The sequence below is a fragment of the Nuphar pumila genome, chromosome 1 (genome assembly GCF_984573655.1).
Source record: "Nuphar pumila chromosome 1, dmNupPumi1.hap1.1, whole genome shotgun sequence".
In the NCBI taxonomy this organism is placed as follows: Eukaryota; Viridiplantae; Streptophyta; class Magnoliopsida; order Nymphaeales; family Nymphaeaceae; genus Nuphar; species Nuphar pumila.
The window spans coordinates 2,800,055-2,859,203 of record NC_143249.1 but is presented as its reverse complement, the minus strand read 5'-3'; the positions used below and the strand labels follow the sequence as shown (position 1 = coordinate 2,859,203).

General features: G+C 39.9%; 2 protein-coding genes and 1 pseudogene across 2 annotated transcripts; 1 reads left to right on the top strand and 2 right to left on the bottom strand.

The window, feature by feature from the left end:
- Positions 1-5,674: 5,674 nt before the first annotated feature.
- LOC149847681 (putative E3 ubiquitin-protein ligase RHY1A) lies at positions 5,675-10,690 on the bottom strand (annotated as a pseudogene).
- Positions 10,691-12,154: 1,464 nt separating this feature from the next.
- Positions 12,155-29,693, bottom strand: LOC149847680 (enhancer of rudimentary homolog). The gene is made up of 4 exons (XM_090009190.1): positions 29,477-29,693; positions 13,030-13,123; positions 12,509-12,629; positions 12,155-12,421 (listed from the first exon to the last, which is right to left on the bottom strand). The coding sequence occupies exons 1-4, from the start codon at positions 29,477-29,479 to the stop codon at positions 12,328-12,330; spliced, it is 312 nt and encodes a 103-aa protein (XP_089865316.1). The 5' UTR covers positions 29,480-29,693; the 3' UTR covers positions 12,155-12,327.
- A 6,408-nt stretch (positions 29,694-36,101) lies between these two features.
- LOC149847679 (autophagy-related protein 11-like) lies at positions 36,102-43,163 on the top strand. The gene is made up of 6 exons (XM_090009185.1): positions 36,102-36,399; positions 36,861-37,827; positions 39,315-41,025; positions 41,739-41,959; positions 42,273-42,489; positions 42,583-43,163. The coding sequence occupies exons 2-6, from the start codon at positions 36,884-36,886 to the stop codon at positions 43,000-43,002; spliced, it is 3,513 nt and encodes a 1,170-aa protein (XP_089865311.1). The 5' UTR covers positions 36,102-36,399; positions 36,861-36,883; the 3' UTR covers positions 43,003-43,163.
- Positions 43,164-59,149: the final 15,986 nt, after the last annotated feature.

Sequence of the window (59,149 nt, the reverse complement as noted above, 5' to 3'; positions counted from 1 at the left end):
GGAATCTCATGAATGCATGTTATTTAGACTCAATCCAACCTCTTAGATGTATTTGGTATTCTCGAGATAGTGAGAAACAACCCTTGAATCATGTGTTTTTATAAATATATATATATATATATATATATATATATATATATATATATATATATATATATATATATATATATATGTGTGTGTGTGTGTGTGTGTGTGCTTTTTGAATCGGGAAAAGTCTGTGCACATCGCCAAAAAAACCTGTACACAAGTTGGATTTCGATGTTCCCACTAAAAATAACATGTAAATCACATCCATGAGGTCACTTGGACCAAAAAATTTAAAAAATCAAATAATAAAATTGGAAGTTGTTAAGTTGTTTGCACACACAAACTATTGTAGCAACTATTAACCCCACATTCGAGTTACACGCCATGGGGAACTTCCCTTAAGGACCATTTCTTGTAATTGCATGCAAAAGAGGCGAAACGACCTAACCTATACCATTTCTTTTAGTTAGGTATAAAACAATCTAACATATCACTTCTTGTAATTGCGCAAGCTAACAATTTAATCCATATTTGGATGACAGGAGCAAAACCTGGCTTTTGATAAATCAGGCTTTATCTTTTTTTGCTCTCAAAACCCGAGTTAAATAACCTTCTTGGATGGCCAAAAACCAAAACAGGTTTTTATCACACAAAAAAAAAAACAGAAAAAGAAAAAAATGAGGGTCGGCCATTTGCCGACCAATGACTGGCCAAAAAATGGTCGGCCCTCATTAACGATGAAAAACATCAAAAAAGAAAAAAAGTTGTTTGCATCAAACCACTGAGAAGTTAATGAAACACTTGCACCATTTTTACACTTCTCTTTTCGGTCCAAACAATTGAAACATAGGCCAAAAGCTGAAAATTCTCACTTAGGTTATCCAAATGCATACTTAGGGCACGTTTGGAAGTTAGAAAATTTTCATAGAAAGAGAATTTTGTGCTTATGAGAAGTTTTGATATGATAATTTTTCTAAAATGAAAAATGTTTACTTGTTTGTGTGCATGAAAAAAACTCTCTCGGAATGGTGGATTCCCCAAGGAGTCACTCCTCCCTCCCGGCCGTGATGACCCGTCTGGCGTGCCAAGAGGTTCCCTCCATTTACTATCCCTCTCCTGCCCCCAATTGGATCCCTCTGATCTTTCCTCTCCTTCCCTCACATTGACCCCTCACCATCAATCTTCTCCCGCTTTCTTTTCCTACCCTCCGATCTCGAACAAGACGTCTAATGATGCCATGAATTATCGATTTCCGTAAGGATAAGGGATCTTGGGAATTCGACGATTCAATGGATGTGATCCGATGGAGGCGGAGGGAGAGGGAGGGTTTGTAGCGGGGTTGGCGAAGCACCGCGGCCTCGGGCCCCTAAAGTGGCATCCATCTGGGCCGATCATGCAGCCTCTGAAGAGGCACCTCCTGTCTGTGTCCTCGAAGTCGTCACCCACCTCCCCCAACAATTACCACCCCTTCCCCGAGAGTGGCAGACCGGGAGCCATGGCCGAGGAGGCATATGTGATCCCACACTTGCCCTACCTCACGATCCCTCTCGGCCTAAGCCCGATGACATTGCTCAAGTTGCCCATCATCCTCCTCTCTCTCTCTCTCTCTCTTGAAGGTTTGATGGTGGTGGCGGTGATAATGGTAGCAGTGATGTTAGTGGGTGGTGGTGGTTAGATGTGGTGAGATGGATCGTGGAAAGTGGACCTCACAATTTTCTTTTAGTAGAAAACATTTCTCCACCTCTCCCATTACGAATGTTTTCTATAAAAAAATATACTTTTTATAAAAAAGTTTTTTTCATTTGAAAGGGTTGAAAAAAACATACAGATTTTTCATCTGGTATCACTTTTCCTACATCTTTCTCACTTTTAAACGTGCCTTTAAGGGTTGTTCCTGAATGCACACTATTAAAATATATTGTCAATATATATGGATATAAACTGAAATTCATCAAGGGTATTTCAATCATTTCACTCTTATAACAGGGGTGGCTTAATAAGGGTTGTTTTGTAATATTATTTTTTGTTTTTTGTTTTTAATTTTTACATTTTTTAATAGTTAGAGTTGATTGGGACAGCCCAACTAGTCATTGGGCTAATCCCAATGGCTATATTTCTAACCATTGGGGCTAGTCCAACAACTAGTTGGATTAGCCATCAAACATTCTCTTTTGCCTATTTAAAGAGGCTTCTTCCCTCTTGTAAGGTATGTCTTTTCAAGCATATTTGTGATTAATACAAAGCTATATTTTTATGTTCTTTTTTCTTATGAGTGTTTTTATTGTGCATCTTCTTTGTGAAATTGTATTTAGTTCATAATGGGGTAATTTCTTGTAACCCTTAGTGGCATTCTCTTGTATTTCTTGTTGCTTCATTGCATGGTATTAGAATTTTGCGCTCTTGAAGACTTGTAGATTCAAGATACATCATGTTAAAGGCTTGGAAGATCATTTACATGCATCTTAGTGGATCTTTATCAACATCTCTTATATACTATTTCTCTCTTTCTCTCTTCATCTCTCCTTTATCTTTTTCTCTCAAATGGCCAATAAAGAAGTTGTAAATATAGTTCTCATCAAATTTGATGAAAGCAATTATAATATGTAGTATTCGACGGTAAAAAGAATTTTTATGGGCAAGATTTGCAGCAATTTGTTGATTGTTTTGAACCAAAACCTCAACTAATTCTTACAAAAACAGCTATAAGAGAAAATGTGCAATCTAAAGAAGAAACTCCCAAGGGAGTAAAGAAAAAAGGTTTTGTCGAAATACAAAAAAAAACTAATAAAGAATGAAAAGTGGGTCATGTTAAAGGTTGTTCCCTCTTTGTGAGAAGTATGTATGAAGAGCATGCTTCAACATTCTTAAGTTTGAGAGTGCCGATGAAAATTGAAAATTTGTTAAACAAACCTATACTAAAAAAGATGTCACCCACAAATAAGATCTAAAACACCATATTCATAATTGTAAGCAAGGTGACAAGACGGTTCAAGAATACTAGAGTGCCCTTAAGAGGCTTTGGGATCAAATGACTAAGTTAGAGCTAATATGCTCTTTCAAGAAAGAAACTAGTACTTGAAGAGCAACTATTCCAATTTATGAGAGGTCGTAGACCCAAATTTGAACAAGTTTCGGATAACATTATCCATAGAAAAAAATATTTTTCCTTGCATGAAGTGTTAGCTGAGGTGTGTATAGAAGAGAGAAGGTTGAAATCCATCTTTCAATCCAAAGAAAATAAGGATAATTTGTTGATCGTTTCAAGATTGGGTGACAAAAATAATGTTTACAAACCACCACAAATTTTCAATCCTTTGAAAAATCTCGTAATGATAATGACAAAAAGAAAATCATGTCATAATTGTGGAGAATTGAGGCACATCAAGTCATATTGTCCTAAATTTAAAGAAAAAAAAAAGTAGCATTCATGAGAACTTCTTAAGATGACAAAAATGAAACCATTGGAAATTCCAAAACTACTGAAACCATAACTTTGTCTCAACTTATGGAGGTCCAACAACTAGGGGTGGCAATTTCTGACACGACCCGCCAACCCGCTTCTTAGCCGGGTTCGGGTTTGGCTTAAACGGGTTCATGTCGTAAATGGGTGGACCCGCCTCACCCGTTTATTAAACGGGTCGGGTTCGTGTTAGGGGTATGCCAACCTGCCAACCCGTTTAATAAACGGGTTAGGCGGGTCGGGTCAACCCGTTTACCCAAACCCGACTCACCAATCCACCAACTTTTCAATATAAAACCCTGAATCCGACCCGCTAACCTGCCTGCTAACCCGCCAACCCGTTTACCCGACCCGACCCGTTTATTAAACGGGTTAACTGTGTCATGTCAGGTTACCCGTTTAATAAATGGGTCGGGTTCGTGTTTGCCACAGCCGGCCCGATTGCCACCCCTACCTACAACCACTCCTCAAAACTTCATCTTCTTCTATTTCGAAAGTCGAGGTCTCTACTTCATCTCCTCCTGATAAGGTTTCTTGGCTTTTAGATTTTTTATCATCTTTTCATATATCTCCAAATAAATCTTTTCTTTCTAATTGTTGCACTAATTCAACCAAAACTCATGTTTTTACTGTTGATGGGTCCACCATTGATATAAAGGGTATTGAAAATTTTAAAAATATTTTAAACTTTTTTATTTCAAAAATTAAAATTATTCTTAAATTAAATTTAAACCTTTTTTTCATTTATCAAATTATTGATCATGAATCTAATGTCTTTTTCTTATCAAACCAATGTTAAGTGCAGGATCTTCGATTAAGAAAGCGGATTTGAGAAGGCCATAGAGAATGAGATCTCTACTACATGGATCAACTTATTCTTTCAAAGAATATTTTGTGCTTCAATGTACACAATGTGAATACTTTTTTAGCATCAAAGGCTAGGTTATCCTACTATATCTAAACTGTCTCATGTACCACAATTAAAAAATATTTGTAATGAAGAAATTTTTATTATATTCTTAGCAAAAAAGTGCTTTTTTCTCAATAGGACCTTTTTCTCATCAAAACCTTTTGAATTAATGTATTTAGATGTATGGAAAACCACTCCTAAATGTGATTATACTTACTATGTGATATTTGTTGAAGATTACTTTAGATTCACTTGAAAACAATTTATTATGCATAAGTATGAAGTTTTTGAAGTATTCAAAAAATTTTTGTAACCTTATTAAAAATCAATTTAAAACATATATTTATAACTTTTGCTTCAATTCAAAAAGAGAATTTATGTCAAATATTTTAAAAATTATTTTAAATAAAATAAGATTTTATTCTTATACATCCAACAAAATGATTGAGCCAAAAGAAAACATAAGTACATAGTTGAAACTACTAGAACCCTTTTAATTTCAAAACATATTCCCAAAGAGTTTTGGGTTGAAGCTTCATTACCTAACATATATCTTATTAATAGACTTCCTTCCACCAAACTCTAAAATATTTCTTCGTATGAAAAGCTTTTAAAAATCTCTTCCGACTATTTTAGACTAAGACCTTTTGTAATAATCATAAATTTTAATTAAATTTTTAAAAAATATTTACTTAAGATTTGCATCAATCCAGATCGAGTAATAATCTACACTCAAGAAATCCGGTTTAAAACTGAAGATGGAGCAATGCAGGCTCCAAAGTACCGATCCGAACTGGATTTGGATTGACAAGGACGCCAAAGAACTACTTTAACAAAACGGTCATGTTCGTAGTGGGTTGGATAAAGATCCACGGAAATGAAAGCCTAAAAGGGGCAATTACAAAGGATTTTTTTGAAGATCTTTTGGCAAAGCGGGAAATTTTCAATGAGAAAAAGTTTGGAAATTCTCCATGGATGCAACCTCCCACTAATGAGTATCGCCCGCGTGCAATCTCTCTCTCTCTCTCCTTATGATGATGAGGAACCCTTGAGGAAGCAAAAAAAAAAAAACCGGGTGGGCCCCATGACCACCCTGCCTTACGTGCCCCCACATCAGTCAATAATAAGTTTGCGTAACGCTGACAAAATTGTTTGGTATGTTTAGTCCTAAAAGTACAACATATAGATTAGGATACAAATACTCTAACAAAAAACCTATCCATAACCACATTGTTAAATTTAGTCAGTCAAAATGGTTAAGCAAAGCATGCAACGCCTCATCCAGAATCCACCTCTATCCGTGTAGGACAATATGGGCAGTCTCCACAGGTAGTTATCCAAGGATCCAGGCACAAAGGTTGGAACCCGTGCCCACATTGCAAGCGTATCAATCCATCCCCCCATCGTGAACCTCTCCAGGCATATAGAACACTCGAGAGAAACACCTTAACAGTCACTGCAAAAACCTCCATCCGTAAGTTATTGATGACCTGCCTGCAAAGTCCTGGAGGCTGTCTTATTTCACTTGAAAATGGAGGGCTCCTGCTTGATGCATATGAATTAGTAGGTGCCAACCATTCCCTTGGCGATTCAGTTTCCCAGTCACCCGCATCGACAAACCTCAAATCTTCGTTGGTCATTGGGTAGAAACCACTTACAGACACGTTCTGAGCATGATTGTTTTGCCTGATTCACAACAACCATGAGCCCCAGAAAACATACAGTTCACACACACAGATGGTGTGCTTATTGTGGCATCGAACCACCATAACTTATGGCGGTACACTCTTTAGTCTTGATCTACGTAGATCTCATCTTCAAAGGCAAAAACTAAAATTGGGATGTTTAACATGATCTACTTACTGTTTTCATGTATTGAAGATGGTAAAAGCTACTAAAATGAAATAGATCATACTAAACACATAATATACGGCTCTAGACCCATGCAAACAAGTGTGTATAAGACCATATGGTGTCATGTTTCAGAACCACAATAGATTTTGTGTATAATTCCTGGTTGATGGGCTGCAGCCTGTCCAATTTACAGACAGGGCCAGTGTTTTGAGCACCCTTTATAAATGTTTAGCAGCCTGGTCCTCTGGCAGGCCAGGTAGCCCATCAGCACTTCAGTCGACCTGTCCTGGCCATCAAGGCCATGCTGAACTGTCCTAGTTGCACCCTGCCCCCCCACCACACATACACACACACACACACACAGAGAGAGAGAGAGAGAGAGAGAGAGAGAGAGAGAGAGAGAGACCTGCTTCCCGTAAGAGATACCCCTCTCAGCCTCTCAAGAAGTCATGCTTGCGCTTGTAGTACAGCCCCAGGTAGTCTCTCGCTCCTGTCTATTCCTAACCAGTTACTTCCATTGCCAGAGATACCAGAACCATTACGGGTGCTTGTGCGAGAGAAAAGAGTGGGCTCCTCGTACCGAAGAGAATCGCGTTCCTGGTGATATTATACAGTCACAATGGAGCAATTACTAGATGTAAGATGATTTATTGTATTATCCCTATCATTTAGCAGTAAATGCATGATTATCTTCGCGACCTTATCAACGCATCATTGAAAAAAGCAGGAAAGAGTTAACATAGATTAAGATTAAGAAATCATTATCAACAGCAAAATCGAGATGCAGATATTTGTTCACATCTCCAAAAGTAGGCAAAGGTTGTATGTAGTGCATATAAAACAACCAAACAAGATCTTAGCCATCGAGTTGCAGATATAGATTGTTCACTTCTCCAAAAGTAGGCAAGGGCTGTATGTAGTGCATATAAAACAACCAAACAAGATCTTAACAGATTACTGCCTCTGAGAGAAATGATTAGAAAATTGACATTTTCCATAATGTTTTCTTGAACTGGGACCATTCCAGATGAACATGGAAAGCATGTTTCACTTTCTTCTTTCGTGACAATGTGAACTAGTATGTCAAGTTACCTCTTTATTAATGAACTTTAAAGAAGAAGAATAAAACATAAATTGATTGCACCATACAGCACACCCCATGAATACTGCTCAGATCTGAAACATCAGATACAACTTAAACACCTATTGCATGTTGGAGTACAAATAACAATTGACAAACGAGCCAAAGATTGCATGCAAAGGTTCAAACTTTCAGATAGATAAACTCAGCTAGCGCCTCCTGAACACTATATTCACTACCATAAAAAAAAGGACAACTTTGCAAGATCTGCAGAAGATAGCAAGAACAGAGAAAACTCAATTTCCTGAGTCACTTGGCATATTTGCATTTACAATTATTGGCATGCATTGTTTCCATAATTTATGTTCTGAATGTCTCTGTTTTTTTTTGGAGAAGACCATACGGCCCCAACTAAATATGTGAACGTCAGCAACAAAATTCATCAATTAAATATGTCAAGTTACATTTACTCACATTAATTGAAAGGAAACAAGGATTACCTTGACTGTGGTGTCATCCGATAGTGACCTCAGGGATCTCTCCTAGATAACACTTGTTGGCAAGCTATTTTCAAGAAATAGACAACCCAACAACTAAAAAACATGGTCACTGACTCACTATGGTACCACCTAGCCGTTTTCAAGCCAATGGGTGGCTGTAAAATGGTTAGATTCTCGTAACAACGAAAAAAAGAAAGAGAAAGACAATAACTATATCCCAACCACCTGTCAATGGAAAATGACCGGAACAAAACCATCCATATCAAATAGTGCCAACCGCCATGCTTTGGACCATCATCTAATCATACAGTGGTTGTACACCATTATTTCATCAGGAGGGGAGGATAAACAAGGTTTTTATGAGCAGAAAAAGAGGCAGAAGGGGAAGGGGCCAGGTTTTCAAAAACCTAGGTTTTGGTTTTTGAAACCTAGTTTTGTGTCGCACATACATCCGATCCAAGATACCAAGTTTTCCCTGGTTACCAAAAAGCCCTGTTAGGTTTCAGCGACATCCAAACACCCCCTCAAGTTTATATTGAATGGTTTCTTTGTTAGGGTTTCTCACTCAAATTTTAAAAATTCATTAAACAAGCAGCCTCATATGTGTTCTAAAAGCACTTGAATCTATAAGAGCAGTAAGCCATGACAGATCCAGGTTACGCTTGGGGGGGGTTTCTATATTAGTCCTTCCCTTATAGGTCAAAGCCAAATTAGTCCCTCCCCTATTGATTTTCACAAAAAACATCCCTAACAGTTCATTAACCCTTCCAAAAGGATCCCTGGGGATAACGCCTGTCAGAACAATGACAAAATCCATTAACCCTTGATCAAATTTACATGCTTACCCTTAAGGATGAACTTGGAAAAAGCAATAAAAAAGGGACGCCTTTGGAAGAACCAATAAGGAAAGGATTAGTTGGCTTCGGCCTTGCTCTTGAGGTAATTGAGAATTTCTTTTAACTTCAAATTATTGTGTGGGGACTTAAAGGGAAAAGAGTGAAAAAAAAAATCATGGCCTCTCCAAAATCCTCCTAAAGATGCAGGAAGAAAAACGGGCTAGTTCAGTGTAGCAAGTCAAGTCATGTAGATGGAACAGAAGCAACTAAAGCAAAACAACCATTCTGATATCCTTAACTAGGACTAATAGCTGACGCTAAGTTCATGAAAGTATCAATCTGCCAGCATCTAACTGAAAAGGAAAGAGCATCCAAAGGAAATGGCAGAAAACATGGTTGATTCTTAAAGATTAAACAACCAATTCATCCTATTTCATCCAAACATCAGAAATTCATCCTATTTCATCCAAACATCAGAAATTCACATGATGCAGTAAATAAGCACATTTGCTATTAACTAGTTATGATGGTGCCGTCATACTCACAATCATTAAGGAGCAATTATCCATATTAAGACATAAGCAACTTAAGTAGAAGGTTTGATATTAAAGATACTAAAGACAATTTGTCTACATATTTACATGGTGCCATGATCACAATTTCCATAAGAAATAAAACGATTAACAATCCATTTATTTGACACATGAATGCGCACGTGCACACACAAAAGGGAAAAAAGGGAAAAGAAGACTGAAATAGCTCCTGATCTATGTAACACGGACTCTTCTAACAGGGCACCACACCCACGTCGCACCCGCACCGGGGTGCGGGTGCGGGTGCGGGTGCGGGTGCAACACTTGGACACGGCTTCCTTTGTGTCAGGTGAAGTCAACTACACAGAGGTCCATTTCTGTCTAAAAGTAAATTCAGTTAACCCTAACCAAGTCCAGTTTTATCTATATTATATATAATAAATACATAAATGCACACATACATGCATTGCTAACTTAAAATTGTTAAAAATTATATATATACCCTCCCCGCACCCCCGCACCCAAGTTTTTTTAAAGTGCCGATCCGCACCCGCACCTATGTGACATAACTCCTGATGAAGAATAATCAGAACAAGAGATCGGCTTTGATCCCATCTTGTTACTGTTTAATCAAGTAGGCATATTTTAACTCGAATGCACCCACTTATCCATAAAAGTAGGATAAAGTAGGAAAACTGCACAATGGAATATGATGCAATTTGCCAACCTGTACAAGTATACCGGACAAATAAATAAACGAGGTGCAAAGAAGTACAAACCAAGTGAAGCAAGCAAAATCAAAACCACTAGATTTAATCTCAGACAGCACACAGATCAAAAGATCACAAAGAATGTCATCGATATGAATCATCATAAGGGTCTGTTTGGATTCAGGAAATTCAGTGGAATTGAAACACACTAGAGTTCTTATGCCTGGATGGAAAATAGCCAAAGGATTTAGGTGGTGTTTGGATGCAACCACTTATCCAGATGAACGGGATAAGGTGGGATCTTCTATTATAGATGACAATGCGATTTCCCAGCTTATCCCGTTTATCTGGGTAAGTAGGTGCACCCAAACACAGTGTGCAACAGGATCCCAAAATCACCCAATTTCCGCAAATCCAAACACACCCAAAAAGGAAATCGGACGGAGAAAAGACAACCCTAGAGCAGAGAAAATCGGAAAGAGGGGGAAGAAGCTCACACGGTGACAGAGCTGCTGCCTGGTGTGGTGGGCGTGACGGGAGGGATCGCAATCGTCGGGATCGCGATGGTGGTGGGTGTGCTGATACCGATGGTGGTGGCGGTGGGAAAGAAGAGAAGTAGGAGCAGAAGCAGCAGCAAGACCAGGGTCGGGATTCCGCCAAGACCGAGACCTCCGGTGGTAGAAGAGCTCCGATGCGCTAGTCATAAATACCACGCCCTCTCTGGAATTCCTCCTCTTTCAAAAGATGAGAAGGGAGAAAGGAACACAGAAAGAGGAAGAAAAAATTCCGATCGAGCGGAAGACCCCGCATATCTTTTTTCTTGTCTTTTGTAATGTAAATGGGTCTAAATTCAAATTTGATTTAAACATTATTGACTCTGATTTGATCGGATCTAGCATAATCGAACCCGGATTTGGATTTGAAGTTGGATGGAGACCAGACAAAATCCTATCCTGATCTAATTTGCTTAAAACCCGACATTTACATGTAATCATGTTTGGATTTTCTTGGATTTAAATTTGGGTTACAATGCAAAACTTGGTATTGAATTCAAATCTGATTATTAATCGGATCTCATTGGAGACGATGGATTCACATTCGATCAGGTATCCGGCCTGAATCCTAACCGTTCACATCCCTAATTTTGTTGTATAAATTGGTCAATATGGGCTTGTTAAGCTAACAAACAAAATGTTACACATTAACTGAGATTTATAAAGCAATCACACACACACACACAGAGAGAAAAATAACTAGTTTTAGATATGACTTGGATCTCACTAAAGAGTTTAGATCCAATTATAGTACAATAGTGGTACTAGACTCGTTGAGAAATACTGATTTTCAAATTTCAAGTGAAACAAGGTAAATAAAAAAGGTTATGTTGGACTCAGTTTTGGCCTAAAATCTGCAGTTTTTGCTCATATTATGTGACAAATCCAACTAGACCTAAACATAGATGTTCTGAATTAACCCAAATGGGATATATGCTTTCTGGGATCAAGGTTGTTAAATGCGATGAGGCTAAGCGAGGCGTTGAGCCTGCGCTTCGCCTCTGAGGCGTACGCCTCTCACAACTGGAATGGAAGTGAAGCGGTGGGAGGGGAGGCAGTAAGAGAAGGACCACCCGCCCAGCTGGTACGGAAGCGGGGGATATGCCGGTCGTCCGGTGGTCGGAGAAGATTGAGCAGCAGCTGCAGCACAGCAACTCCGGTGGTCGGTGGTCACAACTGGTCGGAGGTTGATGAGGGGCGCATCACAGCAACGCCTCAGTACCTTGAGCGTGCGCCTCGCCTCTGAGGCATAGGCTTCAGGTACTGAGGCGTACGCCTCTCACAACACTGTCTGGGATTGCAACTATGGATCAAATACACTTTATAATTTTGACATATTTGCACGCCTATTTTGTTGGAGTCATGCAAGAAAACATGGTCAGATCATTATAAGAATCGGGTCTCATCTGACTTGCATTTAAATCAATTGCTATGACCTCTTTTCAAGGAATCTAGTACCACAATACCTCATTTCATAATTGGATCCAAAGCTTTACTATGAATCTAAGTTATATCCAGATTAAAAACCGGATCTAATCATCAAAAGCTGAATTCCTTGTGATGGATGTGGTTTGTCGAATACAAAAGGGGATCAAATGTGCACCTGTTCAGCCACACATTAGCATAACGTGTTTGCCCACATCCATGCATTATCTGCCTATGAACGTGCAAGTTCCACCAATGCAGAAATCACAAGAAACCAATCTCAGCTGCATAGAAGCTAACTACAAACTCCAAAACACTAATGATACATTTTCTAAGATGAACGTATTTTGATGTTTTGAAAACAGCATCATATTTCATACTTGAGCAATCAACACATAGACATTAACAAAAAATCCTTATGCAGCAGCTAGTTTGTATCAACGAGTTGCCATTTTCCTCAGATGCTGAAATACACGCTGTTTTATCCATTGCCGGTCATTTGGTTGGTAAGCTTGAATATTATGGTCATACCTGTGATCAAGCCATGCTCATAAGAAAGTATATGGGAAGGAATGAGAGAACCGTTATGGATGAATCACAGAGAACAAGGATACCTACACCAAAGCACTGAGGTCTGCAAGGCCGTCAATGAAATTGTACAAATCTGCAATGTCATATGTAAGGTTGCGGATGACAGGGTTTAACTCCTTCAATTTCCTTTCATATAGTTGACAAATACCTGAGGTTTCAAATACTGAATCTTTAAAACTTGTTCAGATGACCAAAATCAAAGAAATAGAATAAGGTTGTCACAAAAACAATATAAATCACGCAAAAAATTTTCTTTGCAGAACCATGAACGAACTTAGATGGTCAAAATATTCAATTATGAGACTACAACACGCTGCTATCCATCAGCTGAGTTATGAAAAGCAAAGTTAATGACTTTTACGAGTCTGGGGGCTCAAGGAATATTAAACCTTCTTGAGCATGTCTTTTCAGTAAGGGCTCTTTGCCGGCTCTGAGCAACATGCCAATATCCCCCCATGTTAGGAAGCACGATTGACACTTAAGCTTTCCAAAAAGCATGACTTGTAACTCATCTCATGGGAGCACGTGGAAAAAGACTGTAAACATACCATCCATAGCTTGATTTATGGAAGCATAATCCATAAATGTCCGTGTTGCTCTGTTCTGAGATGTCTGCATTAGTATTATGGTATGTCGATTGGCCTGCAATGAAGCACCAAAGCAAGCAAGAAACACAAATTCTATTATCAACATGTGATTGGAATTTAATCATTACTATTGATTATAACACCTTATGGATCAAATACCAACACATTAGTTTGCTTTTGAATCATTCAGTGACATTTACAGTGTCCAAAAATTAACTTTCAAAAGGAAAGAAGACATAAGTATACTTTCTAGATCATGTTTCCTATCCAGCATTTACAAGGTACAAGGTCCGAGCAATAAACCATCCATCTCATTCATTACAATAAACAATAGTATCAATGTTTGAACAAGAAAGAAAGCCACTTGCATCACTCAAAAGGAAAGTCAATTAATTAATTGGTTTATACCATTCTTCACATATTTAATTCCATATTGTACGGCATCAGATTATGTAACACCCCGATCTGGGACCTCAGGAGTCCGAGTTCGGTTGGTATTACTTCCCAGAGGGAAGAGTGCAAAGCTTACACAGTGAAAACGTGGCTAAAAAAAAAACTTTTTATTTCATTCTCATAAATCAAACTTTTTCTTACAATTGTTCATCATTCATAATAACTAAAACAATTACATCTTATTCAATGACAAGGAAAGTAGAAATATACCACTGCTCTGCTGAAGACTGAAAAAGAACTGCTCACAAGCGACTGATTTAATACCTGGAACCTACAGTTGTAATTAAACACAAATGGGGGTGAGTCTACAACCCAGTAAGAGATAATCATAAGTAAACAAACAACAATTTACAACTGTAGTGGGCTCTAAGCCCCTAGTCTTATTTTAATTCTCGATACACCACACATGTTTGTCTATTTTAATTTCCCCCATTATCATTCTCAATTACTCTCTTTCACACAACTATCACTAGGCTGGCTATACCGGTAATAGCCATCTATGGGCGTAGCAACCCTGTAGAACACCCCAATTCTACATGTTGGCCAGACAATGAACCATACACTCCCAGTGGTCCCCAGACCACCAGGCACTGCAATGAACCACCACGGGGACCCCACCGGTAGCTAGCCGGGGGATCAAGCTCTCAATCTCGGCATGGTTCATGCTACATCCTAAACATGATGGTTATTAACCATCCATGGTCCTCTAGAGTCTCAAACCAGTGTGAGTGAAATCCTAAGTCATAGCCAAGTTCACACATTGAACAATATTCTCAAATTCAAAGTTCACTCGTTCCCTCACGAGTGATGTCATGACTAATCACAACAATCTCATTCTCAATCTCATGATGACGTTAAGACTCACACAGCTCTCACTTAGCACGCAATGATGTAGTGTCTCTACATCATTAAATCACCGGCGGCCCACTCTCCATGGTGGCTGCACTCTGGCCGCGAACCAGGTAGCCCTTGCCACAGGTCGCCACTTCCGGGATTTAAGGGGTACTGCATGCTGAACTCTAAATATCCATTCACACCACATGAATGAATTAAATGAGACTCTAATCTAACTCAATCTCATCACAATGCATGATATAAATGCTCAATTAACATGCAATCATAAACACAATCTCTTTCTATCATGCATGACATATTAACACTAACATGCATCTCAAAATAAACATTTGTTTAGAGTAACTCATAATTGTCAAGCATGGAATTTATGCATGTCATAGTCTAACTCAAAGCTATCATGCTAATCACATAACCTCTATAGCACTACGATAACAAGCAACGTCTAAGGGGTTTATTCACATCTAAAATTACTTATAACATCCCTTACCTCAAGTGCGGATCTGTACTTTCACCAAGAGTGAGTCTCAAGATGCTCTAACAGTAGGATCTGGTAATTAAAGCAATATATTTGAATTAATCACAAAACCTCTTACTAAAATTACCAAAATACCCTTCCCGAATCTTATTAAATAAACCACAGTTTCTGTATTACTATTTTGACTGAAGTTCATAGACTATTGGATTCCCCTCTTTAATACGAATCCAACGCACCAAACCTCACTCGATTCCGAGTTCGGAGTGCGAAGATATGACCATTTTACTGAAATGGATCTCACGGATCCAAATGGATCTCTTAGCACATTTCGGATTTCGGGCCAATCCGAGACTATTTTCAGATCCAATCCTGATCTGGATCCAAACTCTATTTGTTTGGGTTCAGATCTTTCTCATAACTGGATCCAAAACTGCTGATTGGATCCAGAAAGTCTGATTGGGTCTGAACCGGTTCGACCCGGACCGGTTCACCCAACAGATTTGGGTATGAACCGGTTCACCCAACTGGGTTGGATCTGAACCGGTTCGACCCGAACCGGTCCACCCAACCGGTTTACCCCCAAACAAATTATTATTTTTTTTTTTTTAAAAGAACTCGGTCTGGGCGCAACCCAGACCGGTGGGCTCGGTCTGGGTCGCACCCAGACCGACCCGGTTCGGTCCGGGTGACCGGACCGAACCGGTCCATCGATAAAAGAGGCGGAAGGGGCTGTGCCCCTTCCAAAAACAGTGCAGAGGGTCGGCCCCTGCCGACCCTCTCTCTGCACTCCCTGTTTGGGCCAGCCTCCGGGGTCGGCCAATGGCGTCGGCCGGTCGCCGGGGCCGGCCATCGGAGTCGGCTGCCGTAGGGGCTGGCCGACCCCTCCCTCTTTCTCTGTCTGCCTTTTTTTTTTTTTTTTCCTAACAGCAACTCGCCGGCAGCAATGGCTGCCGGCCCCCTTTTTCTTCGACGGAAAAGAAGAACGAAGAAGGAGATGGGGGAAGGGCTTACCTCGTCGCCGCTGCCGCCGCCGCCGTCGCCGGTAAGTCCTCTCTCTCTCTTTTTCTCCCCCTTCACTCTCTGTCTCTCTCCCTCTGCCGCTCGATTGGGTGCGGTGGAGGGAGGCTGCGTGAGGGTTTTTATAACCCTCACGCAGGGTGAGGATAACCCTCACCCTCCCGCGGATTTCGGGGGGTGAGGCTTATCCTCCTCCCCTCTGTTACGCGGTTTCCCCTTTGGGGAAACCGCAGTTACAATTTTTTTTTTTACTTATCCCCTCCGGCGACTTTGCCGGAGGGGTTTTTACAATTCTACCCCCCTTAAAAGAAGATTCGTCCCGAATCTTACCTGGAAACAAGTGTGGAAATTGCTCGCGGATATCAGATTCACGCTCCCAAGTAGCCTCCTTATTGTTGTGATGGCTCCACTTGACCAAAACCAAAGATAACTCCTTGTTTCTGAGCTTTTGCACTTTCTTGTCCAGGATTTCGATGGGTATTCCCTCATACTCAAATCATCTTGCAAATCTAATACAGTCTCAACTGTATCCAATATATGAGAGGGATCTGACACGTACTTCCGCAACATGGAGACATGAAACACGTTATGAATTCGGGATAAGGAAGGAGGTAGGGCTAACCGGTATGCTGCCTGACCAACCTTCGCAAGTATCTCGAAAGGTCCAATATATCTAGGGTTCAACTTTCCTCTTCGACCAAAACGCATTACTCCCTTAAACGGCGATATCTTTAAAAACACGTGATCACCTTGCTCAAATTCTAACTCACGACGTCTTTTATCCGCATAACTCTTCTGACGACTTTGTGCTGTGAGGAGACGCTCTCGAATGAATCTCACTTGATCTGCCATTCGCTGAACCATCTCTGGTCCTATCAACCTCCTTTCTCCGACTTCATCCCAACACAATGGAGTTCGACATCGTCGACCATACAATGCCTCAAATGGAGCCATGCCTATACTTGCTTGAAAGCTGTTGTTGTAGGCAAACTCCATTAATGGCAAAATATCATTCCACGAGTCACTATACTCCAAACTACATGCCCGGAGCATGTCCTCGAGGGTCTGAATGGTTCGTTCTGATTGACCATCTGACTGAGGGTGAAAAGCTGTACTCATTTTCAATTGTGTCCCCATAGCTTCTTGAAAACTTTGCCAAAATCGTGATGCGAACTTCGAGTCTCTATCTGAGACAATTGAATCAGGTACTCCATGAAGTCTCACGATCTCTCTAATGAACAATTGAGCCAATTGGTCACACGAGTGAGTTGTCTTACAAACTAAAAAGTGAGCTGACTTAGTTAGCCTGTCGACAATCACCCATACTGAATCCATCCCATTCTTCGTCTTAGGAAGCCCCGAAACGAAGTCCATCGATATATCTGCCCATTTCCACTCGGGTATGGGAAGAGGTTGCAAAAGACCACCTGGTCTTTGATGCTCAATTTTCACCTGCTGGCATACCAGACATTTGCTAACAAACTCAGCAATGTCTTTCTTCATACCATTCTACCAAAACGTAGCTTTCAGATCTCGGTACATTTTGGTGCTACCAGGATGGATGGCATATCTAGAATGATGTGCCTCTTCCATCAACAGATTTCTAAGTTGATCATCTTTGGGAATGCACACTCTCTGACGAAATCTAATAAGTCCTTGATCATCAATTTTGAATTCCGATTCTATATTTTCTGAAATCTTCTTTCCTACTTGCACCAATTCTGGGTCTATGGGTTGCTTTTCCTTAATTTGATCCCATAATTCTGACTTCAATGTGGTTTGCACAAATAATAATCGACCTGGTAAGCATTGAGCTTCTGCCTTCTGATGAGCCACCGAGGAAAATAACTCCCAGTCTGCAAGTCTTGCTAGAGCTCCTGCCTTTCTGCTAAGAGCATCAGCGACTACATTCGCCTTACCCGGATGATATTTCAGCTCAAAATCATAATCTTTCAGAAATTCCAACCATCTCCTTTGCCTCAAATTCAAATCTTTTTGAGAAAATAAATACTTAAGGCTTTGATGGTCGGTAAAGACCTCAAATTGCTCGCCATAAAGGTAGTGCCTCCATATCTTAAGGGCAAAAACTACTGCTGCTAACTCCAGATCATGCGTCGGGTAGTTGACTTCATGCGTTTTGAGCTGACGAGATGCATAAGCTATCACTTTTCCGTGTTGCATCAGAACACAACCCAATCCTTTGTGAGAGGCATCACTATAAATAGTGAAACCTCCAGATCCAGAAGGTAAGACCAACACTGGAGCAGTGGTCAAACGCTTCTTTATCTCTTGAAAACTTTGCTCGCATTTCTCATTCCACTCAAACTTTACATCTTTCTTTGTGAGTTTCGTCATAGGAGCCGCTAACAACGAGAATCCTTCAACGAATCTCCGATAGTACCCAGCTAAACCCAAAAAGTTGCGAATCTCAGTAGGATTCTTGGGTGTAGACCAATTGGTGACTGCTTCAATCTTTGCAGGGTCTACCATAATCCCGTCTTTAGAAACAATGTGTCCAAGGAATGACACTTGTTCTAACCAAAAAGCGCACTTAGAGAATTTGGCATAGAGCTTATGTTCTCTAAGTGTCTGCAAAACTATTCTCAGATGTTCTTCATGTTGCTCCTTTGAGGTAGAGTATATGAGGATGTCATCGACAAATACTACGACGAACTTATCCAAATAAGGTCTAAACACTCTATTCATCATGTCCATGAAGGCAGCTGGTGCGTTGGTTAGACCGAAAGGCATGACCATAAATTCATAATGGCCATATCTTGATCTGAATGCTGTCTTGGCCACATCTTCTTTCTTAATCCTCAATTGATGATAACCTGATCTCAAATCCAACTTTGAGAAGCATGCCGCTCCTTGCAGTTGATCGAATAAATCATCAATTCTTGGCAAAGGATATTTATTCTTTATGGTTACTGCATTCAATTGACGATAGTCGATACACATGCGCAGTGATCCGTCCTTCTTCTTCACAAATAAAATTGGAGCACCCCAAGGAGATACTGAAGGTCGAATAAATCCTTTCTCCAATAACTCCTGTATTTGCTCCTTGAGTTCCTTGAGTTCTGCAGGGCCCATCCGATAGGGAGCCTTCGAAATGGGTGTTGTTCCCGGAACTAGATCGATTTGAAACTCAGTCTCCCGATCAGGAGGGAGACCTGGAAGATCTTCTGGAAAGACATCATCATATTCACGGACTATGTCTACATCTGATATTGTGAGATCTTCTTTCTCTTCGGTTTTCATGTACGCCAGGAATCCCATGCATCCCTTCTCGATATAATTCTTGGCCTTTAAACACGATATGATAGCCGGCTTATGTAACTTTCTAACACCCTGGTATGTGAATGTTGGAGTATGGGGTATCTGAAAGCTGATACACTTTCTTCTACAATCGATAGTGGCATGATGGTTTGACAACCAATCTATGCCCAGAACGTTTATATCTTGAAGTCGAGTTGCAACAAGTTCACAGGCAACTTGCAATATTTAGATACACAGTATCCACAATGGTGGTTGCTCCTATAAGTGTCGCTATTAAGTAAGAAACACTCAATCGAGAAGGTATCACTGGCAACCACTTTCTAAAAGTTGAAATGGTAAAACTATGTGTAGCTATATTAAATTAATCGCGTAATAGGCTTCTTATTTGATTCATTTATACTCGTATAAAAATTCTATCACATATTAACGATTACGCCACTCAGTTGCTTAAAAATGTCTTATTTCATTGCTCATCCAAGTACACATAAATAAAATATTACTAAGCAAACAAGAAGAACACGAAGCAAAGTAATAGATAATCGAACTAGACTAAATAAAGCTAAGTATCCCTAAATTCATCGTCATGTTCCTCTTCGATCTATCTGAAGCTTGGTTCTCTTCTTGAACTCTTTTGCATTGATTAAAGGTGGGTCGGAGGAGAAGTATTCAAGTCATATTGTGTCTATGGTCTGAATTATTCATCTTCTATTTTCTTCAGCAATAAACTCCTCGATCAGATTTACAATTCCTCAATTGGTTGCACTCATGACAGTCACCTAAATGGCTCGAAACATATGTTGTGTCCTTGCACTAGCCATACAAAACCCTCCCTGAAACGCAAAGTTTGCGCTAAGGGATGATCTCCTTGTAACTTCTCATCAAGCCATCATCTAATCTCTCATCATCTGACCACATACTGACCGAGATCTCTGACGGTGGGATTGGTGAGTCCCACGCCCATAGGGCTATGACTATTGCCCGTAAGTAGTGTCGATGTAGTCATGTCCATACATATCTCTTCTCCTAAATATAATGTAAATTGGTGACGTCGTGGTGTAAGATCTATAACAATTTGAGACATGCTTGCCATGACTTCGGTAGTCATCACCATTGCAGTGATGAACACTTTTCTCTCTCTGACGGAAGGCTCAGCATGGTCTTGAGCCCTTGGGTCTTCGTGGTTTCCTCATTCGCTAGCTATTCCTAATCACACAACAATCTAATCATTAACGTGCCTAATTCGAGCAGAGACTTACATCTTGTCATTGAGTCTTATTATGAATGATGAACAGTTTTTCTGTGTAAACCTGGCTCTGATACCACTTTGTAACACCCCGATCTGGGACCTCAGGAGTCCGAGTTCGGTTGGTATTACTTCCCAGAGGGAAGAGTGCAAAGCTTACACAGTGAAAACGTGGCTAAAAAAAAAACTTTTTATTTCATTCTCATAAATCAAACTTTTTCTTACAATTGTTCATCATTCATAATAACTAAAACAATTACATCTTATTCAATGACAAGGAAAGTAGAAATATACCACTGCTCTGCTGAAGACTGAAAAAGAACTGCTCACAAGCGACTGATTTAATACCTGGAACCTACAGTTGTAATTAAACACAAATGGGGGTGAGTCTACAACCCAGTAAGAGATAATCATAAGTAAACAAACAACAATTTACAACTGTAGTGGGCTCTAAGCCCCTAGTCTTATTTTAATTCTCGATACACCACACATGTTTGTCTATTTTAATTTCCCCCATTATCATTCTCAATTACTCTCTTTCACACAACTATCACTAGGCTGGCTATACCGGTAATAGCCATCTATGGGCGTAGCAACCCTGTAGAACACCCCAATTCTACATGTTGGCCAGACAATGAACCATACACTCCCAGTGGTCCCCAGACCACCAGGCACTGCAATGAACCACCACGGGGACCCCACCGGTAGCTAGCCGGGGGATCAAGCTCTCAATCTCGGCATGGTTCATGCTACATCCTAAACATGATGGTTATTAACCATCCATGGTCCTCTAGAGTCTCAAACCAGTGTGAGTGAAATCCTAAGTCATAGCCAAGTTCACACATTGAACAATATTCTCAAATTCAAAGTTCACTCGTTCCCTCACGAGTGATGTCATGACTAATCACAACAATCTCATTCTCAATCTCATGATGACGTTAAGACTCACACAGCTCTCACTTAGCACGCAATGATGTAGTGTCTCTACATCATTAAATCACCGGCGGCCCACTCTCCATGGTGGCTGCACTCTGGCCGCGAACCAGGTAGCCCTTGCCACAGGTCGCCACTTCCGGGATTTAAGGGGTACTGCATGCTGAACTCTAAATATCCATTCACACCACATGAATGAATTAAATGAGACTCTAATCTAACTCAATCTCATCACAATGCATGATATAAATGCTCAATTAACATGCAATCATAAACACAATCTCTTTCTATCATGCATGACATATTAACACTAACATGCATCTCAAAATAAACATTTGTTTAGAGTAACTCATAATTGTCAAGCATGGAATTTATGCATGTCATAGTCTAACTCAAAGCTATCATGCTAATCACATAACCTCTATAGCACTACGATAACAAGCAACGTGTAAGGGGTTTATTCACATCTAAAATTACTTATAACATCCCTTACCTCAAGTGCGGATCTGTACTTTCACCAAGAGTGAGTCTCAAGATGCTCTAACAGTAGGATCTGGTAATTAAAGCAATATATTTGAATTAATCACAAAACCTCTTACTAAAATTACCAAAATACCCTTCCCGAATCTTATTAAATAAACCACAGTTTCTGTATTACTATTTTGACTGAAGTTCATAGACTATTGGATTCCCCTCTTTAATACGAATCCAACGCACCAAACCTCACTCGATTCCGAGTTCGGAGTGCGAAGATATGACCATTTTACTGAAATGGATCTCACGGATCCAAATGGATCTCTTAGCACATTTCGGATTTCGGGCCAATCCGAGACTATTTTCAGATCCAATCCTGATCTGGATCCAAACTCTATTTGTTTGGGTTCAGATCTTTCTCATAACTGGATCCAAAACTGCTGATTGGATCCAGAAAGTCTGATTGGGTCTGAACCGGTTCGACCCGGACCGGTTCACCCAACAGATTTGGGTATGAACCGGTTCACCCAACTGGGTTGGATCTGAACCGGTTCGACCCGAACCGGTCCACCCAACCGGTTTACCCCCAAACAAATTATTATTTTTTTTTTTTTAAAAGAACTCGGTCTGGGCGCGACCCAGACCGGTGGGCTCGGTCTGGGTCGCACCCAGACCGACCCGGTTCGGTCCGGGTGACCGGACCGAACCGGTCCATCGATAAAAGAGGCGGAAGGGGCTGTGCCCCTTCCAAAAACAGTGCAGAGGGTCGGCCCCTGCCGACCCTCTCTCTGCACTCCCTGTTTGGGCCAGCCTCCGGGGTCGGCCAATGGCGTCGGCCGGTCGCCGGGGCCGGCCATCGGAGTCGGCTGCCGTAGGGGCTGGCCGACCCCTCCCTCTTTCTCTGTCTGCCTTTTTTTTTTTTCCTAACAGCAACTCGCCGGCAGCAATGGCTGCCGGCCCCCTTTTTCTTCGACGGAAAAGAAGAACGAAGAAGGAGATGGGGGAAGGGCTTACCTCGTCGCCGCTGCCGCCGCCGCCGTCGCCGGTAAGTCCTCTCTCTCTCTTTTTCTCCCCCTTCACTCTCTGTCTCTCTCCCTCTGCCGCTCGATTGGGTGCGGTGGAGGGAGGCTGCGTGAGGGTTTTTATAACCCTCACGCAGGGTGAGGATAACCCTCACCCTCCCGCGGATTTCGGGGGGTGAGGCTTATCCTCCCCCCCTCTGTTACGCGGTTTCCCCTTTGGGGAAACCGCAGTTACAATTTTTTTTTTTTTTTTTACTTATCCCCTCCGGCGACTTTGCCGGAGGGGGTTTTACAGATTAGCATAAGAACATAGTCTTCAGATCCATACAACAAACAACAACAACAACAACTACGCCTTCATCCCAAAACAATTGGGGTCGGCGATATGAACCAAAAAACAAGATCATTCTGGGTCTTCCACATGAATCCTTCTCCTCCAATCATTTCTATCCAATGCCATGTCCTCGGTGAGGTTCAAAGCATTCATATCCTTTCCTATCAACTCCATCCAAGTCTTCTTAGGCCTACCCCGACCTCTTTTAACTAATATATTTTTCTATTTCTCCATCCTTCCAACTGGAGCATCATTAGGCCTTCGCCGAATATGTCCAAACCACCGTAAACGATTCTCTCTCCTCTTATTTTCAATGGATGCAACACCTACCTTCTTACATATCTCCTCATTTCGAATCTTATCTTTTATTGTATTTCCATGCATCCATCTAAGCATACGCATCTCAACTACACTCATTTTTTGAATATGATGTCTCTTGGCAGCCCAACATTCCGTACCATACAGTAAAGCGGGCCTAATTGTCGTCCTATAAAACTTTCCCTTCAACTGCAATGGCATTCTACGATCGCACAACACTCCAATTGCACTTTTCTATTTCATCCACCCAACCTTTATCCTATGATTTACATCTCCATCAATTTCTCTATACTTTTGAATGATAGATCCCAAATATTTGAAACAGTCATCCACCGGTATTTCAGGCTCACCAAGCTTCACTACACTCCCATCACTACTTCGTTGCTTACTAAACCGACATTCCATATATTTTGTCTTACTCTTACTCAACTTAAAACATCTTGCTTCCAATGTCTGTCTCCATAATTCTAACTTAGCATTAATCGCAGCTCTAGACTCATCAATCAAAACAATATCATCAGCAAACAACATACACCACAACACATTTTCTTGAATTGATCTCGTAAGCTCATCCATCACTATAGCAAATAGGAAAGGGCTTAATGCAGATCTTTGATGTAACCCAACCGTTAATGGAAAATTGGTTGTCACCCCTCCACAAGTGCGGACATTGGTTACTACTCCTTCGTACGTATCTTTAATTATACTAATGTACTTGAGAGAAACACCTTTCTTCATCATTGTTCACTAAAAACCATATGCAAATCTTTGTTCTTCTCTCTATATCTCTCAATAAGTTGTCTAAGAAGATGTATAGCTTTCATAGTTGATCTTTTGGGCATAAAACCAAATTGATTCTCCGATATCATGACAACCTTCCTCAACCTATACTCAATCACCCTCTCCCAAAGTTTCATAGTATGACTCATGAGTTTTATACCACGATAGTTTGTGCAATCTTGTATATCACCCTTATTTTTATATAAAGGCACCAAAGTACTCTTCCTCCACTCATTAGGCATCTTATTTGTCCGCCAAATCTTGTTAAAAAGATTTGTCAACTATTCTAAATCTTTCTCACCCAAGCATTTCCAAGTCTCGATAGGTATACCATCTGGGCCAACTGCCCTTCTTGATTTCATTTTCTTCAAAGTCTCTGCAATTTCTTTCTTTTGAATCTTGCGCATGAAGTCACGATTCATCTCATGAAAAAGAATGGAGAAGTCTCCAAGATCCTGAGCATGATTTTCATTAAATAGCTTATCAAAATAATCTTTTCATCTCTCCTTAATCTCCTCATCTTTGACTAAAACCCTTTGTGTTTTATCTTTGATACATCTAACCATACCCAGATCCCTCAATTTCCTATCTCTCGTATTTACAAGCCTATAAATGTCCTTCTCGCCCTCTTTGGTATCCAACTTGTCATAAACCTCCTTATATACTATGTCACACGGACTCGGCTAGGGAGGCACCGCACCCGAGTCGACACTCCCCGACACGGGTGCGGACACGGGCATGGCCCGAACTCGATCAATGTTGATTTGGACTCGATCAACGAGTCGAGGCCGAGTCCGTCCTTATTTTGGACTCGGTAAATGTTGACTGAGTCCAAAAATGTCCATTTTTAGGGCAAAAAACAAAAAAAATTTATATATATATATTTAAAAATATATAACCAGACTGTGCAACTACAACTGCACAGTCACTGCATTGCACAGTCTGTGACTGTGCACAGTCAGGTTGCATTGCACAGACTGCATTGCACAGTCTGTGCAACTGTTAACGTATACAGCAAGATATTTGGTACTCACTTGGAATGTTATCAACATCAAGACACATGATCTTAGCGGTGTCCCCTAATAGGCTATAGCCGACTTATTATTGTTATATATATATATATATATATATATATATATATATATATATATATATATATATATATATATATATATATATATATATATATATATATATATATATATATATATATATATATATATATATATATATATATATATATATATAGCCGAGTCCCCTTGTCCAAAATTTTTGAAATTGCGCCGCACCCGTGTCGCACTCGCACTCGCACCCGCACCCATGTGACATAGCTTATATACCTTATCCCTCGCGTTTCGAACTTTTTTAGCTTCCTTCTTTGCTATCATATACTTCTCCAAATTCTCATTATCACGACTCTTACTTAGATTTCTATAACACTCTCTTTTAACCTTAATAGCTAATTTGACATCCTCGTTCCACCATGATGTATCTTTACCTAGCGGTGCACTGCCTTTAGACTCATCCAATACCTCCTTAGCCACATTTCTCATGTCACCCGCTATCTTATTTCACATTGATTCTGAATCCTCATCGAGACACCAATCAGCTTCCTTAACTACTTGCTCTACAAACATTCCTTGTTTAACTCCTTTCAGTGCCCACCACTTAATTCTAGGATCTATCCTATGTCTATCCCCTTTGTGGCATTTTCTAATTCTAAGATCTAAAATTAAGACTCTATGTTGTGTAGCTACACTTTCTCCCGGTATAACCTTACAATCGATGCAACAACCCCTATCTCTCTTTCTAAGTAGGAAAAAATCTATCTGACTCGTATTAACCCTACTTTTAAATGTTACTAGGTGAGACTCCCTCTTCCTAAACCAAGTGTTTGCTAAGATCATATCATAGGACAAACCAAAATCTAAAACCCTTTCTCCACTTTCGTTTCTTTCTCCTATACCATAGCCTCCATGGATACTCTCAAATCCATCTCTACTAATGCCTACATGTCTATTAAGGTCACCGCCGATGAAAAGCTTTTCTCCATAAGATATCCCTTGTACTACTCTATCTAAATCTTTCCAAAATTGACGCTTAATGGAATCATCTAAACCTACTTGAGGTGCATAAACGCTAATATTATTAATAATATTCGTACCTAATACTAATTTAATAAGTAAAATCCTATCACCCTTCCTACGGACCTCAACTACATTATCTATAAACTCACGACTAATAACAATCCATACTCCATTCATATTCCTATTTATTCATGTATACCAAATCTTATATCCCCAAGGTTCTATCACTTTTGCTTTGTCACCTACCCATTTGATCTCTTGTAGACATAAAATATCCATCTTTCTCCTACACATAACATCTACTAACTCTACCAACTTACCAGTTAAAGACTCTATGTTCCAAGTGGCTAAGCTAATTTTATGGTCTTGAACTATCTTCTTTACCCCCACCCGTCCAACAAAGTGAGGGAACCCTTGCCTATTTGACACCACACCCGGGCGCCGGTGTGACGCGTCGCTTCTGGGCGACGACCTAGCAACCCTTGCCCATTTATCACTGCCTCCAGGCCTATAGAGTACAGCGCGTCGCTCAGTAGAGAACACCCCAACGAAATTCTCATATTGGTTCATATTCATAGGGTGTGACTAAGTTTTTATGCTAGCTGTCACTGGCCTACCGCAACCCTCATCCTTTATCCGGGCTTGGGACCGGCAATGTATAACTAAACAGTCTTCAGATCCATCAGTCTAGCAAATTCTATGGCCTGCATATAAGCCACTGTTTCTGCACCATGCACCATGCGAACAGTTAACTTCAATATCTATAGGATGCCTTTCCCCCAGAACAAAAATAGAACATTAGCTCCATTCAGTAACGGATTCACAGAGTCGCTGCCATTTTATCATAAAACATTTCCATGCCCGATTTTTCAATAGATTGAAAGTAGCCCTCCATGCCAAATCACAACCCATTTGTAACCCATTTTTTCCACTCCAAGACTAATTTATCAAGAGCATAGTGAGTCTTTAAAATGGTATACTCTTAACAGAAAGGACACTTGCTTCCTGCCATGCTATTCAAAGTCAATGGCTAAAACATGCTTTAATGGATTATCTACTTTAGGTTATGACCCAAGACCTTTGACTCAGTCTACCCTACATATCCATGCCTATACGGTTTGGAATTCAAACAATCCTATCCCAGCAAAACTGTGCTTTTGGGCACCTAAGGATTTGACACCCAACAACCCATATCATAACCATTGTGACCAAGGTTGTACCTTTCTCTCTGCAACCCATTACCCCATTCCCATGACCCTCAACTCCATGATCCTCATCGCGTTGCACACATATGCTTGCTAATAGCTGTGATTTTCATTGGAGGCTTTCAGACATATATGCAACCCATTTGCCCTTGGTGATAATCCACCAACCAATAAAGCCTCTTGTACAAGAAACATCCCCGTAAGATCAAGTAGCAAGAGGTATCAAAGTCTCAATAAAAATCTGCCCTGTGACTTTCCATGGTATTGAATCCATTGGTTAGTTTTGTCCATATTAAGCAAGCCCTTTCTAGATATGATATGCTAAATTGATGGATTTGTTTTCAGGTTTCCATAACACAACCAATGAGAATCCAAATAAATTTTAGATATAAACTTACATCTAAATAAAACTAATAGTTACTTGAATCCAGATCCATATAATCTTGAGTCCAAATCCATATCTGATTATGCTACATCTGATCATGTTGAATTTGGCAATACCTATATTTGAACCCAAACTTGACCATTTACATCATCAATGCAAGAGAGTATGGAAATTTCATGTCATGTACAACAAGTGCTAGAACACTAAAGTGTAACCTCTAGCAATGGTCCTCATGATTGGGCACTACAAAAAAATTTTAAGGCATGGGAGAAGGATGAGGAGATCTGGTCATACGAAACAAGGTGGGGTAAGAGGCGTGTGCCATGGGGAAAAGATCTTTCCTAACAAGAACAGTTAAAATGATAGAAAAGTATGAGAGGAACAAACAAATACTTGCGTGAATTATAATGGATCAAATGAATAAGTATAGGTTTTCCGATACGACATTTTCTTGATCGTTATTCTTTGATCCTGATTTTACTTTGTTTCCTGCTCTACCTTTTTTTTCTCTTTCTTCTTATTTTCACCCTTTATTTAATTTTACTTCCTTTTTGTATGCATCAAGGATTCTGCATATCATCGTTGCTTCACCTTATCTCTCTTTCCCCTCTCTTTCAAGAAAAAGGAATTGCATGATTTTATTCACTTTTACCATAACTTTCCCTGTGATCGTACTACATGTTTACAAAGGCACATCAAACCCTAGAGTTTTTTTTTTCAGAATTGAGGCTGGCAGGGCTCACGATTCTCTACATGGTACTCACGAATTTCAACTCTACAAGCCCCTGTTTTTATACCAATGATAAAGATTTTTCTCGAGGTAATCAACCAGCCCAGGTTCCAAATCTAGCAAAACTCTCAATTCACTAGATCTCACACACGTGGGCCTTCTGAATTGTGCACCCATTAAAAGGTTGTCATTCACAGTTCAGCAAAACTTGAAGATCAATGTTGCAACGCTGGTGCTGATTGCAACTTGATACCCATCAATTAGACAATTCATATCACTTCTTGCATGCATTCAATCATGGAAACCAACCATTACATCTTCAAGCAGCGAATAAACCCGGTTACCCGGTTATCGAGTTACCCATGATCGAACTCGGTTAGTAGGAGTCCTCGTGGAGGGTAGCTAGGAAATGGTCCGGTCATGTTTTAGGAAGCGAAAGGAGACCATGCAGCAGCTTATCACGCCCCAAGAGAGTCAGGGGAGTCAAAACTAACAGGTGGGTAGCCATGGGAAGGCCAGGAATAGAGAAAAGGAGCAAAGATATCACAGAAAAAACAGCAGTACAAGAACACGTCAAGCTAGAAATTCTTCATCATGAATAGAACCGCAGCAGTTACAGAATTTAGCTACACAATCAGAAAACCATCCCCAATAAACAATCCAATTCTCCCCCATTTGTCCAAAATAATGAAAGCCCAATTGCATAATCAACGGAAAAGCGATCAGAACAAAAAAAACCATTGGGAAAAAGAAAATCAGAGAACCAAAGGGGTACCAACATCTACCATCAGAAACGCATCAGATGAAGACGAGCTTACCATGTTGAACTGTAGCGGGCGTTAACAATGGACAAAAGAAAGAGGGGAATCACGATTCGGAGGATTTGCAGAGGGTGATTAGCAACATCCCATATGAGGAAAGAAAGCAGGGAAGGGTATGTTTCTTCCCTTGTGGGCCCTGCATGAGAGAGGAACTACGGCGTCTCTCTCTCTCTCTCAAAAGGAAACCGATAAAACCTTCAGGTACTTTGTTGTGGCCCAACTGAGACCTTTTTGACTTCATGATGGATACAGATACGAATAGATACGACACGGACTCGAGAAACAAATACATAAATATGTTTTTTCATGAAAAAGTAGGGCATACGTGTATATCTTGAAATATTTAACGTATTTTAAATATATTTATTAAGCATACGTATGTATGTGTTCGACACAAAATTGAAATCATAAAGAATGACTAGATAGGTTTTCACTTTTTCTTAAAGTTGCTATTTCTTTTTTTTTTCAGTCATGGGCTTCATCTAATTTAGCTAACTTAGAATTATGCTTAACAATTTAAATATAAGATTATTTGTATGCTATCTGACTTGCACAATTCAAGTTCTATTTTAAAAATCAAGACCGAACTTATGCATGACCTCTGTTGTCACTTAATCCCTATACATGAAAGAGTAACTTAAAATAAGCATGTGTAAACATGGGAAAATTTGCAGTCAAGATGTTTAAGGGTAACCCTGTCGTGATGGCATGTGAGGTATATCTCAAAAGTGAGGTTGTTATCAACCCTACTCTACTCGGGTTCAAACCCAGTGAGGGAACTGTCGCCTCCTTTGTTGTGCGCCTCCAAACATCAGTCCCATCTATTGCTGCAGTAAAATTTCCATATTTCTAACAAGTTTTGAATGAATGAAATTGCATTTTAATTTTGAAATTGGAAAGCTTTGTGACTCTTTCTGATTTTATATGAAAAGTTTCTGCACATCAACAAACAAGCATTCAACATGGGTGAGAGTTGTAGTTTGATGTTTTTGTGCTTTTTTCTTTCTTGTTTATGGTTCCCCTGCAATTTATTCATCACCCCCACTGCCAGTTTCAATTACAAGCCAACGGCAGAGTGACCCGAATTAGAGGTCTCTATCTTTCCAATTGAGTTCATATTTGATCTAGCTAAGCTTGGCCAATCTTCTGGACTGGCACAGTGGGCAGCTAGGGGTGTGTTTGATGCGCAGGACAAATAAGCTGAACGGACAGAACCCATGGCGTTTGTCTAATTGGACGCACCAGTTGCACCCTGTCATGTCCAATTACACCTTTTATAAAATGAAAGAGCGTGCTGCTTCGTCCCGCTGATCAAATGTGGTACAAGCCTCTGCACGGAGGTTTGTACCATGAGTCAAATGCGCTCTAAGGGGGGTGTTTGTTACACTCCACGAAACAGAAGGTCATACAAAATGGATGCCACACTAAACACCACCTCTCATAGGAAATTGCTTCCCCAGGGGTGAAGCCACCCTGCTTTCATATAAAACAAGGTGTTTCATATGAAAGTGGCTGAACCCCACTGCCTCTTTACCACAGGCCGATTGTTCCACCACCTATGAGAAAGAGGCCATCTTTCATATGGAAGAGGACCTGTTTCCCAAATGCCCCCTAAGGCTCTGTTTGGCAGGTGGAGTTGAGAGAGTATGCATTTGAAAAAATGAAAAAGCTATCAATTGTGTAATTAGAATTGTAATGAAAAACCTAAATCCTCAACTCTTATCTCAAATTTCAGTTCCCAAACAGTGCCAACTTGTTTTATAAAGCAACAGTAAATACTGAAAAGAGAACTCCATTTAGGGGAAGGATTTTTCACCTAATTACAAAAATATGCCTCACGTTTCTCAATTTCCTGATATGGGCCTTGGTTTTCCTGGAAACTGCCAAACAAAGGCCTTTGTTTATAATTGTGTATGAACTCAGTTTTTAAATCATCAATCAAATTACAAAAACAATCTTCATCATCAAATGTTTAAAATATTTACCTTTTTGGTTTTTTTTATGAGGACGAATGAGTATTTTTCAAAGAATCACATTTCCAAGATGATGGAAGCTGAGCTGAGGTCCCTGCTTGACAGTTTGACAATTTTTTGTTCTTCACTGTTAACATGTACATATGACACAGTTTTGACGATCCCTCTTCGTCAACTTTGTTTTTTTACAATATCCTAATAAAGATTTTCTCTTATTCTGAAAAAAAAAAAACAGTTTCCAAAAAATCTGTGGCCAAATTCTCCAAATTTCAAAAAAGTGTGGCTCATTTTTGGAATTAGAAACCAAAGGTTGGACTAAATGAATTTTTCTCTAATAAATCGCCCTCATCCTCCACCCATCATTATGATCTCATGAAGATAATAAACTGCAACTATAGAACTGTTTTAAACAAAATCGCTTTTTTTTTTTAGTTTCTCTATTCTGTCATCAATTTAGCTCCATTTAGCAGCAGCATTTTTTCCCTAATTCCAAATACGGGCTTCATGTTTCTGAAGTTTCTAATACGGGCCTCTATTTTACCAGAAACTGCCAAACTGAGGCATGCCTTGTTTAAAATAAGCAAATTACAAATAACCTTCATAATCAAATGTTTAAAATATTTACCTTTTTGCTTTTTTATGAGGATGAATGAATATTTTTCAATTTTAAAGGACAATATATGAAACAAAAAATTATCACATTCCAAGATGATGGATGTTGACCTAAGGCCCTTGCTTGACAGTTTCCAGAAAACCTGCAGCCCATTTTTTGAAAATTAAAAAAAATGTGACTTATTTTTTAAATTAAGGGTAAAAGGTTGGCCCCTAAATGTATTTTTTCTGTAATGAAAACCAATAGAACTGCCCTCATCCTTCACTCATCATCATGTTCCCATGAAGATGATAAACTGCAAAAATATAACGGTTTTAACCAAAATATTTTTTATTTTAAGTTTTTCTAGTCTGTCATCAATTTAGCTTCATGGCCCACTTATAGGAAGTTTTGTTTTTTAGATAGGCAAGCTGGGGTTAGGCAGAACCCCACCAGTTATACAAGGTACCATTGGGTTTTGAACTTGCAACATACCAAGACAAGGTGACGTGCAATGATAGCTCCTACCAAACAAGTTTTGAGGAAATGCTTCCTCGGAAGTTTGTAAGCCTAAATTTGGACCACACAAGTAGGTTCAGTTGAGTCACAAGCCATAGAATGGTCACGACAGACCGCATTCAGTTGCACTAATGTTTTGCTTATCCCCACTACCGCTATCCATGTGGTCAGTGCAGGGGTCCTGTGTCAAGCTGAAGGCTCAGGATCAAATCCCATTGGTGCGTAGGGTTGTCCTTGCATTATCGCGGTTGGGGCACTCAAGGCTGGGTGGTCGTGTCTTCAATTTGGAGTTTTGACCCGATTCTCAGTGAGGGTTCTTTTGTCATAAAAAAAAAGTTTTTGCTTGTCCCCATCAATACTTGTGTTTTTTTAAGTAAATACATAAACAAAGTATATATAGTGTGTATATGGTATGGACAGTACTGATTTTCAGTGTTCTAAGTTATGTTTTGAAAATCAGACCTTACTGATGTGTTTAACATATTTTATTTGCAAGGAATTGACTGTTGAATCATGTTTTTCTCATAAATAAAATACTATTTTATGAGCTTTGAAATTTATGAAAATTCTAGGTTGTTGAGTTTTGAAACCTTATAAAAACCTGCTCACATGTCTTACTTGAATGATTCAAAAGTCTATTTGACTAAACAAACTATATATCATCTAGTTCCCATCTCTAAGGTCAGATTAGGAAAAAAGAACCAAAACATAAAAAAAATGAAAAATCAAAATCATTCATTTCCTCCTATTTAGGTATGAGGAACCCTTCACTATGTATATATATATATATATATATGGGTAAATATTAGCTACTAATGGGGTAAGAAACTAAAGAGTAAAAATCACTTTTTTCTTCAAAGATTTCTAATTTTTTGTAGATCGTGTTCCAGATATGATCTACATGGTTTGTTTAGTAGGAAACTTGTTTTGAATCATGTGATTATGACAAGTAATTAGATTTTTAAAGGGGTTCAAAATTTATGGGCCCATAATGTGCTCAAATTTCATAACTTAAAATATACATCAGAAATGCATGATCCAAGGCTTGATCCTTAGCAAACAAACCATGTTGAACACATCTAGATCATGTGGTTAAATTGAGTTGATACAACTTGCACCTATTATTTATAGCTTATTAGTTTCCTACCTTCATTAGTAGCCATGCTGAACACATCTGGATTTATTTTTACTTGATAACAAAAACTCAGAGATGAGTAGATTTTGGATTGCACGCGCAAGATACAATGTATGTGCATTTGTGGCCTTCAATTTATTTTGTAGTGGCCGTGTGGCATGTGCAGTATGGTAGCTCTTCCTCACTCGGACCAAACAATCAACAAAACATGGCAACATCCTCCGACTGGCCATCCACCATTAGCCCATCACTGTCCTCCTATGCAGCGGCCTGAATGGCTTTCAAAATATAAAAAAAATGACAGAGGCCAATTGTAAAAAGAATGTGTTAGAATAACTATTTGATTTTTTAAAAAAAATATTAATATATTTTAATTTCTTGTTAGTTTATCTTTTGTTCATCGGATTAGTGCTTTAATTAATTGACTTTATAATGTTCCTTTTCGTTTTGTATAGGTTAAACTTTTTCTAACTATTTATTAAATATTTATGATATTTTTTTATAGATTTTTTGAAAGATTAACTAATTAATTGACTATTTATTTGTAGAATGTTTGTGTTCCTTTCTCACATCTTGGTGAATGCATTTCAAGATCGAAACTTGAGCTTGCTCACATTGCATTATCCAAAAAAACACTTATTCTGGTCTTTATATCAAAATAAAACTAAAATTTGAAGTTATTCAATAATTTTCTTTATTACTGAAAATATATGTTTTTAGTAATGAACAACCAAACAATTCACAAGATGAATAATAAAGAGGAAGATATTCACCTAGCTAGGTCTAAATTTGGCCTGACAATTGAATCCGTGTCTAGGTAGGTTCAGTCATGTATGTCCCCCAAGTTGATCCGAGTTTCTAAATCAAGCACATAAGCTAACATCCTAATACAACAAACACACATCGTTGTTGTTAAACTTAAACCATATCAGATATGAGAAAAAATAACTTTCCAAAGGCAGGACACATTAATGAACAAGGATTCTTCTGATTCCAAGAAAAAAAATGCCAAGCAGTATCAATGAGAGGCGTTGGCCTCTCAACTATATACACATTGGATAACTAGATAACCCATCGACTTCATGTCAAATGACAATTAAGTTCATAATTTAAAAAACGCCATATATTCATATTATTAAATAAGTACCTAATAAAAGGAAAAAAAAAAGATATATGTTGGGCACCATGTAAATTTATAATTACCTTAAAAGCCATGGAAAAGTTAAATTTATTTTTCTTTCCAAACTTTGATCCCCTCAAAAAAATTTCTTCATATTTCTTTAAGAGATTCAGAGGCATTCTAATTTAGCCAACAAGGATGCAATGACCTGCACTTGTGCACATAGGAATGTCAATAGTTTGGATTTGGATCCATATCCAATTGATTAGATCTGGTAGAGTAATCTAATTGTCAAATAGGATTCATTGCATTCATATCAGAAATTGGATGCAAATCAGAAACTAAAGTGGTAGATTTACCTATATCTCATTCAGTCTCGTTTGATAATGCTTGCATCCAAGACTAATTTGGATCCTGTTGGTTGTTTTGAATTTAGTATGGTTAGCTTGAATGGCTAATACTTAACAGGATCCAGATTCAACATTAGCATTTTTCATATGAACCTAAATCTGTTTAGGCTGGATTCAGTGATGTTCGCAATTGAACTGTGTACATTCAGACGAGTGCAAATGGATCAATTTAGAGTTTCTGTTTTTCTTCAACTTTATGCCTTGAGTGAGGCTTACGCCTGGTTGCCCCTCAAGGCTTACACCTCACTCATATGTTTCAAATACGCCTCACGCCTTTAAAAACCTTTGTTTGGAAATGGTCATTTTGCTTATACACCAGTCTCAAGTAGTTCCTGTTTTGTTTTTTTAACGGTCCTTTTATGAGGGCATAACTGTCATTTTATCTGTCCTTAACGGTTATGGCCAGCGAACCAAACTGATGTTAACCTGAGAGGTGTTTTTGCAAGTGTTAACAAAATGTCAGGGACGTTTTTGCCAAAATGTATAAGGGAGGGACCTTTTTGCAAATAACCAATAAGACAGGGACCAGTTTGCAAAAAACCCAAATATTTATTATATCTACGTTAATGAAATATAAAAATATATACCTGCCTGCCTATCAAAAAAGAGAAAAATATTAAATAAAAACAAAAAATAAAATATATCAGATCACGAAAATAACTTTCCAAGGCAAGAAAACAAAGTAATGAACAAGGATTCTCCTAATTCCCAAAAAAAAAAAAAAATCCCCAAGCGGTATCAAGAACTTCTTTGGAGACCATAGCTTGGTAATATTCATTCTATCAAAAAATAGCAGCTTGCCTTATCAAAAAAGACAAATTATTAAATAAAACACAAAAAATAATATAATATAACAAACCAAGTAAATCGAAATAAACTGCTGGTGCTGTTTCTCTTTCTCAAAACCTCTCCGGCTGAGGAGAGAGGTCTTCTGTTGTGGGTGACGAGGGGGGGTGCTTGTTGCAGAAGCTTCTCTCTCTCTCTCTCTGCCTTGTTCAATTCAACCTCCAGCCAATAAATAAACAGTAAATGATTAAAATAATAAGAAGGAAGGGGAGAAGAAGAAAAATAGTTGCTGTAGGGGTTGAAATTCTGGTTTTGCACAAGGTGGGCAGCGATCAATTGATCGTCCCATCTTCGAGGTTATGCGAATGAGCGTTGGTTGATTCGGGTATGTTGTTTTCTTTCGGAATCCGATTCATGGTATTCTTTTGTTGGTGATAGTCTCTTTTTTCTTTCTTTATTTTGTTGCGATTTTTTTTGTTATTTTGGTTTTTCTTTGATGATGGGTGTGGGTTTCTTTCTGTGTTACCATAAGAGGTTGATAGGAATTTTGAGGCAACGAGTAAATTGGGGTGTTTATAATGATGGGTTTCTCTTATATGGCCGAAATTCGTTAGATGAGAAGGTAGCTCTTTGAATTGGGCAACCTGTTCCTGCAGAAATTCTGTTCAATATCTTTGTTTTTTTCATATCAGGCACGTAATGAGCGATTAGTGATTGATGGGTATTCGGAGTGATGGAAATACTGTTTGCTCTTTTCCTCGTTTCTTATGTTGGGGAATGGGTTTGGGTATAATTTATTTGTGGATTGTGTATTTAGATGATTTCTGATTGAAGGTTCTTGTTCAGGGGCTTTCCGTGTAGTAGTGACGATGAGTTCTGTGGGCAGCGAGTATGTGGGTGGTGGTGGGAAATTGGTGGTTTATGTTGCAGAAAATGGGCGCAGTTTCGAAGTCGATTGCGACGAAGGAATGTCTGTTGCAGCAGTGCAGAGTTGCTTGGAGCTGCTCTCTGGAATTCCACTTAACGTGCAGCTTCTTCTGTGCGGGGACATGAAGCTCGAGCCTAATCGGCCTCTCTCGTATTACAAGCTCCCTTGCGAAGGGCGCGAGTTGTTTCTATATAACCGCGCTAGATTAGTCCCTGACTGCCCCCTACCCGTCCCTGAGCTGATTGAGATACCTGAGATTCTAGAACCTCCATTGCCTTCACCTTCACGGAACCCACATCCTTTGGACGATGCACCGGACCCTGCCCTAAAGGCTTTGTCTTCCTATGAAGGACAGTTTCGTTACCATTTTCAGAGGGGGCACGGTGTCTATGGATCGACTCAAGCTAAATTTGAGATTTGCAGGCGGCTTTTGAGAGAGCAAAAGGTGCAAGAGAAGGCATTGGATACTGCTGGAGGGAATATGGATCACTATTATCAGATGATTAATCAAATGTACATGGATTTCACAAAGTGTTTATCCCAACAGCATCGGTATCACTTGGATCTTTTGGCGAACTTGGATAAGGACATCGAGAAGCTGAGGTCATGTAAACTGCATCCAGCTCTTCAGACTAATTCACGCAAGTCCCTGCTGGATTTCATCAAAGAGGAAGGCCTGCGTAAGTCTGCTGAGAATTGCACAGGATCCCACAGGCAGTTTGAATCAAAGGTTTCTCAGCTCAAGGCAATGTATTCTGAACTAAAATGCAGAGTTGAAGATCTGTTAATAAATAAATCATCTGTTTGCATAAGGGAGGCGGAGCACATGATTAAAGACCATCAGCATTATCTTGATGAGCAGACCAGTATAATGCAATCTCTGAGGTTTGTTTTCTTTCAACCAGATTTTGTTCTGCGAATGCAGTATATCCAGATCATATTTAATTTTTATTCGGTGACTAAGATCATCATGCTAGGAGTTGCTTACTATTGTTTTATTTGGTTGACACACATCTGTTTGAAATCATAGTTCACTTCCCTGTAGACTAGAAGTTGTGATTACTCTTTTTGGTCCTGTTAAAAAAAATTACAATGTTCTCTTGAAGAATTGTGAAGCAATCTTGGGATGGCACCAAAACTTCTAGTGATGGATTAAACATATCACTTCAGTTCGAATGATTTTTTTCTGTCTAATGAAGTGAACCAGTTTCTCAGTATATCTGCTAATAGGATACTGAAATATATATATATATATATATATATATATATATATATATATATATATATATATATATATATATATAAACAATGAAAATCTTGGTTGTAGTATATGACCTATGTCACAGGGATTCGGCTAGCAGGGTGCCGCACCCGCGTCGACGCGACTCGACGCGGGTGCGGCCAACCCGACCCTGGGTGCGTTGACCGCACCCAGGGTCATTTTTGTCCATTTTTTGGATTTTTTTTTTAAAAAAATTTGCCCTATGAAATGGGCTGCGGGACCCGCGCCGGGCGGAGCCCCCGGACCCCCCTTCCTGCAAGGGAAAAAACAATGACCATAAAATACACCCTTGAAGTTTAAAAATGACTTGGCGGTTCCATGCATTAATGGACACCAGTAGCTATTTTTGCAATTTTGTGTAAAAATAAGTTACACACTTATTAGCTGTGCATTCAAAATGCACAATTATTAATATGTTTTCCTAATAAAAATTACTAAAATGTCCATAATTGTGACAATTAATACACCTAATCACCATATCAATTTTTAAATTTGTTAGGGGCATAAAATTGTGGTGAACGTGCTAACATGCATAAATGTCATGGACCTTAACAGCTACCAGCCTACCATACATTCATACATATACACTATACATGATATATATATATATATATATATATATATATATATATATATATATATATATTTACATTTTTGCCCCTGCCTCACCCCCGCACCCGGGTTTTTTGGAAGTGCCGAATCCCCGCACCCGCACCCGCACCCATGTGACATAGTATATGACTTTACTGGTTTATGGTGTTGGAAATGCTGTAAACTGGTGGGATTAATTCTGGTAGGCTGGGACATCACATCTCTCTCTGTTCTCCAGCTTTGTAATGGATGGAAACCTGATGGATGCCCCTCACAGTAATAAGAGAGCGGGAAGGGCTGTGCCGTGCGATATGGTTTGGTCAATTTTCAGCACCCTTCCCAATTTCTGAAACTATTATGGTGCAAGCAATAGCACAGACAATTACAGTGTTTGGTCAATTTTCAAAGCAATTTGTATTTGCTCCATTTGCTTTACACAGCACATCTCAGCTTTAGTCATAGTCATGAGGAGGCTCTAAAACTGACTTGTCTGCTGCAGCAAGGATGTCAATACGGTAAAGAAACTTGTGGATGACTGTGTGAGGTGCCAGTTATCTTCATCAATTCGTCCTCATGATGCAGTTTCAGCCCTTGGTCCAATGTATGATGTCCATCACAAGAGTCACATCCCCAAGATGCAGGCATGTGATTGTGCTATTGGCAAGCTGCTTGAATTTTGTAGGATTAAAAAAAATGACATGAACTTATTTGTACATGCTAGTATGCAAAAAATAGCATCAGTTCAATCATCCATCAGGGACATCCGTTTACAACTTCCAGCTTTCAAGGAAGCAATGGGCCGCCAGGATGAACTCTTTGGTGATCTCAAAATGGTACGTAGGATTGGACCTGCCTACAGGGCATGCCTTGCTGAGATAATCAGGAGGAAGGCTTGGATGAAACTGTATATGGGACTGGCTGGACAGTTAGCAGAAAGACTGGCAAGGAAAAGGGAGGTTGAAGTTAGAGGAAGGGAGGAGTTTTTAAATTCACATAGTCCATACATCCCTCGTGATATACTGGCATTGATGGGGCTCTTTGACTCTCCTAGTCAATGTGATGTTAACATAGTTCCCTTTGATGCAAACTTGCTTGAGATTGATATAGCAGATATAGATCGTTATGCACCTGAATATGTCTGTGTGTTATCATTAAAAATGGAGAAGAATGCTGTGGCAAGGGGTTCATTTTCCACTTTGCATTCCAGTTGTTACTCAGGGCAGGTTGGTGAAAGCTCTGAAGGCTTATTTCAGAAAAATGAAACGGAAGAGCTCCTGGAGGACTGTGACTCTGTTGAGATTGCTGGAACAAGCAAAATAGAAGTTGAAAATGCATGGCTCAAAGCAGAACTAGCTTCAGCAATAGCTTTAGTTTGCTCTTTTGGCCCTGACATGGATTTTGAATCCCTGGATGATAGTAAGATAGGTACTATGCTGAAGACGACTGCAGAAAAAACTGCAGAAGCTTTGCATCTGAAGGATGAATATTGCAAACATCTCCAGGAAATGGTAAAGGTGAAACAGATGCAGTGCATCTCTTATGAAAAACGTATTCAGGAACTTGAACAGAGGTTATCTGAACAGTATCTCCAGGTGCATCCAGTACCTGATGGAAAAAATATATCTGAGAATTCACTTTCATCATTGAAGAATGACAATTATGTTTCTAATCTATCAGCGGATGCAGCAGGACCAGCTCCCGGTATTTCTCCTGACCCTATGGATGAGGTCTCTTGTATCTCAGCTTCATTAGACACCAAGGAAGAGCATTTTCCTGGAAAAATCTCTAAGCTTCAAGAGGGTATGGATGAGAATATGACGGATCTTCCAGCCATGCCACAACTGAGTGCAGATTCTGTGCCTTGTTCATTGGATTCATCAATGCTAGATACACGTCGAATTGAACCTGTAACTGGTGACAAAGATGGATTAGACAATGCAACAAAGCAGTTGGGGGAGGAAACAACAGGTACCACAATTGCAAGCATAGAAAATCCCCTTGACACCATTTCCCAGGGATTTGATGCTACTGATCATTCTGATGGAGCTTCCAAAGTGGAGGACATACTCATTTCAAAGATGCAAAATGCTCTAGCGGAGAAATCAAGTGAATGCAGTGAGACTGAATCAAAACTTAGTTCTGCTTCGGAAGAAGTGAATGCACTCAGAAGAGAACTTGAAATTAGTTTAAAGCTCCTGGATGAATCTCAGGTATCTTGTTTGAAAAAACTTTTATATACTTGCAATTCTTGGTATTGATATTTTATTCTTCTTTTTTCTACTTTGCATTTGAATACTTCATGTCTTTCGAGGTGTTCCAGAAAGTCGATCTATTTAGTTTTTTTCCAATTATGAGTAGATTTGATGTTCAAACAAAACATCACACATTTTGTTTTAGTTTTGGAAGTGCTAAACCACTGGCAGTGTGCTATTACTGCTTGCAGTTGTTGTTGTAGACATGTCAGGTCTGCTTACATTGTTATATTTATCATACTCATCAACAATAGTTCTTTATTTCATGAGATGATATACATCTATGTCTTCAGTATTCTTAAAAGTGCATTCTACCTTCTTTTTTTAAGAGTTTTTCTGCCTGCTTCTACTTCATGCCATGGAAAGCACAAGAATACATAGAATAACATGGGGAATCACATAGGTTCAGTTAGGGGGATTTGATATGGCAAACAAGGATGGCAAATGGAAAACCTGGTTCTTGAAGGCCACTGTATTTGTTGCCTGAGGCATTATTGTATTGGTCTGCCATGTTTCTTGCACCAAAATATCGGGATGTATGCATATCATGTTGATGTACATCTTCTGATGCATGATTGTACATGTCGTTCTGCCCTTGTTCTTGATGTTACGTACATTGATATGATAATGTTTCTTTGGTACATAAGTTGTCCTTGTTTTTGTTGAAACAGATGAATTGTGCACATTTGGAAAATTGCTTGCATGAGGCAAGGGAAGAAGCACATACTAATCTGTGTGCAGCTGATAGACGGGCTTCTGAATATAATGCGTTGCGTGCTTCTGCTGTCAAGATACGTGGTCTATTTGAGAGGCTTCAAACCTGTGTCAATGCTTCTGCTGGGGTAGCTGGTTTTGCTGAATCATTGCGGTCCCTGGCTCTTTCTTTGGGAAGGTAATTCTATTAGTTTTGGTTCTATCAGCTGGGAAGATACTTTGTGGATAATATATTAGCTGGTTTTCTTTCTCTTTTTAAAGCTATTAATTTCTGTTCTCTTTTCCACCTATTATTTTAATACTGCATACACGTCAAACATCTAAGCATCTTTACCTATCTTAAACCTCCTCCAGTTTGAGAAACTGAGTTCCATCTTGCATCATCACAAGAGGAGCTTTTGCATTTTTATGCAATGGTGTTTATGGTGAAACTTGTGCAATTATATTCTCTTAATGGTTATTCTTTTTTTCTTTTTTCTGCTTTATTTCAGCTCTGTCAACGATAGAGAGGATGATGATGTTGGTGCAGACATTCGTGCCTGTATTCGAGTGCTTGCTGACAAAGTGGGATACCTGTCTCGTATCCGCTCTGAGCTCCAAGATCGGTGTTCAAGAGCAGAAGCTGCAGAAGGACATCTCTCGAAGGAATTGGAAGGGAAGAATGAATTGGTTAAAACTTTATATGTGAAACTAAAGCTTGAGAAACAGGTTAGTTTTTGTCCTGCTTGTTGAGATGATACTTTTGCTAGCCGTTTCCATGAACTAAAAAATAGTCTTGTTGGCAATTTTCATTTGTAACAGGCAAACAAGGATAAAATTTCTTTTGGCTGCTTGGAAGTCCACGAGATTGCTGCTTTTGTTCTCAATTCAGGAGGGCTCTATGAAGCAATTAACAGAAACTGCTCTAATTATTTCCTCTCATCAGAATCAGTTGCCCTGTTTCTGGAAAATCTGCCAACTAAACCCATTTACGTAATTGGGCAGATCGTGCACATTGAACACAAGGTAGTAAGAGCCGCAATTTCTTTTGGAACCGAAGAAACAAAAACAGATCGGTTTGATGATACTGGTAATCGAAACATTTCCACGGTAGACAAGTTGTCATGTATTGGTGTAGGACCGACAAACTCCATCACTAATCCTTGCAACCTTCCAATTGGCAGTGAGTATTTTGTTGTGACAGTGGCCATGTTACCTGATGCTATTCAAACTTCTTCCTAGATACTGCTGATATCCTACCAATCAAGCCATTGGAGGTGTATATAGACGCTGGTGCGGACCTTCTCTTTGTACAGTTACAGTTCTCAGTTTTGTCTTGTTGCTTTTGTACAACCACCCCATGTAAATTATTTGTGAATGGTTTTCTATAGACTATTTTCAAAGTCCTCCAGAATAGAGTTTCTCATACTTTTTTTTGTGCTTGTGCTCAAAGGCCATAGCCATGCAAATTGCAATGTGGCATGGCTAGGCTAACCGTGTATAAAGTGGAGATAGCAAGGTTGCGGCGATTTTTCAAGCCACTTTCCCTGAGGAAGGCAGCAGATCCAGTACTTGGGGCTGAGTACTTAACAAGGGATTCGGTCCCAGTGGCGAGCTGGTGTCCCTGAATGGGATTGGTGGCCAGTTAAAAGAAGGGACACACACCGTCTTAAGGCCTCAGGATGCATGGCGAATCTAGCGGGCTGAGTACCGAGTACTTTGTATAGAAGTCAGCCCGAGTACTGCATCTTTTTTTAAAGAGAGCCCGAATACTATATCAGGCCTCTCTTGTTTGTGTCTGCCAGTGGGGCCTGTAGAAAAAAGCATGGTTTTTCTGCCTCTGTCGAAACCCAACCTTTTCCACGATGCTGGTTGTTGTTTGTTCATTGTTGTTGTTGCTGTTGTCTTTAGTACCATTCTACTATTATTGTTACTAGAAATGTGCTGGAGCGGTGCACCAAACTATATATATATATAGATAGATAGAGATATAGAGAGAGAGAGAGATGAAAACAAGGAAACACCCCAAAGTAAAGCTACCCATCCCCTGCCTAGAAACTATAATGAAGACAAGGAGGACCCCATCACAAGCCCCCCTCCCAGCCCAAACCAAATGTGGCCAGGTTATATGACCCTTGCATAATCTATACCTACCCATCAAAACCTCACTTTCTAACCCTTATCCAGAAAGACACCCTACTAGATGGCCCGACACCACCCCATCCAAACCCTAGTATGACCCCAACCAACCCTCCTTGTGCAGGGGCTTCATAGCTTGAGTTCAGTTCAAATCAAGCATGAAGACCCAAGCTCAAGTTTTGATAAGCTCAATGAAGATTTTCTTAAAAAAAACTTAATATATTGTTGGAGATGAATCACACAAAGTCCTAACTGTTAGGTGCAAGAAGGGAGGGGAGAGAAAATTCCAAGAAGAAACGTGGGGTGTTTTTCCTTTTTGGAAAAAATTTGGTTTTGATGGTGTGGAATAGTCCCATATTGATGGTGTTTGAGTTTGTTGTGGACTTTATAACTCATATGTAAACTCTTACACTTGTTCCTAAGAACAAGGGGTTGGGATGACTACCACACACATGCGCGCGAGCCCGCCCGCCGTGCCGAGCCGAGCCGAGTTCGGGTTTAGGTATTTGGCCCTTTAGGGCCATATCCTTTTGCCCCGATTTTCTGAAGTGGTGACCCTTGGCAGAGTCACACTTGTTCAAATCTGGTAACTCTTTGCAAGGGTCATGTCTATTCAAAATGGGCAACTCTTCAAGAGTCATGTCCTTTCGAACAGATCTCTTCCACGTCTATATAAACGTGGTTAGAGAGGTACCAATGAGACTGATGTACACTCTATCATTTCTCTTTCTCTCTTGCTTTTCTAAAACTGTGATGTCTGCAGTTGTAGTTCCTGAGGTTGTTTTCGAAGGGCGGTCTACCATCGGCGTGCACCGATCCACATCGCCGAGGCTATTGTATCTTGGGCGAAGGACGTCGGACCCTGTTTGCACTGTATGTGGGGGCGAATCTTCTTTAAGGGGAGTACTTTCGTACGCCTTAGCCTTTTACACAGTATTAACATGCTTTCGTTGTTTTTATTGTGTTCTATGCATCTGTTTGTTCATATGCTGCTGTCAAGATTTTGGTTTTATGCGGAAACCGTCGTGCTTACTCCCTGTTCTTGTTTCGATCGACTGTCAATCATGATTTTCATACTGATGTATTTTCTGCTTTATGTCATGATGTTGATTGTGAAACTGCATGATCCGAAATATGATCCAACAGTCTTAGAGAAGATTCTAAGCATGTCAACTTCTTCTGTGTTTGTACCAAAAGTGGACATGTCCGGGATGCCGAAAAAGTTTGTCGGTCAGAATTTCAAGCGTTGGCAGCAAGGCATGAAAATCCGATTCACTACGATAGGGTTGTTGTCTGTTCTGGAACTCGACTGCCCTTCAGTTTCTGATACTGAACCTAACCCTGTTGCGGTCACTGCGGTTGTAAAGTGGAAAGAAAAGGACAATATATGTCATGGTTGCATATTGTTGGCTCTGTCCAACACGTTGTTCGATGTATATTGTTCCTCGTCTACCACTGCTAAAGCATTATGGGATCAACTTGACAAAAAGTACAATACCGAAGACCAAGCTCTTGAAAAGTACTCAGTTGCCAAGTTTCTGAAATATCAGATGGTTGAGGGCAAGTCGGTCACTGAGCAGGCACACGAGTTTCTGCTGTTGCACCATAGTTTGGTTGAGGCTGATATGAAACTTCTTGAGAAGTTTCAAGTTATGACCATCGTAGAGAAAATTTCTAAGTCTTGGGTAGATTTTGGTATGTCTCTCAAGCACTGTAGAGGGAAGATTTCCCTAGATGATCTTATGGTAGCCATTGCCATTGAAGAAGAGCATAGGAGCCAGAAACAGGTTGTGATGCCAACTGAACAACCTAAAGTGAATATGATGACCGAATCTTTTAATGGCAAGGGACAAAAACCAAAATCTGCAATGAAAAAACAGTTTAAACCTAAGGTCAAAATTCAGAAAAAGGCAAAGAACAAACCGTGCTGGAACTGTGGGCAGGTTGGGCACTAGGCTAAGGAATGTCCTTCCAAGAAGGCCAAAGCTCATGGGACCACTGATGGAACGCCTCAAGTCAATATGGTGACTGAGGTCGTTGGGACCAGTACTGAGTATGTTTTTGTTAACCCACAGATCGATCACGTTTATGATCCAACTGAGTGGTTGATTGATAATGGAGCTAATATGCACGTTTGTGCTGATAAGTCTGTCTTTATGTCATACCAGGCTGCATATCCGTGACTATGGGCAATTCAACGACTGCAAAGGTGTTAGGGATTGAACGTGTGGATCTGAAGTTTCCTTCAGGACGAGTTCTATCTTTACACAGAGTGCACCATGTGCCAGTAGTTAGAAGGAACATTCTAAGTGGTTCATATCTTGTTAGAGAGGGTTATGAATTTAACTTTAAATGTAATAAAGTTGTTATTTTACATTCTGGAACCTTTATTGGCAAGGGGTATTTAGATGATGGTTTGTTTAAACTTCGTGTTGAACATGTTTGCAGTGATAAATTAGAAAATGATGTTTCTTCTGATTCAATGTCTAAAGTTGTATATAATATAGAATCATCTGATTTATGACATAATAGATTAGGTCATGTGACATTCAATTCTGTGAAACACATGATGAACTTGAAAATGATTCCTGAGCATTCCATGGTTAAAAATAAAAAATGTGAAATTTGTGTGCAAGCAAAACAATGTAAAAAACCTTTTCATACGATTGTTAGAGATTCTGAAATATTGGATCTGGTGCACAGAGATATCTGTGAGTTTAATGGAGTGTTAACCAGAAATCATAAAAAGTATTTTATCACTTTTATAGATGATGGCACTAAATATTGTTATGTGTATCTGCTAAAATCAAAAGATAAAGCTTTTGATAAGTTTCTTATTTTTAAGAATGAAGCAGAAACACAAACTGGTAGAAAACTTAAAAGATTGAGGTATGATAGAGGGGGAAAATATACCTCTAATAAACTCGATAAATATTGCAAAATTGTTGGCATAGTTCATGAGTTTATTGCTCCATATTCTCCTCAATCTAATGGGATTGCAGAAAGAAAGAATAAAACCCTAACTGACATGATAAATGCTCTACTTGGGAGTTCTGGATTACCTACCTATATGTGGAGGGATGCTCTGAATATGGCTTGTCATATTCTGAATAGAGTTCCTCAGAAGCATAAGGATAGTAGCACTTTTGAACTCTAAAGAAATAGGAAATCTAGCTTGAAATACCTTAAAGTGTGGGGGTGCCTTGCAAAGGTACTTGTCCCAGAGCACAAGGAGAAGAAGTTGGGTCCTAAAATAGTAGATATTGTCTTTTTGGGTTATGTAGATAACAGTTATGTCTACAAGTTCTTAGTAATTAAGTCTGAGATATCTGACATAGATGTAAACTTTATTGTTGAGCTTCGAGAAGCTACATTCTTTAAGGATGTATTTCCCATGAAAGTTGGTGTACCTCAGGATCTTTCTTCTTTAGATATACCTTCAACTTCTAGTTCCATTTCCGAACATGTCGAAAGGATAACAGATGTGGGGGTAGAACCATCTTGTTCTTATCCTAGACCGATTGAGTCTGAGGAAGTGATTGAACCTAGAAGGAGTAAGAGACCACGGATTACCAAGGATTTGGGAAGTGATTTTATCACTTACCTTATCGGGGATGATCCTCCTACTTTCCGAGATGCAATGACTTCACCTAAAGCAAGGCATTGGAAAGACGCCATCAAGAGTGAAATGGACTCCATTGTCTCTAATGGCACTTAGGAACTGGTTGACCTCCCTCGTGGTAGTTCCATAATTGGGTGCAAATGGATCTTTAAGAAGAAGTTGAAACCAGATGGATCCATTGACAAATACAATGCGAGACTGGTTGCTAAAGGGTTCAAACAAAAGGAGGAAATAGATTACTTTGACACCTATTCTCTGATTACTCAGATGACCACAATAAGGGTGCTTATTGCACTGACTTCCATTTATGATCTCTCAGTCCATCAAATAGATGTGAAGACCGCTTTCTTGCATGGCGATCTTGAAAAAGAGATCTATATGGATCAATCTGAGGGTTATGTGGCTCTTGGTAATGAAAATAAAGTTTGTAGACTTGTTAAGTCATTATATGGACTAAAACAAGCCCCTAAACAATGGCATGAGAAGTTTGATAATATTATTTTATCATTTGGTTTTGTTGTCAATGAATTTAATAAATGTGTTTATTGCAAGGTTAAAAGTGATGGTTGTATTATTTTATGTCTGTATGTAGACGATATTCTATTGTTTGGTTCCAATATGAGAATTGTGAATGAGACAAAGTAATTTCTTAGTAGTAAGTTTGATATAAAGAATATGAGTGTTGCAAATATGATCTTAGGCTTAAAGCTGTCTCGTTCAGCTGAGGAAATAATCATTTCTCAATCTCACTTTGTTGAGAAAGTACTTGAAAAATTTGGCTATAACCAAGGGAGATCTGTAGCAACTCCATATGACCCTTCTATCCCTCTTTATAAGAATACGACTGGTGTTCATGTGTCTCAATTGAGGTATTCCCAGATTATTGGAAGTTTGATGTATCTTGCAAATTGCACGAGACCGAATATTTCGTTCTTTGTGACAAAATTAAGTAGATACACAAGTTGTCCAAATCTCACTCATTGAAAAGCATTGGACAAGGTACTTAGATACCTGAAAGGAACCATTTCCTTGAGTTTGCATTACAAGATATTCCCTGTAGTTTTAGAGGGATATAGTGATGTGAGCTGGATAGCCATGAACTCTGGGAGTTATGGCGTGACAGGGTATGTATTTACCTTGGATGGCGGCGCAGTTGCCTGAAGATCAGTAAAGCAGACCATCTTGTCTCGGTCTACTTTTGAGGCTGAACTCTGTACTTTAGATGTCACATGATTGAAAGTTGAATGGTTTAAGGGACTTCTTGAGGAACTTCCTTTAATGTGCAAACCAATTCTTGGGATGTCTGTGCATTGTGACAATATGACCACAATAGCAAAGATTAAAAGTACAAAATATAACCAAAAGCAGAGGAGACACATCCAAGTCAGAATAAAGTTTGTAAGGGAACTGATGTCTCAATTAGTGGTTGTTGTGGACTATGTTGGATCCAAAGAGAACACAACTGATCAATTAACGAAAGGACTAGATAAGTCATTGGTCCTGAAATTCAGAGAGGGGATGGGACTGAAACCCATCAGTAGTTCATCTACAGTAGCAACCCAATCTATCTGAGTGGAGATCCCACAAAGTAGGTTCAATATGGTAATAACAAGTTGTAGGGTGAACTGGATAGCACCTTATTCATGTGATACTATGTATCTGTGTTTGTTCCTCTGTTTACTCTGAAAATGTGTTGTAGCTGCTAGTTAAGGAAGAGTTAAAACTCTAAATGGGTTCAAAGCCTTCTAGGCGAGATGTTAGCAGTGCATCTCTAGAGAAGCCCACCTATGTGAGTGTGACTGTGTAGCCGCAGTTTAAGGAATTAGGTTATTCCTAAAGTCACTCATGAAACAAGATTCGGGCTCATGGCCTTAACGCGCCGCCCCTAAAGATTACAACCAGAACCTTTATCATGTTGTTGCTAATGGACACTCCTACACCAAAGGTTCAAGTTCAAGACTTCGGTTCACTTCGTTCCTGTGGGGGTAAAGTTAGTCAACTAAGGCAGTGGTTCAAACTGGAAGGTACCATTACTGAAAGCATGATATGTCCTGCTGCAGATTATCTCATCTTGCATCTTGGTTTCCTCCCGTTTCATTCTTTGAATTTGTGGGGGAATGTTAGGTGCAAGAAGAGAGGGGAGAGAAAAATCCAAGAAGAAACGTGGGGTGTTTTTCCTTTTTGGAAAAAGTTTGATTTTGATGGTGTAGAATAGTCCCATATTAATGGTGTTTGAGTTTGTTGTGGGATTTATAACCCATATGTAAACTCTTACACTTGTTCCTAAGAACAAGGGGTTGGGATGACTACCACACACATGCGCGTGCGCTCGCGTGTCGTGCCGTGCCGAGCTGAGCCGACCCGGGCTCGGGTTCGGGTAATTGGCCCTTTAGGGCCATATCCAATCAAGACCAATGTATCATTTTGCCCCGATTTTCTGTTTTTCCTTAGATTATATAAAGAAAAAGAGTCATGCCTTTTGGAACTGGTGACCCTTGGCAGAGTCACACTTGTTCAGAAATGGTGACCCTTGGCAGAGTCACACCCGTTCAGAAATGATGACCCTTGGTAGAGTCACACTTGTTCAAATCTGGTAACTCTTTGCAAGAGTCATGTCTATTCAAAATGGGCAACTCTTCAAGAGTCATGTACTTTCGAATAGATCTCTTCCACGTCTATATAAACGTGGTTAGAGAGGTACCAATGGGACAAATGTACACTCTATCATCTCTCTCTTTCTTGCTTTGCTAAAACTGTGAGGTCTGCAGTTGTAGTTCCTGATGTTATTTTCGAAGGACGATCTACCATCGGCGTGCATCGATCCACATCGCTGAGGCTATTGTATCCTGGGGGAAGGACGCCGGACCCTGTTTGCACTGTATGTGGGGGCGAATCTTCTCTAAGGAGAGTACTTCCGTACGCCTTAGCCTTTTACACAATATTAACATGCTTTCGTTGTTTTTATTGTGTTCTATGCATCTGTTTGTTCATATGTTGCTGTCAGGATTTTGGTTTTATGCGGAAACAGTCATGCTTGCTCCCTGTTCTTGTTTCGATCGACTGTCAATCATGATTTTCATACTGATGTATTTCATGCTTTATGTCATGATGTTGATTGTAAAACTGCGTGATCCGAAATATGATCCAACACTAACCAAATGTAACATTGGATTGGTTATGGAAAATTTGATGTACTTAAAAAATGAAATGCTTTACTGCAATGCATTCACCTTGTCTTTGGTTAGTCAGCTTTAAGGTGTTCACCCAGCTTGTTGCAATACCAAGACTCCAAGAAACCACCCAATGTGATTTAGGTTCAATTTGATTACGAACAAAATCATTTAAATATAACTCTATTACATCCAGTTCAGTTTCAGGATGCATATCAGCCTGACATGCAAGACGTAAAAAGTCAGCAGAAGCAACAGACTATACCACCTCCAGCCAAACAACCTTTGAAATTGTCTTCAAAGCAAAATCTAAACAAATCATCACAAAGACAATGTGCTTCGTCTTTGAGAGAAATGTAGGGCTATAATAGTTATTGTATGGTTATTATTCTAGTTCTTGCAGATGCTCTACATTTGATTCAGGTAAAAGACTCACCACACTCTCAGTTTGATTCATGCCCTGTCAGCGCTCCTGTGGCCGTTTTGGTGATTTCGATCACTACTAATCCCGGCATCGTGTCGCTCCTTAACCTTCAAACAATTTCGATTTGAACACATTGACGCAACACTTGAATTCAGATAGCCCACTTACCACGGTGGGGGTCGCCTGTGCGGCCAGTGGGGCAGGCTTGACTCAGTTAGTTTGTTGGCAGGAATGTCGCCGGATCATATTTGGGTTAAACATCCGACCGAATCCATTTAGTTGGATTCTGTAAAACAGGGTAGCATCCGATTGTTAGATTCAGATTTGGTATGCAGTTTTACATCCAAATCCTTCAGATAATTCAAACTGATTGCATATAAATTAGACATGGCTAGTCGGATCTGGGTTCGGTATTGCCATAGGAAAAAGAAGAATAGGTAATATTGCCGTTCATGAGGGAAGTGAAGTATAATCAACCGAATCTGCATGAACTTAAAAACTTGAGAGCCCTTTGAGGGGCGAACTCAGATGGTAGCGTGTATTTTGAGGACTAAATAATGAGTAGGGAGCCATGCTAAATTTCTTCAAGGTATCTTCATATAAAAATATATAAGTGAGTACCGGAAGGCAGTGTGGGCTTCAAAATGAACTTCTTTATGAGTGGAATTTTATGTCACATGGATACTCCATCTTAGCCCCGTATCGTGTCCTCACTGACCGTATTAAAAACTTTATAAAAATGGCCGTATCCATGTGACTAGGTGTGGAAGCAAACCCAAAAAGGCATGGCCACTTAATTGTACCAATAAAAGTTAATGCTATTGATTTCCCAAACTATTGGTACATTACAGAAACAGCTTTGCAATGATTGATATATTTACACGGCGTGATCAGTAAAGAAAACGTAACAATAGCTTTTCATCTATTGTTTTGTATTTACAGCGATTAGTGAGGTAAACATGACCAGCATCTTACGTATTTTTTACAGAGATGAGGGCACGACAGTAAGTGAAAAAGGTGCCTAATGATCTATTGAACTGGCAATACAGGTAGCCCTTAGATGAACAAGATTGTATACTCACTAAACTAGCATTATCATTACAAGACTCTTCAAGGCAGATTCAAGAGACACTCATTGTATATATCCTAATTGGAGTATATAGCCGATTGTCGGTTATATATGTTCAATCCCCACCACACATCTCACTTGGAAACCGTGGATTTCACTTGCCATACGCTAGATTGAGGCCCAGCACACCTTTGTCAAGTGAGATGTGCGGTGGTGAAAGAATATAATCAGTAATTTGGTTATATACAAAATGACCGTGAACTGATCAGGTATGTTTGTGCAGTTTATTCATAAACGCAACAACTAAGATAAATTCTTAATCAAGCATTTTGCACACTCATACGCACGCAGAGAGAGAGAGAGAGTACAGTCTACACCATAATCATAACCTTTAGGTAGGTCTCGTCTCACCTAACTACGCTAGGCTGTAGCTCTTTTGCCATTTACATCCATACACGTACACTCTCTTCTAGTGTCAACATTCACACCAACAACTGATCATCCCACACTCCTCAATTGCCCTACAGCCTGTCAATCCCCATAACCAAGAACACACCAAGAACATTAACCAACCACTGATTGTGAATGATCAAAAGAATTCTTCTCTCCGTTCAAGCCACTAGAGGACCACGTACTACCCTTTTGATCTTTTCATCCACTCACACTATCAATTTAATTAGAAACACTACCAGGTCCATCAATAGAACACTTTGTGACTGCTTTTGTCATACTCGTATCCAGATCGACGTGGGCATCGATGACTAAGAGAAAAAGAGAATATGTATTCTCGACGTTGCAAGCATTGCACTTTTTCATCAACTTTCTAAGGAGACCTATCAACTTTTTCCTCTGAGTGTAAGACCTGCCACCTTTTTGCTTTTCATCTTTATATTATGAGGTTCTAGTCTTCACATTTTTGAGAGACTACAATACCACATGCATATCTCTATATATATATAGAGAGAGAGAGCTAAGAGAGTGTGGTAGTAAGGTGTGAGGGAGGTTTGCACCATGGTGGTCTCTAGTAAGGGATCTCACTTGTTTGTTTTTTTCACTCTTGTTGGGCTGCTTTGTTGTTCTCATTATGTTGGTGTGCAAGGTAGGGAAGGTGCTTTTAAGAGTTTTGAGGGGCGCCGTGAGTTGGCAAATGGTCTTGAACCTAGCGCTGGGACAGGACTAAGACATGTTGAAAGAACTAGTGGACGTTTTATGGGCTGGCCGAGCTTCGGTGGTGGTGGACAAGGGCTAGGATATGGAGAAGGCTATGGTTGGGGTGGTGGCTATGGTGGTGGTGGCGGTCATGGTGGAGGTTCAGGTGGTGGTGGTGGATATGGTGTAGAAGAAGGTGGTGGCTATGGTTCTGGTAGTGGTGGAGGGTATGGTTCTGGTGGTGGTGGTGGTGGCGGCGGTGGTGGCGGTGGTGGTGGTGAAAGTGGTTATGGTTTGGGTTATGGGTCTGGATATGGTAGTGGAGGTGGGTTTGGTTCAGGAGGAGGAGGAGGTGGTGGTGGTGGTGGTGGTGGGTCCGGTGGAGGTGGTTATGGGTCTGGCTTTGGATCGGGATATGGTAGTGGAGGTGGGTTTGGATCAGGAGGTGGTGGTGGCGGTGGATTGGGTTATGGTTCTGGTGGTGGATATGGAAGTGAGGGCAGTGGGAGTGGATATGGCTCTGGTTACGGATCAGGGTATGATAGTGGAGGCGGGTCTAGTTATGGTGGTGGTGGTGGTGGTGGTGGAGGGGGTTCGGGTTATGGTTCTGGTGAGGGTGTTGGTCATGAGGGCAGTGGAAGTGGGTATGGTTCAGGTTACGGGTCTGGATATGGTAGTGGAGGTGGGTTTGGATCAGGTGGTGGTGGTGGTGGTGGCTCCGGTTCTGGTGGGGGTTATGGTCAGGAGGGAAGTGGAAGTGGGTATGGTTCAGGTTATGGGTTTGGATATGGTAGGGGAGGTGGGTTCAGTTCAGGAGGTGGCGGTGGTGGCGGTTCAGGTTATGGGTCGGGTGGTGGATATGGTCATGAGGGTGGTGGAAGTGGTTATGGGTCTGGGTATGGAAGTGGAGGGGGGTTTGGTCCAGGGGGCGGCGGCGGAGGTGGCTCAGGTCATGGGTCTGGTGGTGGTTCAGCTGGCTATGGCCATGAAGAAGGGAATGGACATGGTTCTGGGGATCATGGAGCAGGTTACCGTGAGCCAGGCAAGAACTGAAACATTTTGAGAACAAACCAAATATGTCTAGACATGAGATGAAATAAGAAGTACATGTGTATGCTTGCATTGTCTTACGGTTAATGCATTTAAGTATATGGAGGCTGAAGTTGCTGAATATTAAAGGCAAGACCTTGTAACTATATAAGATGATGAAATAAAAAATGCCATGTATTTCTGTGTCAGCTTTTCTTTCTATTTACGTATTTGGTTTGAGAAAGTACTCGTCTTCCAATAGCTCCTTCTATGCCATAACGGTTCATCTTTTGTTTAATTAGGTTAGAAATATGTTTTTCTCAAGTTCTTTAAAAATAAATGGAAAGTAAAACACAAAACCGAAAACCCTCAAGGGCTCTACACCCATAGCAGGCCTAGTTCAAAGATTCTGCAGTACACCTGGGAACCAGATCAAGTCATTTTGAAAATGAGCTTTCTGCTCATCTGAACATCGTGGCCCTCTGTTACGTGTTTAGGATGGATGCAACATAGCACATAACTTTCGGGAGGGTTGTGTATGTTCGCCCCCGATGATTCACTGAATCCCACGTCCGTGTTCGGGGGATCGAATGAGCGCCACGTATTCATGCACATGGGGCTCATATTCCCGTGTATGTTGACATAACTTTGCATCGGAATCTGGTGCTGTTGCAAAGACTTAATCACCCTTACTTGCTTTTCTTGCCCTGAAATGACGGTTCGAGGAAATGACAAAAATATCCTCCATTCAAAAGTTGTGAAACGACGGGTGGGGAAAAGGACAAAAAAGTCCTCCATCCAGAAAGTTTGATGTTAACCATTTAAAGTGGAGACGTTCGCCTGCGCCATCTGCTGTAACAGTTGCTCCCATTATCAACGCAAACTTTGCCTTCGTCTCCAGTCGAGCTTTCCGCCTTGTTTTTTATCCTGTTGTACAACACACTGTCGCCTTCTCGTGCCTGCCTTGTGTTACAAAACATTCCAGTGTCTTCTCTTCATTTCTGCTGTCGTTAGGCATCATGGAAGAAAGCAATGATTCATAAACATTCCAACCAGTGCCATTAAGGCACCGTGAGTAGCTTTTCATCTCATCATGCTATCGATGAAGAAGGCATGTCGTCTTGTGTGCCATTAAGGCATTGTTTGGTTATTGCAGGTAGATCTTGTTATTACGAAGGTTGGAAACTTATCGATATTTGTAAGACGCTGGGACCTGTTGATAAGAACACTTGTTTGCAGATGCTAGGAAGGGCCTCTACCTCATCAGGTATCCTACAGTCACTCATCATATGCATTGTATCTCAAACCGCTGTATTAGTAACAGACTCTCATTTTTGTGAGATACATTTTTGTTAGTTAATATCGATTTGTTTGCTATTATGTTCAAGTTCTTCCTTATCGATTTGTAATTTATTGTGCGATATATTTATCGACCTTTTAGATAGTATGTTTTTGTATCGTCGAGTTGTAAGTTATAAATACTGAACTGCCGTATCGATTTTCAATATCTGACAAATCGCTATACATATCGTTTTGTAAGATATTATATGTTTTGTAATATGTATTTGTAAGATATTTGTACACAGACTTTGAAAACGTTTGGGTGCAGAAACACATCTTGACACGCATGGCGGGGCGATTTTCGCATGCATATCGTTGCTCTCTCAGCGACTTCTATTGAACTCGCTTTAGAGCCTCGTGGATATTATGAGAGCGTTATCGTCAACACACATGTACGACATGTTTATTTTATTGGCATGGTAAGCGACACGTCGATGCTCAGCATAAGCAAACATCAAACCGCACTTGCTTTGATACTTTCATTCATTAAATCGTTGCTTTGACTTGCGTAACCCTAGTGGTATCCGTTCTTATATGCATCCTGATTAAATCGTAGTAAACCTATGCCGCTTGCTAACGGAAATTGATATATTGCTTACAAAACATTCCACTGTCTTCTTTTATTTGTCGTTGTTGTTAGGCATTAAGGAAGAAAGCAATGTTGCACAAACATTCCAACCAGTTCCATCAAGGCGGCATGAGTAGCTTCCCAGCATCATGCTATCGATGAAGAAGGCATGTCGTCTTGTGTGTCATTAAGGCTTTGTTTGGTTATTGTAGGTAGATCTTGTTCTTACGAAGGTTGGAAACTTATCGATATTTGTAAGACACTGGGACCTGTTGACAGGAATGCTTGTTTGCAGATGCTAGGAAGGGCCTCTACCCCATCAGGTATCCTACATTCACTCATCATATGCATTGTATCTAAAACCGCTGTATTAGTAACAAACTCTCGTTTTTGTGAGATAATATCGACTTGTTTGCCATGTTGCTGCAAACACAAATTGATATATTACTTAAAACATTATTGAGCTTATCATCAGGTTGTAATAAAGACGATGTAGCTCAATCAATAGAAAGATCTGGAGAATTGAATATCTATACTTATGACCCAACTGAAGAATTGAACATCTGCACTAACGATCCACATGAAAAGAAGGGTGCAGGCATTAAACCCACTATTGACTTGAATGTTCCAGTGGAAGAAATGCAATTCAATGATGAGGTAGACTACCATGACAGCGCACATAATAAAAGTGTATGCACCGGGAATGTACACGGAAGTACACCTGACTTTAATGTTCTAGGAGAAGAAATGCAATTCAATAATGATCCTGATTTTGATGTCAGTACACTTAATAAAACCGTAGGAACTGGGAATGTACATGGAATTGCACTTGACTATGTTCCTGTAGAAGGAATGCATTTTAATAACGAAGAAGATGCATATAAATTTTACAATGATTATGCATTAAAAGTTGGCTTCAGTGTGAGAAGGTTTTCTTGGTCAAAAAATGCACAGGGTGTCTTGGTTAGAAAGACATATGTCTGTTCCAAGCAAGGTTGGAAGAAATCAATGGGAAATTCAACTAGGAGCACGCCAGAATCAAGATGTGGATGTCAGGCGAGATTGGTTTTGAGAAGACATCCGAATGAGAAATTTGTCGTGCGTACTTTAATCAGTGATCATAATCATGATTTATCTGCATCATTTATGACTCCTATGCTAAGGTCATATCGTAAAGTAACTGTAGCGCATGCTGCAATGGCTGAAATAGCCGATAGCGCCGGTATTGCACCAAGGAAGACATACAATTTGTTTACCCACATAGATGGTGGTCGCGAAAATGTGCCATTCACACCTTTGGATCTTAGAAACCACTTGAGCAGGAAGAGGACAGATAACATGAAGAACAGAGAAATATGTTGTTTGGTTCGTTACTTACAGAATAAATCAAGCAATGAACATGGTTTCTTTAGTGCAATGCAAGTGGACGCAGATGGATATGCTGTGAATATGTTTTGGTCAGATTCAAGGTCTAGATTAGATTATGAATGCTTCAATGATGTGCTTGTGTTTGATACTACAGTAAAGATTAACACTGAACAATGGCCATTTGCGCAGTTTGTGGGAGTGAACCATCACGCACAGAGTTGTATATTAGGCGGTGCTTTTGTGTATGACCAGACCAAGGAAACCTTTGAGTGGTTGTTCAGAGTATTTACACAGGCAATGAACGGGAAGCATCCTGAAACTGTACTTACAGATGGTGATTACGCAATTGCGGCTGCAGTGCTTCATGTGTGGCCAGATGCACATCATCGCCTGTGTTTGTGGCATATCTTTCAAAATGCAGCAAAGAACATAGGACACATATTTAATCAGAATACAGGGTTTGACAAACATTTTACAAGGTGTGTACTTCATAGCGTAGACGAGGTCACCTTTAAGTCAGATTGGGACAAAATGATTAAGACATACGACCTTGCTGACTGTCTGTGGTTACAAAATTTATATGCAGAAAAAGAGAAGTGGGCATTGGCATATGGAAGACAATACTTTTGTGCAGGTATGATAAGCACACAAAGAGCCGAATCTATGCATGCCACGCTGAAGAAAACCCTGTATTCATGTTTAACAATGTTTCGTTTCATGGAACAATATGAATTATTTGTAGACGGTCTAAGACAGAATGAGCTTGAACAAGACGTGAAATGCTTCAATACACGACCTCTAACTTTTGGCATGAAAATATTGATGCGACCTGCAGCTCTGTATACACTAACTGTATTTGAATGGATCAAGAAAGAGGTGTTGTATGTCATGAATTGCAAAATAGAAGAACTGGTGCAAACCGAGAATATACACAAATACCATATTTTTTGTCAGGGCGAAAAGCATCAGGAAAGGCAAGAAGCGCATGTCACGTACAATGTCGACAACGGAAGGGTAGAATGTTCATGCAAAATGTATGAATTCAAAGGTATCCTATGTTGTCATGCATTAAAGGCACTCAATCAAGAGAAGATACAAGAAATACCTGAGTCTTACGTAATGCGAAGATTGAAATGCTCGTTATGGACAATGCGAGTAAATCTGGTGTTGATGAGAAGTGCCACATAGCCTCCCGTTACCAACAACTGTGTAGGTCATTCATGCATGTTGCGGATTTGGCATCGAGAAGCGAAGAAGGCTATGCATGTGTGAGAAAAGCTGTAACGGAGTTACTTGAAAATGTGGAGTTAATTCACATTAAGTCTGTTGCAGCGAATGAATACCAGCCGAAGATAATGGGATCGAACAACGTAGGTCAAAATCATGTCTCGCTTGACACTCCCGAGAAGTTGCGCCGAAGCGTAAACATTGTCTTCAACAAGTCAGTAGTGAACGTTGTTGATTATGATGGACATATTCATAAAGCGCAGGGTATCAAAAGAAAACCTGC

Coding starts and splice junctions, on each gene's coding strand:
- LOC149847679 (XM_090009185.1), top strand. CDS start 36,884: ATGAGTTCTGTGGGCAGCGAGTATGTGGGTGGTGGTGGGAAATTGGTG. Junction 41,026..41,738: donor AGCTCCTGGATGAATCTCAG/GTATCTTGTTTG, acceptor TTGTTGAAACAG/ATGAATTGTGCACATTTGGA. Junction 42,490..42,582: donor AACTAAAGCTTGAGAAACAG/GTTAGTTTTTGT, acceptor CATTTGTAACAG/GCAAACAAGGATAAAATTTC.
- LOC149847680 (XM_090009190.1), bottom strand. Junction 12,630..13,029: donor CATAAATCAAGCTATGGATG/GTATGTTTACAG, acceptor TTGAAACCTCAG/GTATTTGTCAACTATATGAA. Junction 12,422..12,508: donor GCAGACCTCAGTGCTTTGGT/GTAGGTATCCTT, acceptor GCTTGATCACAG/GTATGACCATAATATTCAAG.